The 67,958-nt window shown below is 41.4% G+C and overlaps 1 protein-coding gene across 1 annotated transcript; it reads left to right on the forward strand.

Moving 5' to 3' along the window:
• Positions 1-17,886: 17,886 nt before the first annotated feature.
• LOC131279717 (guanylate-binding protein 6-like) lies at positions 17,887-59,944 on the forward strand. Its single transcript, XM_058303214.1, has 11 exons — positions 17,887-18,059; positions 20,538-20,733; positions 24,394-24,521; positions 26,629-26,738; positions 26,925-27,121; positions 45,410-45,655; positions 46,388-46,668; positions 47,269-47,481; positions 55,410-55,512; positions 55,854-56,047; positions 57,584-59,944. Exons 2-11 carry the CDS (start codon positions 20,544-20,546, stop codon positions 57,803-57,805), a joined length of 1,884 nt encoding a protein of 627 aa, XP_058159197.1. The 5' UTR covers positions 17,887-18,059; positions 20,538-20,543; the 3' UTR covers positions 57,806-59,944.
• Positions 59,945-67,958: the final 8,014 nt, after the last annotated feature.

The raw sequence follows: 67,958 nt of genomic DNA on the forward strand, positions 1-67,958 counted from the left end.
GTGGCATGGCACTCCTTGTGCACAGGAGCTCTGCTCATAGGCCAGCTCACCAGATGGGTCAGGAGGTCCTGGGTATCGAACGGTGGACCCTCCCATGTGGTAGGCAGAAGTTCTATCAGCTGAGTCATATCCACTTCTCATCTCTTTTTCTTTATTTCTTTCTTTCTCTCTCTCTCTCTCTCACTCTGTTTGGTTAGATTATTATTTTTTTCATTGGAACATGGCCAACTACAAATATTCAGAATAAGAAGAATCAAGTGTCAAAGAGGACACTTAATACAAATGCAAACAAAAATAAAACCATAGACAGGAGAGAGAAACTAACCAACAGAAAAAAAACCCCATAAAGATAAGCAAATGCTTAGACATCTGCAAAAAATTACAAGCCATAATAAGAACCAGGAATTCATGACCCAGTTTACACAAAAAATTAAAAAGCAGGAGACACAGAATGTGTAACAACTAATCAAGGATGTCCAAATATTCTAAATCAACTCAATGTGATGAGGGAAGAGATATAGGATATTAAGAAGAGAGTGGGTGAGCCCACAGAAGAAATAGAAAACATACATAAAAAGATAACACATTTCATGGTAATAAAAGACACAATGGAAGAAAATAAAAACACACTAGAATCACATATCAGCATATTTCCACAGGCAGAGGAAAGAATTAATGACATTGAGATAGGACATCCAAAACTGCACAGATAATAGAACAGGTAGACGAAAGAAAAGAAAGAAAGAAAGAGAGAGAGAGAGAGAGAGAGAGAGAGAGAGAGAGAGAGAGAGAAAGAGAGAGAGAAAGAAAGAAAGAAACTAAGAACAAAAATATAGAGCAGGGACTAAGGGAATTGAATGACAGCATAAAATGCAGAAACATATGCATTATGAGTGTCACAAGGGGAAGAGAAGGAAAATGGGTCAGAGGGAGAATCTGAGAAAATAATGACAGAAAACTTCCCAACTCTTATGAGGGACATGGCTATATATATCCAGGCAGTATAGCATACTCCAAGCACAATACATCCTAGCAGACCTACCCCAAGACATATACTTATCATATTGTCAAACACTCAGGATGAAGACAGAATCCTGAAAGCAGCAAGAGAAAAGGGATCCATCACATATAAGGGAAGGTTGATAAGATTAAGTACTGATTTCTCATTTGAAACCATGGATGTGAGAAGACAGTGTATGGCATAGTTAAGGTGCTGAAAGAAAAGAACTGCCAGCCAAGAATTCTGCATCCAGGAAAATTGTCATTCAAAAATGAGGGAGAAAATATTCACAAATAAACAAATTGAGAGAATTTGTTGACAAGTCCTGCCCTTCAAGAAATATTAATGGGAGTTCTTCAGGATTAAAAGGAAAAGACAGGACAGAGAGGTTTGGAGGAGAGTGTGGAAAGGAAGATTATTAGTAAGGATAATTGAAAGGGTAAAAAGAGAATCAAAGGTTAAACATGACATATATAAGCCTGAAGAAAAAATGACTGTAGAAAGTACTGCCTTTAAAGTAATAACATTGAATGTTAAAGGATTAAACTTCCAAATTAAGATAGGCAGAATGGATAAGAAAATATGACCCATCTATATGCAGTTTATAAGTGACTCACCTTAGATGCAAGGACACAAATTGGTTGCCAAGTGAAAGGTTGGAGAACAATTTTCCATGTAAGCAATAATTAACAAAGGGTATGGGTAACTATACTAAAATTGAACAAAACAGAGTTTAAATGCAAAATTGTTCTAAAAGACAAAGAAGGACATTATATATTTATAAAAGGTATACTCAACCAAGAAGAAATCATAAATAATTATGCACCTAACCAGAGTGCCCCAAAATACATGAGGCAAACACTGGCAAAACTAAGTGGAGAAATAGACTATTCCACAATCATAGTGGGGGATTTCAATATATCACTATCACCAATAGACAGAACATCTCAACAGAAGATTAATAAAGAAACAGAGATCTTGAATAATACATATGAGAAACTAGAGATAATGGACATATACACAGACTTGAAACCCCAAACAACAGGATATATGTTCTTCTTGAGTGTTCATGGAACATTCTTCAGGATAGACCATATGCTGGGTCATAGAACAAGTCTCAACAAATTTAGAATGATTGAAATTATGCAAAACACTTTCTATGACCACAATAGAATGAAGCTGGAAAGCAATAAGTGACAGAACACTGGAATAATCACAAATATATGGAAGTTAAAGAACACACTCAAACAATCAGTGGCTCAAGGAGGAAATTTGAAGAGAAATCAGTAAATATCTCGAAGAGAATGAAAATGGGAACAAGACATATTGAAACTGATGGGATGCAGCAATGGCAGTGCTGAGAGGGAAATTTATAGCCCTAAATGCCTACATTAAAAAAGAAGAAAGAGCTAGAATCAAAGCCCTAACTGCATACCTGGAGGAAATAGAAAAAGAAGAATAAATTAATCCCAAATGAAACAGAAGGAAAGAAATAATAATGATCAGAGCAGAATTAAATGAAACTGAGACTGAAATGAAAAACAATGGAATTAACAAAGCCAAAAGCTGGGGTTTTTTTTTTTTTTTAAGAAGATTAATAAAATTGACAAATCCTTAGCTAGACTAACAAAGACAAAAGGAGAGAAGATTCAAATAAATAAAAAATCAGTAACAAAAGAGGGGACATCACCACTGATCCCTCAGAAATAAGAGTATCGTAAGAGAATACTATGAAAAATAGTTGCCAACAAGTTGGACAATGTACAGGAAATGGATGAAATTCTAGAAACACATGAGCAACCTACTTAACAAAGAAGAAATAGAAGAACTCAACAGACCAATCACAAGAAATGAGATTGAATTAATCTTCAAAAACCTCCCAACCAAGAAAAGCCCAGGATTAGATGGTTTCACAGGTGAATTCTAATAGTCATTCTGAAAAGAGCTAACACCAATCCTGCTCATACTCTTCCAAAAAATAGAAGTGGAGGGAACAGTACCTAACTCATTCTATGGTGCCAACATCCCCCTAACACCAATGCCACATAAGATTCTACAAGAAAATAAAATTACAGACCAAACACACTAATGAACTTATATGCAGAAATCAACAAAATACTGGCAAATTGAGTATAACAACACATCAAACAATTTATATACCATGATCAGTGCATAAATGCAAAGATGGTTCAATATAAGAAAATCAATCAAGATAACACACCACATTAATGGATCAAAGGGAAAATTTTACATGACCATCTCTATTGATACAGAAAAGGCATTTGACAAAATACAGCATTTTTCTGATAAAAACATTTTGAAAGCTAGAAATACAAGGAAACTTCCTCACCAAGATAAAGGGCATGTATGAAAAACCCACAGCTAACATCATATTCAATGGTGAAAGAGTAAAGCTTTCCCTCTAAGACAGGGGTGGGTTCTTAACCTCTTTGTTCCACAGACCCTTTTGCCAGTCAGGTTGAAAACCATGGGCTCCTTACTAAGTCCACACTATACTGTGTATTAATAAATATATCACACCCTCACTGAAGCCTCTGCGGGGCTTCGTGGGGTCGCAGGAGGCGAGGACGACGCGGGCCGGCTCGAGGAGACAGACCACGGAGACTGGCTGATGGCGCAGATCTCGTTTATTGCGGAACTGCAGGCACTGATATACTGGGCCGGCGCGGGGAGGGCTGTTGCTGGCCCCGGCTCCCTATTGGTCCGGGCGGGCTACATGCCCTTATAAGGTCAGGCGGTCAGCTCGGCAAGCAGGGGGGGGCATGAGATGACGTGCAGTGGGAGGGCCGAAGGGCGGGCTGAGGGCAGTGACGCCCATACCAGGCCGAGGGCGGTGCGCCCGTACCAGCCACCCTTACCCTAGCAGAAGCGGTACCTACTTCGTGCCAGAGCTGGCCAGAGAGGCAAGCCAGACTGTTGCCTGATGCTGTGCCTCATCTCCTCCTTCGTTTTTACTAAGAACCAGAGAGGCAGCGGCAATAAGCCGTCGCTCTTGCCGCGCATGCTGCAGGGCGCCACGGACACAACAGAGGAGGAGGAGGACGAGCAAGAGCCCCGCACCAATAATGCCATAGAATGCCAGGCTGGCAGGGATGAACAGGCTGGCGAATTTTTGCCCCAGCTCCCCGAGGACAGATGAGGCGAGCTGGGGAATAGCTAGGTCTGAATAACTCTCTATGTAGGCCTGAAGCGCCAGGGTGTGGTTGTAGAAGGAGGCATTATAAGAAGATAGTATTAGGTTTCTGAGGGTGGACCGGTGGGCGGAGCGGTTGACAGGGACGGGGGTGATGCAGAGCTGGGAGAACGGGTAGCGCCCGTCACACAGGGTGTTGGCAAGGGAATAAAGGGTATCAACATCCAGGGCAAGCAAGTCTATTTGTTGCTGGAGGTTTAAGATGGCGTGGTGGTGGAGAAGGTTGATGTCCATTTGAGTGCCGAGGGCTGCTTGGGTTGTCGCTAAGATGTTGTTGACGACTCCGGCAGTGAGGGAGGTTTGCGTTAGGGCAATGGTGGCGGTAGTGGCGGCTGCTAAGGAAGCGATGAAGGTGACGGTGATGGCGGCGGAGAGTCCGAAGTCGCGCTGAACCCTGCGGGGTGCAAGATCTGACGGGGACAGGGGGTGGGGAGAGAGTTGGGGAGGGACCCAATCAGAGGCGTTGATGGGGACCCATACGAGGGGTGACTGGAGAACCAGGAAAGTGTATGGGAAGGAGTTATTCCAGAAGTTGGAGAGAAAGCAGGCCGCGGAGGGGAAGCTTAGAGTTCTGCAGAGGAGAAAGGCGAATGGGGGCTTAACGTAGGCAAAGGTGTGGATGGTTTGAGTGGAACGACTGGCGCCGAAGGTTGACGTTGAGCCATTGACCGTTAGAGTGCCATTGGAGAGGGAGCAGTTGGAGAGACAGACGAAGGGTCGCAGGTTGAGGCAGGAAGAGAGCCCACAGAGGGACAAGGTAGAGAAGGAGTATGCGGGTGTGACCTGGAGCGGGTCGGCGAAGATGGTGGTACTTGTTTCATTAGGAAGCAAGGCCATGGGGGTGAAGAGGCCTGTGGCGGTAGGGTTGGGGTGTGTGCAGTCGCGCCAGCGAAAAGACTGTAAGGGAGCAGCATGGGGAGAGCCTTTGGGACTGCAGTTGGGGACGGGGGGTTGTTGCACATAAGCTGCAAACTGTTTGGATTGGGTGGCGTTGGAGGTGGATGGCCAGAGGCCATCTAGTCGGTAGGCTATGCCGGAAGTGCGTGCGGAGGCGGAGGTGCGATTGTACCAAACTTCGCAGATATTGCGAGGGAGGAAGTAGAGGGTGTCGTCGGGGAAGGACGAGTCAGACTGATTACTGAGGGAGAGTAAAATGGCGTCCCGGGGGGGTGAAACGGAAACGTTGAGGTGGGAGGAGGAAGGTTGGAACATAGGGTTGCATGGGAGGCCGAGGTCGCAGGAGGTGTGGTAGACGGCGGGGAAGAGGGGGCTAGAGCGGGTCAGAAAGAGGAATCCGGGGGGGGGGGGCTTGTAAAGCGGCCCAAAGCTCATACTGGCTGCGCGGCTTAGCAGTTTCTCCTGTTGCGGCAAGGGAGAGAAGAAGGATGAGAAGGGGAACAAGCGAGGTGGGGGTGTTATTTGGTGGTGGGTGGACAGCTCGGGCATGGTGGTACAGGCGCAGGAGCTGGATAAGCTCAGTGTTGGGCTCGGTGGCCGGCTCGTCGAGGACGAGTCGGGTCATCCGGTAGGTGAGGCTGCGCAGCTGGCGACGTTCCCTCCTCGTCATCCGTCGCTGCTGCGGTGGCTGGCTTGATGTTTCGGCCTGGGATCCAGATTGGCTGCGAGGCATTTTCTGGAAAGACACAAGAGAACCCTCTCCCTTGGGTGAGAAGGGGGCTGGGCCCTTCCCAAGTATGTGTTTCTGGGTCTCTCCAATAAACCATTGGGGTGGCCGTTGGTGCGTAGGAGGGGCCCCAATGTTTGTGAAGGGGGGAGAGACCATTCTTATCAAAGGAGAGGAGGTTCATGTGAATAAGACAAGCTGTTATGTCACTTGGTTGGCTGTGTGGGTGCAAGTCTCTCTCCTTTTGTATTTGAATTTTTAAGTGGCGGTGGGTGCGTTCCACTATGGCCTGGCCCTGGGGGTTGTATGGGATCCCGAAATGGTGAGTGATGTTGTAGAGACTGAGGAAGGCAGCAAAGGAGGAGCTGCGGTACGCGGGGCCATTGTCAGTTTTTAGATCCCATGGAACTCCCATGAAAAGGATGGCTTGCCTTAGGGCCTTAATGCAGTGCTTGGCTGTTTCTCCTGCGAGGGGGACAGCATAGCAGAGGTGAGAGAAGGTGTCGACGGCCACATGCACATATTTGAGGCGTCCAAAGGACGGTACATGGGTGACATCTAGCTGCCATCGAGAATTTGGTTTAAGGCCGCGGGGGTTTACCCCCTGTGGCTGCAGGGGCCCTAGAGGCAGGAAAGGGGCGCAGGTTTTGCAAGCACGCACCAAATGTTTACATGTGTCTATAGAAAGGTCCGGCAGTAGATATTTAAGAGAGGCGGCCGAAAAATGAAATTTAGAATGAAGTATCTTTGCTTGATTGATAAGGTTCCCTATGGCGGTGAGCACATAGGTGGAGACTGCTTGGTCGGCTAAGGCATTGCCCCGAGTTAGGGACCCGGGCAAGTCTGAGTGGCTTCTCAGGTGTGCCACGTACCATGGAGATGTACGGCGCTCGAGCAATTCCTTTAACGAGGCCAGGGCCGTGTCAATGGGGGTGTCCTTAGGGAAGAAGGTGGAAAAGGCCAGAACATGACAGGCTTGGAGTGTATACTGGCTGTCAGTGAAGATATTGATGGCCTCGGCCGGGAAGGCCCTGAGGGCGGCATACACGGCCAGTAGCTCACCCGTCTGCACAGAGAATTGGTTAGTATAGGTGAACGTACGGGGATGGGGGTGCCCAGGTTGGTACACTACAAACGCATATTTGGTTTTGGAGGCATCTGTGAAAATGGTGGTAGAATGGGGCAGTGGTGTTGAAGAGGGGAAGGGATGGAATGGGTCGGCAAAGGGGAGTTGGACCAGACCCTGCAGTAATTTGTGGCGGGGGAGGTGATTGTCGAACTCTCCCCTAAAGTCCTCAAGCAAGACTTGCATATCCTCATTGGTTTGGATGAGGTGGGTGGTTTGCTTGGCATTGAGTGGCCAGACGATGGTAGAGGGGGGAACATGGTATGTATGCAGACAGAGGGTGTTAAGGTCTGCAGCAAGAGAGATCCAAAGGCGAATAGCCAGGCATATCTTTTGGAGCTTGCTCTTGGATGGGTGTAGCCACAACAGGGGTCCCTGCTGCCACAGAACTCCCATGGGAGTTCCTGGAGTGGCAAGAATAAGTGCCAAAATTGGTTGAGTGGGGTCGTAGTGCTGGAGAGCGCAGGACTGCAGGGCACGACTCACGGCCTGTATGGCTTTTCGCGCCTCTGGTGTGATGGTGATTTTCTTAGTAATTGCCTCGGGTGGGTTGCTGGATGTTTGTAACAACTCAAAGAGAGGGTTGAGCTGTGCGGTAGTGATGGGAAGCGCTGATCTAACCCAATTGATATTCCCGCATAGCTGTTGCAACTCAGTTAATAAGAGCTGAGCAGGGACATTCAGTTGGGGGGCGATGGGCTCAACATGGCGCGCAACTCGGAACCCGAGGAAGGTAAAAGGAGGGCTAAGCTGCACCTTCTTCTCTTTAATGTGGAGGCCTATAAGTGACAGGTTTAGTTTGAGCTGTGTGAGAATGAGTTGCAGCTGGTGGGGGTTCTCGTGGGCAAGGAGGATATCGTCCATATAATGGATGATATAGGCTCGGTGCTGGAGAGGGGCAACCGCCAGGTTGATGAAATTTTGACAGATGGTAGGGCTATTCCTCATGCCTTGCGGGAGCACTCTCCATTGATACCGATAAGCGGCTCCCTGATGGTTGGGGAGTGGGACTGTAAAGGCAAACTTGTGTCAATCTTGTGGATGCAGTGGGATAGAAAAGAAACAGTCCTTGATGTCTATTGTAGCGACATGAAAGCGACGGGGGACTGCTGTAGGGTGAGGAAGGCCAGGTTGGCTGGGCCCCATGGGAAGAATGTGTTTATTAATTTCCCTGAGGTCATGTAAAAGCTGGTATTTGCCTGTGGATTTTTTGTGAATAATAAAGACAGGCGAATTATAGGGGCTAGTGGAAGGCTCAATATGGCTGGCCTCAAGTTGTTCTTGGACTAGGGTGCGCAGGGCGGTAAGTTTGTGGGACGGTAGGGGCCACTGCTCGACCCAAATAGGCTCCTCTGTGTCCCATTGCAGAGGGGTGGGGTCGGGTGGAGCAAGCTGAGCAGTGGCGCAAACTATTGGGGGGGAACCGTGGTTAAGACGGCTCCACTTTGCTCTAGAATGTCTCGACCCCATAATATAGTGGTGAGGGCAGACAGGAAGAGCGGCTGGAAGGTACCTGTATGACCTTCTTCATCTTCCCATGTAACGGGATAGCACGCTCGTTGAGAGACTGAGTCCCCAGTGGCCCCCTGAACGGGCGGTCCGCGCTGTATTTCCCAATGTTTGGCGTAGCAGGCAGGGAAGCAAGAAATTTCAGCCCCAGAATCTAGGGTGCCATGGTACCAGTGGTTGTTAATCCTTAGGGCCATAGTAGGCTTATCCCCAGTTATAGGGACGGACCACATTAGGGTTTTGGCAGGTGATGTGCCTCTTGGGGGCGGGGCTGAGGCTTGCCCCCTTTGAAGTTTAAAGGCTTGCCGTTTATGTCTGACCATGAGTGACAATCTCTGGCCCAATGATAGCCTCTCTTACACTTTGGACATGGGGTAGAAGGTGTGTTTGGCCCTGGTGGCTTTTTGGGAGGCGGGGCTCCCTTTGAGTTGGGGCAGTCGCGGGCAAAGTGCCCTTCCTGGTTACATCGGAAACAAGGTCCCATGGCCAAAGCGAGGGCAGAAGCGAAGGAGGTGGCAAGGGTATGAGAGGTTTGGTCTAGGTCTTTGCAGGCCAAAATCCACTCATGGAGGCTACCCTCCCGTTTGGAAGCAATGGCTTGCTTGCAAACAGGGTTTGACCCCTCTAAGATGAGCTCCCGTGCGAGAGCCGCTTGGGCCTGCTCATTGGTTACTTTGCGGGCACACGCCTCTTGAACTCTCGAAACAAAGGCAGAAAAATCCTCCTCCTTGCCCTGAACAAGCTTGGTGAAGGTTTCAGTTTTTATAGCGGAGCAATTGCCAAAAGCACGCATAGCTATGCTCCGGAGCTGATCCCAGAAAACGGCAGTGGCCTGAGCGAAGGCTGCTGGGACGTTATAGGGTGGTAAGCCGAGGAAGGCATTCAGGGGAAAAGTAATGCCGTTGGGGTGGTTGGCCCTCACCTGCTGCTCAGCCTGATCTTGAAAGTGGGCTCACCAATTAACAAACTGGCTGGGAGTAAGGATGGCTCAGGCAACGGCTTGCCAGTCATAGGGGAGGTTTAAGTTAAGCGAGATGTCATTAAGGAGTTGTTGGGCGTAAGGGCTGCCTAGTCCATCCTCCCGGACGGCCTCACGCAGGCACTTCACCTCCGAAGGACTATACGGGTACCAGGGGAGGGGGTGCTGAGGCGTAGGCATTAGGTTGACCGGGTATAGCTGAGGGGGTTGTTGAGGTGGGGGCATGGCTTGATGGGAGGTAAGTGGTGTGGGGGGAGGGGCCACTGGAGGAAGAGTAAGTGGGTGCAGGGTGCTTGGAGTAAAAGCGAGTGTTGGGTTTAAAGCAGGGGAGAAGGTGCTAGGGAGGGACAGGGTTAACATAGGGCTACCGCTAGGTGGTGCTGTGGTATTGCTTAGAGAGGGGTTGTGTAGCCCCGCCCTCATTTCTGCCCCTGACGCAACCGCTCCAGGTGGGGGCGAGTGAGGTAATGGTTCCTCTTTCAAGTTGACCTCTTCCTGTTTGTCAGGGGATGGCAAAGGAGGAAGTTCCGGGTACAGAGACTTCCGTGTGTTAGCCGAGGAAGAAGGAGGAAGCTTGCCATCTTTTTTGTTAGCGCTAGGGAGGCGCCCGGCGGCGGCGGAATTGCCATTTTGTTTGACAGCAAGGTGGTCTTTTGGGGCAAGATCATTTTGGATTTTAGAGGGCATCGGTGGACCCGGGGTGGCCTTGTCCTCTTCCAGGATGTTATTAAGCTGAAAAACTAAGGAGGCAGAATCATTATCTGTGGGGTCGAAATTGCCCTGTTCGAGGGGGTCTGGCCGGGCGCAGTTATAGGCTGTGACAGGCGGAGCGGCACCAAGCAAGCAAGAGCGGATGGCAATAAGCGTGGGAATAAGGCCGGGGGGGAAGTGCTTGTTTTCATGTTCCATAGCGGCGGAAACACGATCAACCAGCATGCGGTAGGTGTCAGGGTCCCATAGATTGGCGGTGGAAAGCCAGGGATTGAAGGGGATCAGTAAATCCCAATAAGTCTGGAGCTGCTTGGCCGAAACCTTCCATTGGTGGCAGGCCAGTAGGCCAGCAAGCGCCCGAAACTGTGGGGCCTGCCGGCTGGAGAAAGAGGCTCCCATAGCAGAGGAGGAATTGGTCCTTACCTGCTCACGGGCAGCGGGTGCTCGTGCCCCACGTTGGGTGCCAGTTGAAGCCTCTGCAGGGCTTCGTGGGGTCACAGGAGGTGAGGACGACGCGGCCCGGCTTGAGGAGACAGACCACAGAGACTGGCTGATGGCGCAGATCTTGTTTATTGCGGAACTGCAGGCACTGATATACTGGGCTGGTGTGGGGCGGGCCGTTGCTGGCCCCAGCTCCCTATTGGTCCGGGTGGGCTAAATGCCCTTATAAGGCTAGGCGGTTGGCTCAGCAAGCAGGGGGGGGCATGAGATGACGTGCGGTGGGAGGGACGAAGGGCGGGCCGAGGGCGGTGACGCCTGTACCAGGCCGAGGGCAGAGCGCCCGTACCAGCCACCCTTACCCTAGCGGAAGCGGTACCTACTTCGTGCCAGAGCTGGCCAGAGAGGCAAGCCAGACTGTTGCCTGACGCTGTGCCTCACTCACCAACACATCCCCACAAGAATGATGTTTTTTTGGGTTTTCAATTCAAGCTCCTGGACCCCCTGAAATCTTTCCACGGACACCTTGGAGATCTGTGGACACCTGTTAAAAACCTCTGCTATGAGATCTGGAACAAGACAAGGATGTCCACTGTCCCCAGTCTTATTCAACATTGTGTTAGAAGTTCTGGTTAGAGCACTTAGGCAAGAAAAAGAAATAAAAAGCATCGAAACTGAAGTATGCATTTCACTATCTGCAGATGACATTATCCTATGTGTAGAAAGTCCTGAAAAACCTGCAACAAAACTATTAGAGGTAATAAACAAGTTCAGTAAAGTGGCAGGGTATAATAAGATCAACATGAAAAAATCAGTAATGTTTTTGTACACTAGTAAGGTGCAATCTGAAGAGGAAATCAAGAAAAAAATTCCATTTAAAATAGCAACAACAGAATAAAATATCTAGTAATAAACTTAAAAAAAGAATATTAAGGACGGGTACACAGAAAACTATGCAACATTGCTAAAAGAAATCAAAGAAGACTTAAATAATTGGTAGAATATTCCATGTTCATCAGCCAGAGGACTAAATTCATAAAGATGTCAATTCTTCCCAAATTTGATTTATAGATTTCATGTAATCCCAATAAAATTCCAACAGCATGTTTGACAGAAACAGAAAAGCCAATTATCAAATTTATTTGGAAGTCTAATGGGCCCCAAATAGCCAAAAAACTTCTTAAAAAAGGAATCATGGTACCTGACTTTAAAGCATATTACAGGGAAATGGATGTGGCTCAACCAATTGGGCTCCCATCTACCATATAGGAGTTCAATGCCCAGGGCCTCCTGGTGAGGGCCAGCTGGCCCACTTGGTGAGCTGGCCCACACAGAGTGCCGGCCAATGCTGGAATGCTGCCCTGCACAGGATTGCCACCTTGCATGGGAATGCCACCCAGCATGGTAAAGCTGCCCTGTGTAGAGTGCCAGCCAACAGTGCCAACAGCTTGGCACAGCAATAAGGTCCAACAAGAGACAGAGAGGAGAGAAAATAAGAAGATGTAGCAGAACAGGGAGTTGAGGTGGCACAAGAGAGTAATTGCCTCTCTTCCACTCCGGAAGGTCCCAGGATGGGTTCCTGGATCTGCCTAATGAGAATACAAGCAGACACAGAAGAATACACAGCAAATGGACAGAGAGCAGACGACAAGGGGAATGGGGGGGGGGAACAAGGAGATATAAATAAAATAAATCTTTTTTAAAAAGGCATATTACAAAGCTACAGAGGTCAAAACTGCATGGTATTGGGAAGTGGATGTCACCTAAGTAGTTGGGCACCTGCTTACCACAAGGGAGGTCCTCGGTTTCCTGGTGCCTCCTAAAGAAGACTTGCAAGACAGTGAGCTGACATGATGGGTTGGCATGGTGAGCTAATGCAACAAGCTGATAGAACAAGATGATGCAACAAGAGACGCAACATTAGATGGAACAATACTACTCAACAAGGAGACTCAACAAGAGACACAGGGAGTGGATTTGATTCAAGCAATTAGGCACCTCCCTCCCATGTGGGAGGTCCTGGTTTCGGTTCTCATTGTCTCCTAAAAATAACGGAAGACAAGCAAACACAGAGAGTACACAATGAACAGATACAAAGAGCAAACAGCAAGGGCAAATAATGAGGGAGGGGGAAATAAATAAAATAATAAAAAAAACCCTGCATGGTATAGGTACAAGGATAGACATATTGACTAATGGAACTGAATTGAGAGTTCAGATACAAACTTATGAATCTATGGCCAACTGATATTCAACAAGGCCACCAAGCCCAGTCAAATGGGAAAGAATAGTCTCTTCAACAGATGGTGCTAGGAGAACTGGATATTTATATTCAAAGAATGAAATTGGATTTTTATCTCACACCCTGTAAAGCATCTATGAGATGAGATCTTGTGGTAGGAAATGGTTTCATAAACTTTACACCCAAAGCACTAGCAATGAAAGACAAAATAGATAAATGGGACCTCCTTAAAATGAAAAACATTTGTGCTTCAAAGGAATTTGTCGAGAAAGTGAGAAGGCAGCCTACTCAATGGGAGAAAATATTTGGAAACCACTTATATGACAAGGGTATAAACCCATCACATATAAAGAAATAACTCAATAACAAAAAGGCAAACAACCCATTTTAAAAATGGGCAAAAGTCTTGAACAGACACTTTTCCAAAAAGGAAATACAAATGGCTAAAAAGCTTATGAGAGGATGTTCAACATCATTAGCTATTAGGAAGATGCAAATCTAAACTACAATGAAATATCATTTTACACTGATTAGACTGATTGCTATTAAAAGAGGAGGAATCTACAGGTGTTGGAGAGTATGTGGAGAAATTGCAACATTTATTGCTAATGGGAACATAGAATGGTGCAGCTATTGTGGAGGATTGTTTGGCAGTTCCTCAGGAAGCTGATTATAGAAAGACCCAACAATCCCATGACTAGGTATATACCCAGAAGAATTGAAAGCAGGGACACAAACAGATATATGCACACCAACATTCATAACAGCATTATTCACAATTGCCCAAAGATGGAAGCAACCCACGTGTCCATCAACAAAATGAATGGCTAAACAAAATGTGGTATATACATACAATGGAATTTTACTCAGCTGTAAGAGGGAATGAAGTACTGAGACATGCAACAACATGGATGAACCTTGATGACCGTATGTTGAGTGAAGTAAGCCAGTCCAATCAAGGACAGATATTGCATGAGCTCACTGATATGAACCAAGGATATTGTGTAGACTCATGGAAATAGAGTCTGGAATATAGGTTATTAGGAGATAGAAGGGAGTGGAGACTGGTGAGCTGATCCTTAATATGGGCAGGTTTTACAATAAGGTTGATGGTAACAGTTTGGCCATGGACAGAGGTGATGGCTGTATAGCAGTACAAGTGTAATTAATGGTGTTGAAGTATGAGTGTGAACAGGGTTGGAAGGGCAAGGTTTGAGCCGTACATGATGCTAGAAGGAAAGTTAGAGGATAAAATGAATGACATTGCAACTCAGCGAACTCTGGGATGGCCCTGGATTGTGGTTAAGAACACAAGGATAAGAATGTTCTTTGAGGATCTACAACAAAGTGATGTCACTAGTATCAGGTATCAAGAGTGAAGTGATATATGGGGGGAAATGCATCTAAAACATACTTTAATGGGATATGAATGTATTCGTGTTGTCATAGGTTTGTTTTCTTGATAGAGACTCACACAATAGATAACAAAATAGTAAATTCCCATTCTGGGGAGTCTGCATACTTTTTTTCAAATAAAGTGGCAAAAATCACTGGAATATGTAAGTAGTGTCTAATAAAAGAAAAGAGGCCAATAGGCCAAGCTCTTAATCTTAATGACTATATTTAAGAACCTTATTCCTGTAAAAATGAAACTTAGTCTGATTATAATGAATGCCTCAGTGTATCCTCCGAAATACCTTGTTGAATGTGGCCTCTCTCTAAGTCAAGCTTAGCAAATAAACTCATTACTTTCCTCCCAACATGAGAAATGACTGCCAGGGATCTCTCCCTGGCACCAAGGGATTATTACCAAGTTCCAACCAGTCATGCATGTGGAAATAGACCTTGACCAAAAGTAGTAAGCATTAAATAAAAAAGAGGTGTTACGGCTAAGAGATTTCAACGTGAGCCAGGCGTCTTTACAGAGTATACACTTACGCAGGTCTCAGGCAGATTTCACTGCCACAGTGAGCAAAATCCCAAACAACAGTGCTCCTGAGGGCCCTAGGGAGAAAATATTTGTAAACATGATAACTGATAAGAGTTTAATATCCAGAATATGTGAAGAAATCCTTCAACTCAACCAGACAACCCACTTAAAAAACAGGCAAGGGAAGCGGATTTGGTGCAACAGATAGGGCATCTGCCTACCACATGGGAGGTCTAAGGTTCAAACTCCAGGCCTCCTGACTCGTGTGATGAGCTGGCCTACACGCAGTGCTGATGCGCACAAGGAGTGCCTTGCCATGCAGCGATGTTCCCCGCGTAGGGGAGCCCCACGTGCAAGAAGTGCACCCCATGAAGAGAGCTGCCCAGCATGAAAGAAAGTGCAGCCTGCCCAGGAATGGCACCACCCACATGGAGAGCTGACACAACAAGATGATGCAACAAAAAAGAAACACAGAATCCCTTGCCGCTGACAACAACAGAAGTGGACAAAGAAGAAGGCTCAGCAAATAGACAGAGAACAGACAACCAGGGTGGGGGGGGGGGGATAAATAAATAAATAAAAAAATCTTTTTAAAAAATGAGCAAAATACTTGAATAGGCATTTCTCCCAAGTATATATACATATAGGAAAAAATCACATCAAAAGATGGCCATTATCAGTTCTAAATATTGCATCGTTCTATTTTATAGTATGAGCTCATAGCAACTCAACTAGAGATTATATTTTTCTAGCCGCTCTTGTAGCTAGTTGTGGTCATGTGATTAAGCTTGAATATGGAATATGGGCAGAATTTTGGGTCTAGGCAAGAGAATTCTGAGTATCTTTTCCCTTCTAACGATCTGGATCACAGATGTGGCAGCAGTCACGCTTTGACCTTGCCGATGAGTACACTGCCTTAGAGGGAACAGAACAGTGAGGAAGTAACCTGATTCCTTTCACCACCAAGGTTTCCACATAATCCTAGAGGGGTAGAACTGTAACATGTCATTGCAGCCATAGAAACCAAGAGCCTCCTATAAGATCTCTATCTCCACTTTCCCCACTTTATCCTCTCTCCTCCTACCACCAGAGTGTTGGAACTCCAGCACAGCTCTGAGCATGCAACCTTCAGAGACCTTCGAGACTACCATCTGAGGCAAAAGTCCATGGTCCAGATACTAAATGGTTTTCCAGCCTCATCCTCAATGAGCCGGTTACGCTTTTGATAGTGGACCCTGTCTGACTCTGAGCATTTACCCCTATCCCTTTTATATTTGTTCATTCACTTCCTTTGCTCGAAAATACATTTCCTCCAATCACTTGTGTTGATATTGGAGTAACCCTTCAAGGTCAAACAGAAATGACATCTCTCCAGTGAGGCCATCTATATTAAGCCTTCTGAATATAACATATAATTAATTATTTCTTTTGTAGAGGCCACACACATTATTTGTAACATAATTTTAACACCCATTAATTCTTGCTTTATTTTATATTTGACTCTTCCAGATATATTTTTGCCCATGTGAGAACCTTGCTTTGTTCATCTTTAAATATCCAACAGCAATGGGTCTCAAAGTAAAATGTACCCCAAGGTGTGGCCATAAAAAATTGCACTGAGTAAGTTTAATAAAACCAAATAGAGACAATTTTAAAAATTGATCATATAATTTTATCATATAATAAGATCAGAGTTATGTTTTAACTCTTAAAATTAAGAGGAGGATATAAACTCATATTAAAAGACAATTTTTTTGTTAGAAGAAATTGGGCAATTATAAGTAAATTTGGCTTTTAAAATCTAATTTTGAGGTTCTGTTTGAGGTTTTATCACTAGGAAAAAGGCAAGCACAACCATAATTTTGAGGAGGAAGTGAAACAGGCTGGGTATGAAATGCAAATGCTGCTATGACCTCTGTTGCAAAAAAAAAAAAAAGACAAACTTTCCATTAAAACGGCATCATTACATCCCATATGAAAGGAAATGTGGGGATTTCAATGTTCAATTAGACATTTGTTTTCTTATCTTGTAGTCTTACTCCTTTTTAAATGCAAGTTTCTCATCTTAGGAAACTATTTTTGGATAGTGCTATAACAAGTGACTCCAGTTGTTGGTACTTACATTTTACCACTGTTTGTGTCAAAGAGTCCTTTTCAAACAAGCATAAGGATGAAATTTGAATGAACGCTCTTAACGTCTTTCAACCAACTCCAAACATTCTGTGCAGAGAAAGGCAGCCAGTGAAAGCAAGCTTACCGGGGCTCTAGTAACACAGCTCCCACCTAGAGGGCAACAGATGAAAGAAAGAGTAATTTGATTATACAATTGTAGTTCTCTAGCTCAATACAAGGAAATGCCTTTCAATTAATAGATATTCTCCCATAATTATTGCTTACACTAAAATTCAAATATGATAGCTAGGAAGCACTCTAAACAGAAGAAAAAAACAAAAGCTGAGAAAATGTTTGCATCGTTTGTCAGTTTTTAAAAATTTATTAATAATGCTTTCTTAACGCCTTCAAAATTCCTTTTTGAATTCGTATTTTCATATCATTTCACTAAAGTGAACTTCCCTAAATATAAAAACTTCGGTTCTGGGTAATTCGTAACTATTCCAGAAAAAAATGGGAAGAATATGTGATACAGACGTATAAAAATGTAAGTAAGGAATGGGTTAAGAATTGTGAACCAACAGGAAAGAATGTGCAGGTTCCTGGGGGAAATCTTCCTCCCCCCGACACCAAGGAAAGTTAACTGGGGTCTAGTAAGGGAGAGGACGTGCTTGAAGGCCAGGCCTGCAAGCACACAGGCTGCCTAAAACTTCCCCAGAATTGAAGTAAATACAATCTTATTTCCTGAGAAAAGTACCCTTGCCTGAGAGGTTGGTGAAACCTTCTCAACCTATTGTTATTTTGCTAACATTCACTCCGGATGCCCTGTATTTATTGCAGGTCAGGAAACCAGGCCAGCTGCGGAAAAGGGACGAGCCAGTGTTTCCGAAGCTGGGTGTGGAGCAACCGCGCGACCGTCCCACCCGCCTCACTCCACACGCTCGCCTCTCCCTCTCTCGCCTCCTTCAACAGGGAAAACCCTCAACAGTTAACATGTACTTTCCTATCTGGTCCCTTAGTTGGATGACTGCAGATCCGGATAACGCACGCGGTTTCTAGAAAAACATTCTGGTCCCCAGTCTCCTAAGGAGGCAGACGCAGGAGCAGAGCGCTGAGTGAGCAAGGTCAGCGGAGAAACCGCCCGCCTGTCCCTAGGCTGCAGCGCCTGCGGCAGGTGAATTCACTGCTAAACTTTGTCTTCTGTGCAAATTTCCTTTAACTTAACTTTAACTAACTAACTAACTAACTAACTAACTAACTAACTAACTAACGCTACCACCACGTTCTCAGGAGCAGACTCACTCAGGGGCGCAAGAGGATGGCCTCCGCTGCCTGGCCCGCAGGAGCTTGGTTCGGGCGCACAGCATCGCAATTTGGAGAGGGTGGTTGGGTAGGTAGGATGTAGTTCGAATTCTCGTATGGACACATCCTGGAGTGAAGATGTGTCGGGTGGATTCGTATTCAATGTACGCAGGCAAAATCAAAAGTGCTTCTCAACTGATTTTCAAAAGCAGAAGCTCAGTTCTCTTCAGGTACCTCACTTGTCAAATACCATCTTCTCAGAGGTGCTGGCTTCTGAACCCAGCCAGCAAACACAGGCTTCCTCTGTGAGTTCACAGACAGCTATGTTTCCTATTTATCTATTAGTCACACATGTGTATAGCGTGCTTTCTAAGTCTCTATGAAGGAATAGGTTTAGTCCCTACATCGCTGAACATTAATAGTTAAAATCTACTCTAGTCAAAATTGAGTTTTGTTTATTGAAGTGTTTTCTGATGAACATCAGCACTACTGGTTGCCACTTGTTACATGTCTAAAGTCTTGGGCCTGAGGAGCTGGATTTTAATAGTTCTTCCAGTTGATTCTCTGTACATCGAAATTTGAAAACCTCTTCTGAACAGGATTAAATGATGCTATATAGTTAATTCGAAATTTAAAAGTTTGTGGTCTATTCACAGCTGAGACACGATTTTGCTTAAGAGCTTTGGATTTAAATTTAGGGTTTTAAGAAAACCAAGGGATCTGTGAGCTTGAACTGAAATTCAAAAGTCATTTTTGTAGGGATGTGCTGGTGCAGTGTGATATATTTATTAAATAATACACAGCATACTGTGGACTTAGTAAGGGGTCTGTGGTTTTCCCCTGACTGGCAAAGGGGTCAGTGGAACAAAACACGTAAAGAATCCTATTCAAACCATCTCATTTAAACCTTAAAACAACTCTCTAAGTTTGAATAATTATTTTACCCATAGTACACATTTACTTAAAATGTGACTTAGCCATCTTTGACTCCTTTACAGCCACAAAGTCAATTGTACAGCTAGAATTTTTTAAAGTAATCGATCTTAAGTATTTAACATAAAATATAAAAATTAATATTTGAGATATTTTAACATAATATTAATTTACATATTCTTATAAAAATATAGCACTATCTTAGAGAAACATTTTAATATAAGATAATCAAATATTTTCCAAGAAATCTATGAAATAATTGTTCTTTTAATACTTGACTATTTCAAATTAAACTTTAATTTAGAAAATAAAATTCAGGATTAGAGAAAATATAGGATTACAATTAAGACCTATATACCTATTCCCTTAGTGATATTTTTCCCCATTTGTGTTCTCTCTTTCTAGAAATATGTAGGTCTCCTTATTTATATTTTTATTCTTTTTTTTTTAGGGGATAAGTAGCAGAAACTATGACCATCACCACTAAACACTTCCCCACTTATCTCTTAAGACCCAAGATATTGTTTTACCTTTCCTTTTTGGAACGGAGCCTGCGTTCTTTGGATCTACCACCTTCTCCATTTCTGGCTCCCATCCCATCACTCTACTAAATCTATGCTCAATAAAGTCATCCTTAGCTCCCTGCTGACAAATGTGGTGAATTCTCCAGGTATTTAACATGCCTGACCTCCTCCTCTGTCTTAGTTTGTAACAGGGATGCCAATGCAAAGTACCAGAAGTAGGTTGGCTCTCATGGTGAGCATTTTATTTAGGGTAAAAGCTTGCCATTTTGAGGCCTTGAAATGTCTAAATCAAGGCACCATCAGAGATGCTTTCTCACCACAGTCAGCCACTGGTGATCCTGGCATCCTGCCTCATGGCAGTCAGACATATGGCAGGGCTTGATTCCTCAGCGTTGAGCTGCTCCGTAGATTCAGCTTCTTTCTGTAACTAAGCTGATTCCAGACTTTGGGACTTTTCTCAACCTTTTGGGGCTTCTCTGCCTTTCTCTAACTGTAGGTTACTACAGTTAGAGAATCCCTCAGCCTTTCTGAACTTCACCTGCTAAATGGGTATAATAGACTCAGGATTGTTGCAAGTATCAATGAGGTCAGGTATGCAAGGTATATATCTCAGAGCTCAGCAAGCAGTAAACTTGCAATGACTAATAAGCATTGCTTGAACTTTATGTTTATTAAGGAAGTAAAAGTTTAGAGAGTGGTAATGCCTCCGTTTCATCACTACCATCATTAGAGATTATGATAGAGTAAGTGCTACTTGTGGACTGCCAATGCTACCCTACATTTTGAGCCATAGAAAGGCACAGAAGTCCCACCAGCTTTCGGCTGGTGTGCCTTTATTTTGGTTAACCCTGAAGCAGAGAATGACTTTGTGATGAGCTCTTCTGGGTTTGCAGGTTACCATGGCATCTGGACCCACCATGTTGGTCCCCCTGTGTCTAGTGAAAAATAAGAAGGGGCAGCTGTCTGTGAACCAGAAAGCCTTAAGGATTCTTGACAAGATTTCTCAGCCCGTAGTGGTTGTGGCTATCGTAGGGCTGAATCATACAGGAAAATCCTACTTGATGAACCGTCTGGCAAGAGAGAACAATGGTGAGTATTGTCCTGGGGCATGGGTTATTTCTCAGATTCTCCTTATTGTATCTCATTACTGTATCTCAGATTCTCATTACTGCAAGGTTACCTGAAGGAATTTCACTAAGCCCATATTAAACAAACCTTCTAATTCTCATTCTCACCAGCAAAATTTCAAACTTACCATTTTTCTGCCCCCATATGCTTTGATATATTCCTATTATTTTTGCTTCCCATGAAAGAAAAATCTGCCATACTAGTGCTCACAATCCAGGGTTTTCTAACCTGTGCAAGCACTGAGCTCTTGCAATTATGCCTGTTCTCTCTTGCATTATTTGCTTTCTTTAGTGGGTCATTTCTATCAGTGAACAAACATGTTCAAATATCTATCATCTTAAAAACAATCCCTGTACTCCCATCTTATTGTAACTATCCCTCTTGCACTTGTTTCGATCCTTTTCAAGGCAAAAATATATTGTCACAATTTCCTATTTACACTTCTCTTTCCAAATCTCTCTTCATTTTACTTCTCTCTAGTTTTATACCCTCTTTTAAAGTGGTATCATCCAAACCCAGGTCTTTAATATCATCTTGATTCGATACTTCTCTAATTTATATTTCTTGCCTTACTCTCTCTTCTGAGATTCAGACTTGTAAATCCAAAATTGCCTGACTTTTATTTTGGGAAGTTCTTACCTTAAAGTTATCATGTTTGTAAAAGAAGGTGTGATCAAGCTCCACTCACCAAACCAAACCGAACCGAACCGAACCGAATCGAACCAAACCAAACCAAACCAAACCCCAGCATAAAACAAAACAAAATAAAAATATGCCTTAAGGATTCTCACTTATCTTCTTCTTGACAATGTATACCACCGAACTCCCAGTCTCAAGCTACACATCTAGGAAATATCCTTATATAGTTGCTTTATCTCCCACATTCAATCCATGAATCAGGGTTCTTGTTTCCCTTACTAAATGTGGAAGATTGAATTATGTGCCAAAATTTTGACATGTCCTTAATCTTAATCTGCATTCCTGTGGATGTGAACCCATACATAGAACCTCGTTAAGGTGTTATTTTAGTTAAGGTGTGGCCCAGTTGAGTGAAGATGGACCTTAGTCCGGATTACTGGAGTCCTTTATAAGAAGAAGTTTAAACTCAGAGAAAGCCGTGGGGAGAAACTGGAAGCTGGAAGAGAAAGGAGAGGATTTTGCCATAGGATGGAAAGTCAAAGAGCTCCAACCATTGCCAGAAGCCAGCACCTACAGTCTACAGATCTTCGGGAGGAGCCAAGTTTTGCTGATGCCTCAATTTTGGTCTTCTCGTAGCCACAAAACTGTGAGCCAATAAATTCTCATTGTTTAAGCCAAGTTATCATATGGTATTTGTCATAGAAGCCTGGAAAACCAAGATATTAAATATAGCTCAAATCTATCTCTTTCTTTCCATTCTGTTTTACCACCCCAGACCATGCCAACATCACCTTTTATCTATAATACTTTAGTATCATCCTAAGTGATTTATTTATTTCCACTTTGACCCTCTCTAATCAATTCTCTTCAAAGCAACCAGAGTGATATTTGCTATCATTGCTTTTACTACCATCCTTGAGTTTCCATTAAACTTATATCAAATTCATGCTTCTTGGGACTCAATCTGATAGTCTTGTCTATATCTCCAAAATCATCTCTTTTATTTTCTCTACTACTGGTTAATCCACAGCCACACTGGCCTCCTTTTTATTCTTGTTAAATGCTAGCCCTTTTTTATCTCCACACATTTGCACTTACTTTTCTTTCAGTCTGCTGCAGTGCTTACTGATTCTTCACACAGCCAGTGCCTTTTCTTCCTTCAAGGTTCTTCACAAATGTCAGTTCTTAGAGATGACCTGCCCTGACCATCCAGCCTCATGTTATCCCTCCAATTAAACTATACACAATATGGAAATATTTTGTTTATTTCTGTTTCTACTTCTTGTATTAAAGTATAAACCTGTAAAGTTAGAAAACTTATCTAGGACTTTTTGCTGCTAGATTCCCTGCAATAAGTTCAGTGTGTTGAAATAAGTAGGCACTAAATAAATGCTTCTTCACTTCATTAAAAGAAAAACTAACCAGAATGCTGATATTTTAACTCACTGCTATATTTTTGAAGGTTTAGCTAGTCTTCATGAAAATTCTAACTAGGGCATAGTGTCTTGGTGTTGCAGAATGTCTGGTAGATTAAGATACCCAAATCCTATCAACCCCATGCATATGATTCAACGCAAAGAGCCCTTGACACCAGGCATTTTAAAATGAAATATTAAGAAAAATAGAGGATTTCATTGTAGTAGGCTGAATTATGTACCTCCATTTAGACGTTTTCTTAATCTCAATTTACATCCCTGTGAGTGTGAACCCATCTAGCTCTTGAAGGTGGTATTTGTGATTAAGGTGTGCCCAGCTGAATGAGGGTAGACTGTAAGCTGGTTTGTTGGAGGCCTCATAAGGAGAAAGCCACAGGGAGAAGGAGAAAGTCAGGAACTCATTAAAGAAAGTAGAGGACATCATCATGTGATGAGAAAGCCAAGGGAACCCAAGATTGTCAGCATGCCAGCACTAGAACACCACATTCTTTAGGGAGAAAGTGAGACTTTCTGAGTGTTAGATTTTGGACTTTTGCTAGTCTCAAAACTGTGAGCCAATAAATTCCATTATGTAAGCTAACCCATTGTGTTGTATTTGTCATTGCACCTGGCAAACTAAGACAAATGTGCTTATTACTAAGGGCATACAGTGAGAATGTAGAAGTGGCATCAGTCATCCATCAGCACATCTCTTATCCTGGTCCTAAGCTCTCCCATAATGGCTTACAGAAGTTCTCTTTTTCCTTGACAGAATAAACTGACCATGAATTTGATGTTAATGCTTCTTTTATAATAAGTTTTAAATGGTGCTGATCTCTTGAATTAGTTATAAGTCAAAGCATCTTCACAACAAGTAAAGAGTGAGATGCAGCAGCCACAGCCTTTAATATGGGGGCTTATAAATGTATACTTTTCTATCCATACCTCCTTCCTCATACTCTTATCCATTGAGATCAGACTATACCTGGCTAGCCCATAAACTTCCAAATTAGCAGGCTGTTAACACTCATTTTCTGTAAGACCCCAAAGGCAGGTTTTTCTGTCTGTCTTAGTTACCGCTCTATCTCTTCAGCATTGAACTTATCCACGATATGTGAAACACAATAGGTACTTAATAAATAAATGTTGAATGAATTGTCTTATTTATTCCTGACTATTAAAGGCCTTGATCTAATTGCAATGGAGTCAACCAGCTTCACTTGCTTAGAGAATCAGGATTGCTGAAAAGCTAAAAACCAAACTTCCTTTTGTGCAGCCTGCCTTTTCTCTTACCTGGTGCGTTAATAGGCCACATAGACATGAAAACAAACGTTTTACGCTGGAAAATGGAATTAGCAGTTACGAATAAAGAAAACTTTGCAATGTGGAGGAGTTTGACTGTTAAAGGTAGGTGAACAGATGACATAAAAAGTAGGGCATCCTTGATGAAATGGAGTGAACATCATCTTGTATCCTTGGGCAGTTAAATTCCTGCAGGTCAGACTTTGATGCTGCTATGCTGCCAGACCTCCTCCGGTCACTGTTTATTGCTCTTTTTCTCTTGCAGGCTTCCCACTGGGCTCCACGGTGCAGTCTGGAACCAAGGGCATCTGGATGTGGTGTGTGCCCCACCCCTCCAAGCCCGACCACACCCTGGTCCTTCTGGACACTGAGGGCCTGGGCGATGTGGAAAAGGTGAGGCAGAGAGTCATAGAGAAATCCTTTTTACTCTGGATTTTCTCCTTGCCTCTTCATCAGCCTTTATTACGTGCTGCGATCTAATCATGAAATTTCAAAATCCAACTATAGAGAGTGAGGTGCGCTCTGGTCTCTTTGAACTTCACTAATAGGTAATATTAGATAATGTGGTATATTAGGCAAAATCTTTTATTTCTGAGCACTGAAGCACATAATTTACTCCAAATTAATATTTAATTGAGCAGCTACATTCCAGGCCTTTGGGCTTAGTATTGTAGATATTATTATTATTATTATTTTAAAGATTTACTTATTTATTTATTTCTCTCCCTTTCCCCCCACCACGGTTGTCTGTTCTCTGTGTCTATTTGCTGCGTCTTCTTCTTTGTCCGCTTCTGTTGTTGTCAGCGACATGGGAATCTGTGTTTCTTTCTGTTGCATCATCTTGTTGTGTCAGCTCTCCATGTGGGCGGCACCATTCTTAGACGGGCTGCAATTTCTTTCAAGCTTGGTGGCTCTCCTTATGGGGCACACTCCTTGTGCATGGGGCTCCCCTATGCGGTGGACACCCCTGCGTGGCAGGGCACTCCTTGCACGCATCAGCACTGCGCATGGGCCAGCTCCACACGGGTCAAGGAGGCCCCGGGTTTGAACTGCCGACCTCCCATGTGGTAGACGGACGCCCCAACCACTGGGCCAAGTCCACTTCTCTGTGGATATTATTGAAGAAGATAAAGCCCCTGTTCTCAAAGAGCTTTCAGTCCAGTTGAGGAGATCACACGTATGCAGAATGATGTACTGACAGGTGATCGGTGCTTTGATATGGGAACGTAAAGTGGCTTCCCTGGTTGGCAGACTAGAGATGCAGACTGACTGGCAAAAACTTTATTACGATGGATATTCGGTTGTTTCTCTTTATGTTATGGCTAAAAGGAATAATCTCTCACTCTCTCACCTCAAGTGAAGATTAAATTGGAAATATATCTACATTTCTGCTACTTTTAAATAATTAGAATTTAGGAAATGGGTTATATCAATAACATCATATTTCCCAGCTTCCCATTTAAAGACTCCTAGGCTTAGATTTTTAGGGTTTGCATTTTCTAGACAGCCTCCAAGGAAATGAGAGATTTTACTACAACTGATTGCTGGCTACTGCAAAAATTTAGTAATATACAAACAAGTTAGCCTGCCTTCAGGGCTCTTCATCATCCTGTACCAAAGCTTGCTTTTAAGCCTTATTTTCTGCACCTACTCTTTGCTGTGCTTCAGATAAACCAAATTATTCTGTGCTTATTGTACTCTAATCCTAGAATACTAGAGTTTGAACTATGCAGGTCTTTGTACTTGCATGCTCTGTTCATTTCTTCAGGTTTGCATTGTAGAAATCCTTTAACACCCAGCTTAAATTTTCCAGGAAGGCTTCATATCACACACACACATTCTTTCTCTAACATCAACTGCTTTTGTTCCACTTTGACAGAGCTAGCATTTTTGTTCAATGTATTGGCTCTTGGTTTTACTGCTTAGATCCATTACTAACATGTAAACTTTTTGCAGAGTATCATCTTTGCTACATTTGATTTTAAATACTTACCAATATCATGAGATATCTTGAGAGTAACAAATGTCATATTTATAATTGCTTCTCTGCAACTAAGGAAGATAGGTAAACTTTAGTGAAAGCCCATAAATATTTAATTAAATTGGTATTGAGTGCTTAATTGTGACTAGTGTGATACAAATCATGAGAACCACTTATTGTGACATGAATATGTGGTATCGCTTACTACTGAACAACTAATTGCACATCAGTTCTATTTTTTTCTACACATATTAACTTATTTCATCCAACTCAAGGTGAAAAACTCCTTTGGAAACTATCGTTAGAATCCTTTTATAGATGAGGAAACTAAATTCACAAGAAATGTAAATGTAATTTCCAAAACTGAAATTTGCCTTTAATTCTGTTTTCAAAGATGTTTTTCTTTTCTGTCCCAATATTATGCTCTCTGAAATAATAAATGAAAAATGACTGAACAAATAACTGAATGAGCTTGTGAAGAGTGGCCTCCTAAGTGCTCTGCTCTAATATGTTCTCAAGGGTGACCCCGAGAACGACTCGTGGATCTTCGCGCTGGCCGTGCTTCTGAGCAGCGCCTTTATCTACAACAGCATGAGCACCATCTACAACAACACCTTGAAGCAGCTGCAGTATCCTTCCATGTCTTACTGAGGACTTTATGGGAATGGAGACCAAATCAGATTCTTATTCCTTGTGGCTGAGTTTCCACTGTTAGAGCAGAGGGGACACAGGGCCAGGAAAGTGTTTATAATAAATTTTTATAAGGAGGGAAATTGTGGGTAGAAAAAAATTTTTTTTCCTTAGCCAAGTCCTAGCTATGTGACAAATCTCACAGAACTAATTAGGGCAAAGTCCTCCCCAAACTCTTGTGGAGAAGAAGATGCCACAGGTTTTGCAAATTTCTTTCCAGACTTTATTTGGACGGTATGGGATTTCACACTGGAGCTGAAGGTACAAGGTCGCCCCATCGAAGAAGATGAGTACTTGGAGTATGCCTTGAAGTCAATTCCTGGTATGAGAGCCTGATTGGACTGGTAGATAGTCGTAGGGGTTGGTGTCTACTAAACACTGTCCATCATCTCTAAGGCTCCCTATTTATTCCAGCCTGGATTCCAGCCATAGAAATGGTGAGAACCATAGATATTCCTTTGCAAGTTCTACTGGACTGCAGTTAAACTCACACAGTAAGAGTAGGACCTAATGTAGAGTAAAACTCATCAAACCCAATTTGCAACTAAGATACTTTGTACATTAGTATGCACATTTCAGTGGCTGCTAAAACTTTCCAAAGACCAGACACTTGTGTTGCTTATCATGCTACTTCCTTTAAACATTCAGGAAAACAACTAACTAAATAATTGTTAGACATGAATTCACAATGAAAAACATGGTCCACTCAATTAGATATTATTCTTCTCAAGGAGGAATATAGCAGTCTCATGTTTGGATTGTTGTATGTTCTGCAAAAGGTGACTTTACTTCCTAAATAGACCTGAAGATCTATTTCTAGTATGTCAAAGAAAAAAAAAACTGCACTGTACAATGTTAAACAGGCAAGGATAACTTTATTCAGGGGAAGGCTCAATCAAAGGAAGAGAGAGTAGAACTCAGCTCCATCAAAACAATGGATAACAAGCTTTTTATTTTTAAAATGTACATTAAAACATTTACAGAAAAATTATGCATAAAATGCAGAGTTCCTAGATGTCTCCAGTCACATTCATTTGTCCCTATTTTTTAAGAGTTTGCAATAGTGTGATAACTTTGTCAAAATTGATGACTCAATAGTATTATAACTACACTATTAACTATAGTCCTTAGTTTACATTAGGGTTCACTATTTGTTTTGCACAGGCCTATTTTAATTTTTATTCTTGTAACATGTATGCATCCTAAAATTTCCCCTTTTAACCACATTCAAAAATAAAATGCAGAGATAATTATATTAACATCGTGCTACCACCACCAGCATCCATTACCAAAACTTTTCCACTATCTCAAACAGAAACTCAGTACCAATTGAAGATTAACTTCCCATTTCCTACTCCAATCACAGCCCCTGGTAACAAGTATTCTAGTTTTTGTCTCTGTGAATGTGCATTTACTAATTTTTTCATATCTGTGAAATCATGCAATATTTGAACTTCTGTGCTGACTTACTTCACTCAACACAATGTATTCAGTGTTCCTCTATGTTGTCTTCTATATCAGAACTTCATTCTTTTTTTATGATTGAATAATATTCCATTGCATGCATAGCACATTTGTTCATTTACTCATCTGTCGATGGACATTTGAGTTCCTTCCATCTTTTGGAAATTGTAAATAATGCTGCTATGAACATCGGTGTGTTAATATCTGTTTGTGTCCCTACTTTCAATTCCTTAGGATGTTACCTAGAAGTGGGATTGCAGGGTCATATGGTAATTCTATATTTAACATTCTGAGAAACTGCCTGTTTTCCACAGAGGCTGCACCATTTTATATTCCCACTAACATTGTTAAAGTGTTCCTATTTCTCCATATCCTCTCCAATAATTGTTGGTTTTTTAAAGCACTAGCCATTCCAGTGGGTGTGAAATGGTATATTGTTTTGGCTTTGATTTTCATTTTTCTAATGGTTGATGATGTTGAGTATCTTTTCACATACTTTTGGGTCATATGTATATATTTCTTGGAGGATTGTCTATTATAGTCTTTTGCCCATTTTTATATGTTTTTTTTTTTTGTCTTTTGTGTTGCTAAGTTGTATGATTTCTTTTATATTCTGGATATTAAACCCTTTTTAGGTATGTGGTTTCCAGATATTTTCTCCAAATTTGTAAGTTGTTTTTTTTCCAGTCATGATTGAGGTGAGGAGCCCCCGCTTCTCTAGTCAGGGGGCTCGGGGTGGGGAGGCGCAGGCATGAGAGGACGCACAGTGACTCGAAGGACAACTGCGGAGACGAGGCAGATGGCGCGGGTCTACTTTATTGAGGAAGTACAAGCAGTTTTATAGAGTATGAAGAGAGGGGATTGGTGGAGGGTGATTGGGTTCTGATAGGCTAGATTAGCTGTTGTTACCTTATAAGGGCATAGAAGCAGAACTCGTCTACTAGGCTGGTCAGTAGTTACTAGGGAGAGCTTAAATTTGAGAGGGCTGAGCTGGATAGCTCGCTGATAGGTGGAAGAGAGCAGGCGTGTCTTTACTAGGTAGGAGGCCCTGAGATTGGCCCAGACGGAGGTGGTGTGAGGGGGCTTGCGTGAGTTTCCCCTGCGGGGAGGCGTAGGTGCATACCTCGTCCCGAGGGGCCAACCAAGGGAGGCGTATTTCGTGCCTCAGACCTCGGAGGCGGCCAGTTCTGAGAGCCAAACTTTTGCATGCTTGCCCTCAATTCCCCCTTTGTTTTCTTTTAAGGCTAGGGTGGAGATAGCCAGAACTCACTGGTTCTGCTTTAACGCGGTTAGGGAGGTAAAGACACGTCTGAACACTATGAGAAGAATAACAGCTATTAGGAAAAGGATACCATAGAAAATGAGATTGGCAGGGTTGAAAAATTGGGTGAACTTATTGAGTAGCTGACTGAGGAGGCTAATAGTAAATTCAGGGACAACGAGGTCATTAAAGGTTTCTATGTCATGTTGCAGAGAGAGAGTATAATTCCAAAAGGATTGGTTATAGGATTGGCAACACTGCCAAAGGCTATAAGTAAGAGAGCGTCTGGGGGGGGGGGAGTAAGAGAAACAGTGAGAGTTATCGCTGTGGGTACGAAGGTGGGATTGCATGGTAGCTGTAGAGAGCAGTTGCTTAGGATGAGTTGGGGGAAAACAAGGCTCTGCGGGGAAAGGAAAAGGAATCCAGGAGGATGACGGACTGCCGCCCAGACCTCCATGGCCTGGCCTGTAGAGGCGAGCGAGAGCATAGCAAGCAGCAGGGCAACGAGGTTAGGGGGCTTCGTTGGGCCGGTGGCTCTGGCTCTCCTATACAGGCGGATCAGGGCAGTGATGTCTGGAGCTTCATTCGACATGTTGAGGTGTTGTATCTGGTGTTGGAGAGCTCGCATCCACCGGCGGTCCCTCCGGTATGGCTTCCATGGACCCTGACTGAGTCAGTTTGGTCTCTCCGGTTGCTGGGCGGACATTTCTTCCAGGGATCCAGATGGGCTGTGGGACGTTATCTGGAAAAATACAAGCAAACCCTCGTCCTTGGGTTAAAAGGGGGCTGGGTCCCTGCCAGTTGTTGGATTCTGGGTTCTTCCAATATACGAGGGGAAGAGGAGTAGATATTATAGAGGGCCCCCAATGCTTATGCATTGGGAGAGGCCATTCTTGTCAAATGTCATCAAATTTAAGTGTATTAGGCATGAGGTTAATAGTTCATCTGGTGTAGCTTGGGGCTGTATACCCCTCTCTTTTTCAATGAGAACCTTTAAGCGATGGTGCATATTTTCTACTATGGCTTGACCTTGTGGATTGTATGGGATGCCAAAATGGTGTGTGATGTTGTACATTCTGATAAAATTTTGGAACTCTCTGCTAGTATAGGCAGGGCCATTGTCTGTTTTTAGGTCCCAAGGCACTCCCATGAACAGGATGGCTTGTCGCAGTGCCTTTATGCAGTGCCTAGCCTTTTCACTGGCCAAGGCTGCCGCATAAGTTAAATGAGAATACGTATCTATGATGACATGTACATATTTTAGCCTAGCAAATGTTGGGATGTGGGTGACATCCATTTGCCAGCGTGCGTTGGGCTTCAGGCCTCGGGAGTTAACCCCTTGAGGTTGTAGGGGTCCCAATGGTAAGAATGGTGCGCAGGTTTTGCAAAGGCGCACTAGGTGTTTGCATGTGTATAAAGGTACGTCAGGGAGTAAGTGATTTAAGGACGCAGCTGAAAAATGAAAGCGCGCGTGCAGATTTTTTGCCTGACTGATGGGATCAATGGTCAATTGTTGCATTAGGAGTGCCGAGACTAAAGAGTCAACCAAATGGTTTCCTTCTGCTATAGCTCCTGGAAGTGAGGTATGACTTCTAACATGGCTGATATACCAGGGGTGATGTCTATGCTCCAGGGCCTTTTTTAGGTCAACCAGGGCTGCATCTAGAGGTGAGTCTGTGGGGAAGAAGGTGCAGTACGCTATGGTTTTACAAACCTGGCAGGCATACTGGCTGTCTGAAAATATGTTAAGTGGTTCCTGACTAAATGTTTGAAGGGTTGCTATGATTGCATGTAGCTCGCCCCTCTGGACTGAATTAGTTAACTTATAGGCCTGATATGAGGGTGTGCATTTGTTGGTTGTATATGCTACAAAGCCAAATCCACATTTGGATGCATCAGTGAATACTACTGTGGCATGAGGAATAGGCGCTCCAGAAGGGAACGCATGGTTTTGTTCCATTAACTTTATGCCTGTAAGGCCTTGCAACAACTTGCTTGAAGGGTAATGTGTGTCAAAGTCCCCAGTATACTGTTCCTTGAGCACTTGCATGCTATAGTTCTCCTGCAAGAGGTGGTAGTTTGTTCTTTATTTAATGGCCATATAATTCATGCAGGTTCTACATTGTACCTTTGCCTACACAAAGTGACAAGGTCTGATGCCAAGGATATAAAGGCCTGTATTAGTGGCAGGAGCTTTGGAATGCGAGATTTAGACAAATGCACCCAAAGAAGAGGCCCATTTTGCCATAACACTCCCGTTGGGGTGCCTAGGGTTTTGAGGACTAGAGCTAAGATTGATTCCTCTGGGTTATATCTATTGATAACTGCTTTTGACAAATCCTGGGACACCCTTTCTATTGCTTGTTTGGCAGCCGGGGTGATTTTAATCTTTTTATGAATTATATTGGAAGCGTGTCCAGGGGTTTTAAGCAGCTGGAAAAGGGGGTCAAGGTCTTGTGTAGTGATAGGGATGGAGGTTCTAATCCAATTGATACGTCCGCAAAGCTGTTGCAGCTCGGTAAGAGTGAGAGCTTCCGGAGTCTCGAGTTGGAGTGATATGGGGTTTATATGGGAGGTTATTCGGTATCCAAGAAATGTGAATGGGGCTACCTTTTGTACCTTTTCTTCTTTGATGGTTAAGTTTATTTGTTGGAGGTTTAATTTTAATTGGTTTAGCCCTTCGATTAGCATTTCTTCTTCACTGTGAGCGATGAGGATGTCATCCATATAGTGGATGACGTAATATGAGGATCTAAGAGGTTCAATGGCCTGATTGACATAATTTTGGCACATTGCTGGACTGTTTCTCATACCTTGCGGTAACACGGTCCATTGATATCTAGCATTAGCCCCTTGATGATTGGGCAATGGAACCGTGAAGGCAAACTTTTCGCGGTCATTAGGATGCAGTGGTATGGAGAAGAAACAGTCTTTGATGTCAATAATAAGTATGTGGTATTTTTTGGGAATAGCTGACGGGTGAGGTAGCCCCGGTTGCGGGGAACCCATTGGTTTTATATGCTTATTTATCTCGCGTAGGTCATGGAGGAATCAGTATGCCTGTTTGTCTTTTTTGTGTATGACAAAGACTGGGGAATTCCATGGGCTAACAGAGGGTTCTATGTGTTTCAGGTGTAGCTGCTCTTGTACTAATAACTTTAAAGCTTCCAATTTATGAGACGCGAGAGGCCATTGCTCAACCCAGATAGGTTCCTCTGTGTCCCATTGAAGAGGAACGGGTTGAGGTGGTAAATTACGAGCAATGGCGCTTAGAATTGGGGGTGCTCCATAGACCCAGGGTGCTCGGTGGAGATGATAGCACCGCTTTGTTCGAGGATATCACGGCCCCATAGAATAGTAGGGAGTTCTGGCACAACGAGAGGCTGAAATAGCCCTTTGTGTCCATCTTCGTCCTCCCACGGAATTAATTTCCTAGTCTTTTGGGAGGGCGCTTCCCCAGTGGCACCTTGTATGGGAGGACCCGGTATGGTTTCCCATAGGTGTTCATAACAAATGGGGAAACAGGAGACTTCAGCTCTGGAGTCAAGGGTGCCATGAAACCATTGCCCTCCACCTTTTCCTCCAACTTTTATGGCTAGAAGAGGTTTATTTTGGTGGATGGGGATGGACCACATTATGGCTTTGGTGGTTTGCGTGCGGGGGGGGACCTCTTGGTTGTGGGGCTGGGGGGGGGAACCCCTTGGTTGTGGGGCTGGGGCCCGCCCCCTTGGAAGTTTAAAGGCTTGCCGCTCTTATTTGTGTGTGACCGGCAGTCTCTGGCCCAGTGATAGCCGTGCCCGCACCTTGGGCAAGGAGTGGGAGGCCCTGGAGGCCGATGGTTAGAAGGGCGGGGTCCTTGGGGGCAGTCACGGGCGAAATGGCCCGTTTCCCCGCATTTAAAGCAGCCTCCGGTAAGGGAGAGGGCGTCGGCAAGGTTCTGGGTGGAATGGTTTATGGAGGTGGCTAGGGTGGTGGCTAGGACTTGGGTGGTTTGATCTAAGTCTTTGCATGCCAATATCCATTCATGTATGTCTTTATCACGCACAGGCAAGATGGCCTGCTTGCAGGCCGAGTTTGCCCCTTCTAGGATAAGTTCCCTAGCGAGGGCTCGGCGGGCCTGATCATTTTCTACTTTTCGTTCACAGGCCTCTTGGACTCACGAAATGAAGGCTGAGAAGTCCTCGTCCTTCCTTTGGGTAAGTTTAGTGAGACCATCAGTCTTAATAGCTGAGCAGCTTTGAAAGGCTCGCAAGGCAACCGAACAGCATTGATCCCAAAAGGCGGCAGGCGCCCGGGCGTATACCCCAGGGTTGGCAAAAGGCCCGGTGCCTAAGAAGGCCTCGGCCCGGAAGGGGACGCCATTCTGCAGGTTGGTGGCTGCCTGGAGTTCGGCTTGGTTCTGGAAATGCGCGCGCCAGTTGACAAATTGACCGGGAATTAGGGTGGCACGGGCAACAGAGAGCCATAAGGGAGATTTAAGTGAAGAGAGATGTCATCGAGGAGCTGTCTGGCGTATGGGCTGCCAAGACCGTCCTCTTTCACTGCCTCCCTGAGGCATTTGACCTCTGCACGTTCGTGGGGGTACCAAGGGAGGGGGCACTGTGGAGTCTGTTGGATGTTGAGGGGGAAGAGCTGGGGGAAGCCGGCTGAAGGCTGAGCAGAGCCGCTCGGGGTGGGCAGAGGTGAAGGCTCCTGACACATCATTTGGAAGTGTGCAGCGGGAAATGATGGGGAATTATTATTTGGCTGCGACTTGAGACTGGTGGGGAACGGCCAAGGGGCAGACATGGAGGAGCCGGCGTGCGGGTATGGGTTGGTTAGTCCTAGGCAGGTGCTAGCCGCCTGGGCGAACAGGGTGATTGCGGCGGCCCCGCCCTGTGGACAGAGAGGGTGGGGGAAGTTGGGGACTTCCTGTGCTGCGGTAGCAGGAAGTTCAGGGTAGAGTGACGTAGCCGCTGCGGAGGGAGGTGGCGCCTTCCCCGGGAGAGGAGATGGGGGGTGGCCGCTTGGGTCCTTGGGCACGGCGAGCGGGGAAGAAAGCGGAAGTGCACCATGTTTGGGCTCGGACGGGGAAGAAGGCGGAAATGCGCCATCTTGATGCTTAAGCAGAGGTGCCGATGGCTCAAGATTTTGCACTTTAGGAGAGAGCGCCTGCAGCTGCACGGGCTCTAAGAGATTGTTAAGCTGGGACACGAGGGAGACAGAGTCGTCGTCCCTGTCGTCAGTGGGGTTGGCCTCCTCGCAGCTGTAAGCCGCGGCGGGAGGAGCAGCTCCTTGGAGGCAGGAGCGAATGGTGATGAGGATAGGAATGAGGCCAGGAGGGAAATGCTTATTTTCGTGCTCCATGGCAGAGGTGACCCGATCTATGAGCACACGATAAGAGTCTGGGTCCCAGAGGTTGGCGGTGGTAAGCCAGGGGTTAAAGGGAAGAAGGAGGTCCCAGAAAGTCTGAAGCTGACGGGCTGAGACTTTACATCTGTGGCAGTCTAAAAGGGCGGCAAGGGCCCGAACCTGCGGGCTTTGCTGCCAGGAGAGTGAGCGCCCCATGCTAGCTAGGGGAGGTGCACCCGGAGGGGTCCTTACCTGCTCCTGGACGATGGCGAGCGGTCGAAGCCAGGCCCCATGGGGAGCCCCACGTTGGGCGCCAAATGAGGTGAGGAGCCCCCGCCTCTCTAGACAGGGGGCTTGGGGTGCGGAGGCGCAGGCATGAGAGGACGCACAGTGACTCGAAGGACAACTGCGGAGACGAGGCGGATGGTGCAGGTCTACTTTATTGAGGAAGTACAAGCAGTTTTATAGAGTATGAAGAGAGGGGATTGGTGGACGGTGATTGGGTTCTGATAGGCTAGATTAGCTGTTGTTACCTTATAAGGGCATAGAAGCAGAACTTGTCTACTAGGCTGGTCAGTAGTTACTAGGGAGAGCTTAAATTTGAGAGGGCTGAGCTGGATAGCTCGCTGATAGGTGGAAGAGAGCAGGCGTGTCTTTACGAGGTAGGAGGCCCTGAGATTGGCCCAGACAGAGGTGGTGTGAGGGGGCTTGCGTGAGTTTCCCCTGCGGGGAGGCGTAGGTGCATACCTTGTCCCGAGGGGCCAACCAAGGGAGGCGTATTTTGTGCCTCAGACCTCGGAGGCGGCCAGTTCTGAGAGCCAAATTTTGCATGCTTGCCCTCAATGATAAAGTCCCTTGAGGCACAAAAGCTTTTAATTTTCACAAGATCCCATTTTTCTATTTTTTTTTTTCTTTTGTTGCTTTTGCTTTTGGTATAAAGTCTAAGAAACTATAGACAAATACCAGGTCCTGAAGATGTTTCTGTAAGTTATAGTAGTTTTATAATATTGGTTCTTATATTTAGGTCTTTGATCCAATTTGAGACAATTTTTGATTATAGTGTGAGATAGAAGCCCACTTTCATTCTCTTACATATGGATTTCAGTTTTCCAGCACCATTTGTGAAGAGACTATTCTGTTCCCACTGAGTGGACTTGAAGCCCTTGTTCAAAATCAGCTGACGTGTACATTAACCATCAGTAGTCCTTCACAGCCCTCCTGTTAGCTCCTAATAGCCTATACTCTAGGTTTTAACTCTATGCGTTTATTCTTTGTGTTTAGTTCATATTAGCGAGACCATACAATATTTGTCCTTTTGTGTCTGGCTTATTTCACTTAACATAATGTCTTCAAGATTCATCCATGTTATCACTTGTGTCCCAATCTCATTTCTTCTTACAGCTGAATAGTATTCCATCGCATGTATATACCACATTTTGTTTATCCATTCATGGGTTGATGGACACTTGGGTTGTTTCCATCTTTTGGTAATTATGAATAACACCACTATGAAAATCGGAGTGCAGATGTCTGTTCGTGTCACAGTTTTCAGTACTTCTGGCTATATTCCTAGTAGAGGAATTGCTGGATCATATGGCAGTTCTACATTTAGCTTCCTGAGGAACCGTCAAACTGTCTTCCAAAGAGGCTTCACCATTTTACAGTCCCACCAACAGTGAAAGAGTGTTCCTATTTCCCCACATCCTCTCAAGCACTTGTTGTTCTGTTTTTTAAATAATGTCCATTGAATGTGAAGGTTGATTTCTGAACTCTCAGTTTAATTCCACTGGTCTACATATGTATCCTTGTGCCACTATCATCAGTTTTGATTACTGTAGATTCGTAAAAAATTTTTAAATTGGGAAGTGTGGGTCCTCCAGCTTCATTCTTCTTTTTGGCTATTTGTAGCTTCTTACCTTTCTATGTAAACTTGATAATTAGCTTCTCCTGTTTATGCAAAGAAGGCTGTTAAAATTTTGATTGGATTGCATTGACTCTGTAGATCACTCTGAGTAGACTTGACATTTTAACAATATTTAGGCTTTCAATTTATGAGCATGGAATGCCCTTCCATTTATTTTGGGTCTTCTTTGATTTCTTTTGGCAATGTTTTGTAGTTTTCCTTGTATAAGCCCTTTACATCTTTGGGTGAAATTATTCTTGATATTTCATTCAATTAATTGCTTTGTAAATGTAATTTTTCTTTTAAGTTCCCCTACATATTGTTCAATTATACTTTATAGAAACACTACTGATTTGTGCATCTTGATTTTGTACCTTTGGCTGAATTCATTTATAAACTCTAGTAGCTTTCTTGTGGATTTTGAAGGATTTTCTATATATAAGATCATCTGCAAATAGGGAAATTTCATTTCTTCCTTCCAATTTGGATGCCCATTATTTCTTTGTCTTGCCTAAATTCTCTAACTGCAACGACAATGCTGAACAACACTTGGGACAGTGGGAATCCTTGTCTTGTTCTTGATCTAGAAGGAAATTTTCAGTCTTTCACTATTAACTGTGACGTTAGCTAAGGCTTTTTCACATATACCCTACATTGTGATGAGAAAATTTCCTTCTGTTCCTAGTTTTTGAAGTTTTTTTCTTTGTTTATATCAAAAGTAGTGTTGGATTTTGTCAAATGCCTTTTCTGCATAATCGAAAGAACATTTGGGGTTTTTTTTTTTTTTGCCTTATTTCTCTTAATGTGGTGTATTACATATTTGATTTTCCTGTGTTGAACCACCCTTGTATACCTGGAATAAATGCCACTTGTTCATGGTGTATAATCTTTTTAATGTGCTGTCAGATTTGGTTTGCTAGTATTTTGTTTGGGGTTTTGCATCTATATTTTAAGGGCTAAAGGTCTATAATTTTCTTTTCTTGAGGTATCTTTATCTGTCTTTGGTATTAGGGTGATGATGACCTCTGTGGTAGTTTGAAGCTATATTTACCACAGGAAAACATGTTCTTAGATTTAAACCATTCCTGTGGGTGTAAACCCATTTTAAATAGGACCTCTTGATGAGACTACTTCATTTAAGGTGTGACTCACCTCATTCAGAATGGGACTTTTAATCTTATTACTGGAGTCCTTTATAAATAGAATGAATACAGGAAAACAAAAAGCCACAGAATCAATAAACTAAAGCACTGAAACCCTGAAGAGAAGGGAGAGACCATCAGATGCCATCATGTGCCTTGCTATGTGGCAGAGAGTCAAGGATGGCCACCAGTCTTTGGGAAGAAAGCATCACCTTGATGATGCCTTGATTTGGATATTTTTCCAGCCTCAAACTGTAAGCTAATAAGTTCACATTGTTCAAGCCAATGAATTTCATGGTATCTGCTTTAAGTAGCCTTATAAACTAAAACAGCCCAAGCAGATTGAGTTAGGGTGTGTTACCACCTCTTCAACCATTTAGGAAGAATTTGAGTAGTATTGATGTTAAATCTTCTTGGAATGTTAGGTAAAATTACCAAGTGAAGTCATCTGTTCCTGGGCTTTACTTTTTTGGTTTTTTTTTTCTTTTGTGTTATTGTCCATTGAGATCTATTTCTTCTTGAGTCAGTGTAGTTGGTTTGCATGTTTCTAGGACTATGACAGTTAATCCATGTTATAAAATTTGTTGGTGTACAATTGTTCACAATATCCACTTATAGTCCTTTTTATTTTGATGGGGTTGTTAGTAATGCCCATATTTTCATCTTTCATTTTTGAGTTTAATTATGTATGTCTTCTCTCTCTCACTGGTCCTTCCTTCCTTCCTTCCTTCCTTCCTTCCTTCCTTCCTTCCTTCCTTCCTTCCTTCCTTCCTTCCTTCCTTCCTTCCTTCCTTCCTCCCTCCCTCCCTCCCTCCCTCCCTTCGTTTCATCAGGCTAAGTTGTATCAGTTTTACTGACCATTTCAAGGAAGCAATTGCTCCTTAATCAGTTTTCTCTATCATTTATTTATTCACAATTTCACTTATCTCTGCTTTAATCTTTATTGCCTTCCTCCTGCTTACTTTGGGTTTAATTTTGCTCTTCTTTTTCAAGGTAACCAGTCATAAGGTTTGGTCTCTGATTTGAGAACTTTCTCTTTTTCAACATTTAAAACTATAAATTTCCTCTGATCACTGCCTTTATTGTCTCCTATGAATTCTGACACATTGTGTTTTCATTTTCCTTTGCCTAAAGCTCTTTGCCAATTTCTCCAATGCTGAGAGTGGTGTACTGAAGTTTCCACTATTACTGTAGAGATGCCTGTTTCCCCTTCAGTTTTGCCATTGAGTGCCTCATGTATCTTGGGGCACCCAGGTTAGGTGCATAAATATTTATTATGACTATTTCTTCTTGGTGAAGTGCCCTTTTTATTAATATATAATGAATTTCTTCATCTTTTATAACAGTTTTACATTTAAAATTTATTTTGTCTGATATTCATATCACTACTCCAGATCTTCTTTGATTACTATTTGTGTGGAATATCTTTTTCCAGCCTCTAACTTTCAACCTGATTGTGTCCTTATGTATGAGGTATGTCTCTTGTAGACAATATATAGATGGCTTATATTATTCATTCTTTCAGTCTCTGTCCTTTATTGAGATATTCAATCTATTAATGTTCAACATTCTTTCTGTGAAGGCATTACTTCATTCATTTTATCTTTTGGCTTTCCATTGTCATATCTTACTATTGTCTGTCTTTTTACCCTTTAAGTTACTAGTAATCTTTATTTCTACACTCTTCTCCAAGTCTCTCACCCTTGTTTATTCCTTTCAAACTGAAGTAGACCCTTTAGCATCTTTAGTAAATCTGGCCTTTTGGTAACATACCCACTTAGTTTTTATTTGTCTGTGAAGACTTAACTCACCCTTATTTTTGAAGGTAAGTTTGGTTGGATAAAGAATTCTGGTGCAGTTTTTCTTGTCAGTACTTTAATTCATAGTATCACTTTCTTGTTGCCTCCATGGTTTCTGATGAGAGATCGGCACTTAGTCTTTTTAAGGTTCTCTTGCATGTGATGTGTTGCTTTTCTCTTGCTGCTTTCAGAATCCTTACTTTATCTCTATTATTTGTTATTCGGAATAGTAGGTATCTCTGAGTAAGTCTATTTGGATTTATTATGTTTGGGGTGTGCTGCACTTCTTGGATATTGAATATGTGTCTTTGCTAAGGGTTGGGAAGTTTTTGGTTATTATTTCCTCAATATTCTTTCTGCTCTTTTTCTGTTCTTTTTTCCTTCTGGGACACCTTAATGCTTATGTTTGTACATTTTGCAATGCCATTGATTCCCTGAGACCCTGTTCCATTATTTTCATTTTTTTCTTTCTGTTCTCCTTTCTTTGTAAGTTTAGCTGCTCACACCTCCAATTCACTAATTCTGTCCTCTATCAATCCAAATCTGCAGTTATATGCCTCTAATGTATTTTTAATTCCATCCGTTGTGTCTTTCATTACCAGAAGCTGTGTTACTTTCTTTGAAGGCTTTCTGATTGTTCTTTATGCTTACCCAGTGTCATCTTCATATTCTTTATTTCTTTAGCCATATTTTCCTTCAACTTCTTGAATTGATTTAGGATATTTGTGTGATTATCATTGATTAGTTGGCTTAAATTCTGTGTCTCATCAGGAGTTTTGGATTGTTCCTTTGTTTGGGCCATCTCTTCTGGATGGCTTGTTTTGTTTTGTTTTGTTTTGTTTTGTTGTCTTTTTTGCTCATTCATGTCTAGGCATCTGAATGTGGTGGTGAATTTACTGTGACAGTCAATTTCTCTCTTGCCTAGTGGTTTTGTTTCATGGCTCCTCTTTGGTTTTGGTTCAGCTTATTCTAAGTCTTTAAAACTGTCCAGATGAATGTATCAAAATTGGGCTGGTGACTCACTAATGGGGCACAGATGTTCTCCCAGGGATTCAGTAGGAGAGAAACTTAAAAGCATTTTCTCCTTGCTGTTCCTCTGGTGGCTGGCAGATAATGACTGTCAGTGAATCGTTCCATGGAGGTGTCACTTTCAACCTCTGCTTGCTGGTGATTCTGCTCTGGCCAGAGCCAAGATTCAAAGCAGGCTCTGATGGCCAAATTCACTGAAGAGAAACCACTTCTGCCTTCTGCCGCACCCTCCCTCCTCCAAGGAAGACATCTCTTCCCCTCTCATTTGCTTGTAGTGAGCCAAAAGTTTTAACTACGCTGTTCCCCTTGAGGGTGGGGTTAGCAATTCACAATTTTTGTTTTAGCTTCTTCATCTTTCTGTCCTTCATCCTCCTCAAGGATGCACAGCACTCTTCTGTTGTGAATATCCCCAAAGCAGCTCCCTCAGACAGCTTTTTGCCCTTCCTTCCTTGTTTTTGTGAGAGAGTTGAGCCCTGCCTACCTAGTCTAATGCCATCTTCCTGTTCCTAATTTCTCTTGTGATTTCTTCTTTGACACATTGGTTGTTTAAAATGCCTTGTTTAATCTCTACACATTTGTGAAATTTCTAGTTCTTCTTCTGTTATTGATTTCTAATTTCATTCCTTTGTGTCAGAGAAGATACATTATATGATTTCAATATTTTTTAACTTATGAAGTCTTAGTTTGTGACCTAACATATGTTCTATCCTGGAGAATGATCCATATGCACTCAAGAAAAATATGTAGTCTGTTGCTTTTGGTTCTAATGTTCTATATATGTCTGTTAGGTCTAGTTGGTATTGTATCATTCAAATTTCTATTTCTTTATTGATTGTCTGTCTAGATGATCTATCCATTATTGAATGTGGTATATTGAAGTCTCCTACTATTACTCTAGAACCATCTATTTCTCCCTTCAAGAATATCAATGGTTGCTTCATACAATTTGAGGCTCTCCTGTTATGTGCATATATATTTGCAGTTGTTATATCTTCTTGTTAAATTGACTTTTTTATCACTATATAGTGACATTCTTTATCCCTTAAACGTTTTTGTTTTAAAGTCTATTTTATCTAATATGTGTATAGCTACCCCTGCTCTCTTTTGGTTACTATTTGCATGGTACATTTTATCCATTCTTTTACTTTCAACCTACTTGTTTTCTGGAATTTAAGGTGAATCTCTTGCTAAAAGCATATGGTTGGGTCATGCTTTTTTACCCCTCCTGCTAATCTCTTCCTTTTCACTGGAGATTTTAATTCATTTACCTTTAAAGTCACTACTGATAGTGCAGGACTTTGTTCTGTTATTTTATTTGGTCATTCTCAGTCTTATATCATTTTTATCCCTCAATTCTGCCTACTTTGATATTTATTTGATTTTTGTATTGTACCATTTGAATCCCTTCTCATTTCTTTCTGTATGTGCTTTCATGTGTTTTCTCTGTGGTTACCACAGAACTGAAATTTACCATCCTAAATCTATAACATTCACGTTTGATTTGATACCATCTTAACTTTAATAGCATATTCCTACCCTGTTCCTGTAGTCCTCTGCCCCACACCTTTTTGTTGTACTTATTAGAAAATATAACTTCATATATTGCATGTCCCAAACCTTATATTTGCATTACTTTTAAGTATTTGCATTTTAGTATCTGTAAGAAGTACCAAACACGTTATGGTGTTTCTAAGTATACATATGGTTACCTGTATTGGACATCCATATTTCTTTACGCCATTTTGATCCACTGTCTAGTGTCCTTTGCTTTCAGTCAGAACTCCCTTTAACATTGTTTGTGGGGCAGGCTTAGTGGTAACAACTTTCTCTGTATTTGTTAATCTAAGAATGTCTTAATCTCACCCTCATTTTTAGAAGACAATTTCACCTAATATAAAATAGTTGGTTGGCAATTGTTTTCTTTGAGCACTTTAAATATTTCCTCACACTGCCTTCTTGCTTCCATGGTTTCTCATGAGAAATCAACACTTAACCTTGATGGAACTCTTTTGTATGTAACACATTGCTTTTCTCTTGCAGCTTTCAGAATGTCTCCTTGTCCTTGCCTTTTGATATTTGGACTCCTTTGTGCGTGGACATGGTTCTCTTTAAGTTTTTCCTTTTTGGATTTGCTGGGCTTCTTGCATATGTATATTCTCGTCTCATTAAATCTGGAAAGTTTTCTGCCAATATTTCTTTGCATATTCCTTCTGCCCCTTTCTCTCTTTCTTCTTCTTCTGGGACTACCATACTTCATATGTTGGTACTCTTGTGGTATCCTATAGGTCTCTTTGGCTCTGTTCAGTGTTTCCATTCTTTTTTCTTTTGGCTATTCAGCCTGAATCATTTCAGTTTTGTCTTCTGGTTCACTAATTCTTTCTTTTTTCAGTTCCAATTTGCTGTTGAAACCCTCTAGGGAATTTTACATTTCTGTTATTGTCATCTTCAACACCAATGTTCCTTCTTGGTTCCTTTTTTAAAGTTATATTTCTTTATCGAGTCTCTCATATTGTTTTCCTGATCTTTTGTTCTTTTTCTGTGTTTTTCTTTATCTCCCTGAGCATGAGTATCGTTTTTCAAAATACTTTGTTCCAGATATCCAACGTCTGATCTCCTTCAGTGGTAGTTTCTGCATTTTTACCTTGTTCCTTTGGATGGCCATCTTTTCCTGTTTCTTTGTCTTGTAATTTGTTGCACATTGTATCATTGTATCATTGTCTTATGTTTGTTGCACATTATACCATTTAATATGCTAAAGCATTAACTTTGGGATTTAGTCCCTGGGCTGTCTGTTCCTTAAATTTGTATTCAGCTATTAATACGACAGAAATTTGTTTGAGTACCAGGAGTTAATAAAAACAAACTAATACAAAAACCACCTTGCAGTCTTTGGAAATTGCTCTGCATTGGCTGTTGCTCTTCTCCAGAGTTCCTTTCTTATCAGAAAGATCAGCCTGGATTGAATGTGAAGTGCAGGGTCCTCCCCTTCTTTTTGGAGACTGTATCTTGTCCTGGGCTTGTGCTCACTCATGGCTTTAAGACTTCATCTGCTTAAAGGAATTCAAATGCTCCCTTTACTCCCTTTATAATAGACTTTCCCTCTCCCAGGTGCTTCATTGTATGGTTTAAAGCAAACAAACATTTGTCCCAGTCCACTTTGACTTAATTGTTTCTTATACTGTGTTAGTTCTCTGTAAGCTGCCTCTGCAGGCAAGCCAGAGATGAGTCTCCTGGTTCAGGCTTTCAGGTTGCCACAGGATAGATGGGCACTGCAATACAGGCAGCCTAGTGTGCACATAAAGGTTGCTCTATGCCCTCTGGAAGAGGCCCAAGGACCTACATCAGGAGCACAGTCTGGCACCACAACCACCCTATGCCAGGAAAAGTAGGTGGAGGAGCCAGCAAGGGACCACAAACTCCTTCTACCAATTTTAAAGTGTTTTTTTTCCTTCTTTATTGTTCAGAATTTGCCAATTTACCACAACCCTTTAAATATTTTCTATAGCTTAGAGAAAGGTGGCTCTCCTAGTTTTTGCCAATTGTTCAGAATTTGTGGGGAGAACAGTACCCTGGAGCATTTTGCACCACCATCTGGTCTACTAGAAGCCTTATTATAGTCTTTTAAGAACTGTGAGTGTGTATAAGGAGAAGAACTAGAAGATAGAGATAGTTCACTGGGAGCGGTGAGTGATTTACTGAGGTTGTATTTAGATTAGTTTGGTTCCACAGAGGGATTTACTAAGGTGATTAGGACTGCTTGGTTCAGTAAGTTTTCTTTTGTGGTAATTAGGCCACCAGGAGTCTGTAAGGGCTGGAATAGTGCAGGAGGAAGATAAAACTACCCATTTAAGAGATTACCATGCTCCTGTGTAGCTTGGGTGAGAGAGAGAGGCTAGGGAAATATTAAGGTCGAGTTTGATATTTAGAATAGTGAGAGTTTGAAGTTATCTTTTTCTTTATTTTCCCCTGCAGTATGTTATTTTCTTCTGCATTCCCATAGCTGTAAGATTAGTTTCAAGGTTCAGGATGAGGAGGGAGTAGAGAGGGGTGAGCAGAGAGTGAGGCTGTCAGCTTGGTCAAGAGAAAAGAATCGGTCTTTGTCACTATTGACCAGATCTTTTGTTTTACTTTCTTACTTCCTCAAGTGGGTGGCTAACAAAACCAATGTGTTTATAAAGTAATGATGAGTTGTTCAAATTGCATTTGGGTAGTGTTTCATCTTCAGAAGTTTCTATTGAAAAATATCTAATTGTATTTATAGCATATGAAGTCTCACTTGCATCAGCCAAAATCCTTGGTTAGACAAGCTGTTATCTGTCTTATGCTAATCATGGTTCCATTATCCTTGTTTTTATCTCCTTTTCATTTTGGTTCCACAGTTTACTTCCAGCATGGGTGAGGACAGACCAGAAATTTATATTTGACCATTAATTCATACAATCATTCATTTGATAAACGTCCAACTATAGATTTCTTTACCTGGGGCAGATGCTTCCCAGAATTTCTTTCCAGAGAGATGTCACTGATATGTTCGATTTATAATAAGCTACTGAATGATTAAGTTAAAGGAGTAATTTAAGCTTAGCAGACTCTAACTACTGAAAATCCTTAGTTATAAAAATCTTTCGCTGTCTTGGTCCAAGAATGTGCTTATTGTAACCTCTGTTTTCCTTTTCTTCAGGCGAACATCCCAAAGTTAAGAATGCCAACAAATCCAGGGAGTGCATTAGGCATTTCTTTCCAGAACGGAAGTGTTTTGTCTTTGACCGGCCAAGAAATGAAAAAAAGCTCCTTGCTTGTATTGAAAATGTGTTAGAAAATCAACTGAATCCTAAATTCCGGGATCAGTCAAATAACTTCTGTTCATATATCTACACCCATGCAAGGACTAAGACCCTCAGGCACGGAGTGAAGGTCACTGGGAATCGTGAGTTTCCTTTTACAAGATCATCTTTCATGTGACCTAATATGTATCAAGTGTCCAACATTTAATTATATTGCCTGTTTTTTGATATTTTGTTTAATTTTGTATATAAAAGTAAACAGATATTAATAGTCTTAAGAGAAATATGTATATTTTAGTACTATTTCCCTGCGTGGGGCTGACAAATTCCTCTCCAAAACACCAAGCATTGCCCCTGATATCTTGGGCTCCACATATCTGAGGGACCCCATCGTTGATGGCAAAATCACTATCAATTATTACCACAGATACACCGTCTTCTCAGAGAAGTCTTTTGTGAGAAGTTTTTTTCTCAGTAATAATAGTTAGGGATTAATTGGTCCAAAATAGATATTAGCTATGAGTCCCTTGAAAGCATAAGAACTAGGGATATATATTATGCAAATTATCCTGCCTTATCTGTTTAGCTGTGTAATCTGTTTTCATCTTAATTTGTATTAATATGAAACACCCTTTCCATTACACCCTGGATATGTTAGATGAGGACAGTTATTTAGTTTTTTTCTTAATTTTTTTAAGAAAAGCAAAATGAAAGTGGTAATAGAAATTGAAGGTGATAGCACAAGTATGTAGGTGTGTGTGTGCGTCTTTGTGTGTATTTGTGTGTGTGTGTGGCTTTAGAATCTTAATCTCAGAATGTTGGGTCCTTTTGAATGAGCACTTGATATTTATCCCTGAGTTTCCTGCCTCATTCAGGTCTGGGGACTCTGGTGGTGACCTACGTGGATACCATCAACAGTGGAGAGGTGCCTTGTTTGGAGAACGCGGTGACAACGCTGGCGCAGCGTGAGAACTCGGTGGCTGTGCAGAAGGCAGCCGACCACTACAGCGAGCAGATGGCCCAGCGAGTAAAGCTCCCCACAGACACGCTCCAGGAGCTGCTGGATGTGCACATGGGCTGTGAGACCAAAGCCATTGCCATCTTCATGGATTACTCCTTCAAGGATGACAAGCAGGAATTCTATAAGGAGCTCCTGGTACTTTTTCTTAGCATTTATTCTTTCTGATACCTACCCTTCTGAAACAATACCTAGTATCTCCATAATTGACCCCATGGCTCATCTTATCTTCAGAGTAAAGTACTATGGATATTCATAAGAGAGAGAATTCCAGAGGACAATATTTCCTTCTTTTTTTTACCACAGAGTTTGGGAACTTTATTTTCAGAATCTGTCCAATCCTCAAGCACTACTTAAGCGAATACTGGCACGGTTCCAAACCCTGCATAGAACTTCCCTGAGTTAGTAGTAAGCTGGTTGTTCTTCTTGTGCACTCATTTCCATTTATAACAACCCAAATTGTCCAGGAAAATCTCTTAAGTGGTCATTCTTTATAGAAATTACATAACGTAATCCTAACATTTCAATGACAAGGAAGTTGCTACCCATGGAGATCAAAAGAGTTTCAGAGTTGGAAGTAAATTAAGTCTCCTGGTTGTGACTTATTGCATATCCTAATTCACTAGAGTTCTTTCCTTAAAAGGAGCACAGTTAGTTCAACCCATCTACTAGATTCTTTGAAAGTTGATATCCCCAATTCCTTTCTTCTGATGACTTGCCTCTACATTTTCATTGTAGGAAATCATAAAGAAAAAGAAGGAGGATTTCATGCTGCAGAATGAGGAGGCATCTGCTAACTACTGTCAGACTAAACTGATTGACCTATCAAAGGTTTTGATGGAAAATATTGCAGCTGGAACTTTCTGCGTGCCTGGAGGCCACAAGCTTTATATAGAAGCAAAGGAAATGATTGAGTGGGAATATTGGCAAATTCCTAGGAAAGGAGTAAAGGTGAGGAATGAATAAGGGGAGCATGAAAAAGCTGACAGAATAGAGTCAAAAGAGTCTTTTGAAAATCTGAGAACAGCAACAGCTATGGGGAATGAGACCATTGGTCTATCATGACACCTGTAGCTTTTAACATCCACTATTTGCTATTTATTCTGGAGGGGAGTAGACATGTTTGTTCCCAAAGAAAGAAAATGGGCATCAGAAACTTAGGAGAGAAAAACTAGTAATTAGTCATTCCTTCTTCAAATCCCTGGGCAGGCATTGTGCCATATACTGAGGATTTTCAAGAGATTTTGCATGCAAAGCTTATCTAAAGTAAGAGGGAGTCAAATAAATAGACAAGTATATACAGAATTATAGAGCATATGAATCTGTGATCCTGTACTACACTGGTGGTAGTAATGAATACAGTAATAATAATAAAACTAACATACTGAACACTTTTTAACCTATGTGTCAGGTATAGTGTTATGTGCTTTCCCTAAATGCTTTGACTTAATTCTCTAAATAATGTTATGAAGCATGCCCCCTTACTGTGCAGCAGCTGCACCATTCCCACCAACGACGAATGAGGTTTCCTATTCATTCACATCCCTCTGTTTCTAGCTTTCTAAATATTTGGTTTTTCTTTTTTAAATCAAGAAAAGGTTTTGGATTTTGTCAACTGCCTTTCTGCATCTACTGAGGTGATCATGTGCTTTTTTCCCCTTTGTTCTATAAATGTGGAGTATTACAATAATTAATTTTCTTATCTTGAACCACCCTAGCATATATGAGAAAAATTGTACTTGTTCATAGTGTATAATTCTTTAAATATGCTGTTGGATTGAGTATTCTCACAGTTTTTGAGGATTTTTGCTGCTATATTCATAAAGGATTTTGTTTTAGTTTCCTAGGCTGCTGGAGGAAAATACGATTAAATGGTTAGGCTTAAATGATGGGAATTTATTAGTTTGCAGTTTGAGGCTGGGAAAATGTCCAAATCAAGGTGGTGTTTTCTTTCTGAAGACTGGAATACGGACATTCTGGGGCTATCTGCCACAAGTACTGGCTCCTCTGTCCCATGGCAAGGCACATGGTGACATCTACTCTTTCTCTTTTCTTTTGTTTTCACTATTTCTTGCTTCCTATGGCACTCCCTCTCTGTATTAGTTCTCTTTATAAAGGACTCAAGTAATAGGATTAAAACCTATCCTGAATGAGGTGAGTCACACCTTAACTGAAGTAGCCTCATTTAAAGGTCCTACTTAAAATGGATTTACACCCACAGGAATGAATTAACTCTAAAACATGTTTTAGATAAAGTTCTACAATTTTTTTTCTTGTAATATATTTGTCTGGCTTTGGTATTAGGGTGATACTGGTTTCATATAATAAACTAGGAAGTGTTCTATCCTCTTCAATTTTTGGAAGATTTTGTGCAGGTTTGTTGTTAATTCTTCTTGAAACGTTTGGTAAAATTCACTAGTGAAGCCGTTTGGACATTCCTTTGTTAGGTGGTTTGGATTATTGCTTCAATTTCTATACTTGCTATTAGTCTGTTTCCTTTCCTTTCTATTTCCTTTTGGGTTTGTTTACGTAATTTGTGTGTTTCTAGGAATTAGTCCTTTTTATCTAGGTTATCTAATTTGTTGATGTACAGTTATTCATAGTATGCTTTTATTATCATTTTATTTCTGTAAGCAATGCCCCCCCTTCCAGTTCTGTTGCACTTTTTTTCTTCCTATTTTTTTCTCTGTAATTGTAGCTAAAGATTTGTCAATTTTGTTGCTCTTTTCAAATAACTAACTTTTGGGTTTCATTGATTATCTCTATTTTTATTCTCTATTTCATTTATTTCCAGTCTGATATTTATTGTGTTCTTCTTCTGCTCATTTTGGATGTAGTTCATTCTTCTTTTTCTAGTTCCTGAAGGTATGAGGTTATTTTACTCATTTGAGATCTTTCTCTTTCTTTGCTTATTTATTAGACAAGTTGTGGGTTTACAGAACAATCATTCATAAAATACGAGATTCCCTTATACCACCCCATACACTGCATTGGTGTGGAACATTTGTTGCAATTATTGATAGCACATTTTCACAATTGTACTAACTATAATACATGGTGTATTAGCCAAAGAGGAGCTGATGCAAAGTAACAGAAATTGGTTGGCTTTAATAAAGGGTATTTATTTGGGGTAGGAGCTTACAGATACCAGGCCATAAGCATAAGTTCTTTCCCTCACCAAAGTCTGTTTGGAGCAAGATGACTGCTGACGTCTGCAAGGGTTCAGGCTTCCTGGGTTTCTATATTCCTGGGGCTTACTTTCCTCTGGCTTCAAGGTTCCTTCCTTCCTGGGGCTGGCTTCTCTTTCCTCTGGGTGTTGACTTCCCGAGTCTTCAGCATCAAGCTCTATATCAGAAATCCCCAACTCTGTTCTTCACCATGCTTTCTATCTGTGCGTTCCCACCCCTTGGTGGGTGGGGAACACAACATCCTAATTGTAACTCAGTCATGTACAGATCAGGTACACATCAGATGACAAGCATAATCCAATATTTCTTTTTGGAATTCATCAATTATATCAAACTGCTACACGTGGTTTAACTTAGGGTTAACTATATGTGTAGTGTGATTTCATGGATTTAAAAAAATTCTTTTATCGTTTATGCAATCTAATGTTTCCCCTTTTAATTACATTCAGGTATATATTTCAGTGCTTTTAATTATGTTCAGAATGTTGTCCTACCTTCCCCACCATCGATTACCAAAACATTTCCATCATTCCAAAAACAAAACCTGTATATTTTAAGCCTCAATTCCCATTCCTTATAACCACCCTGTCTTCTGGTAACCTGTATTCTAATTTTTTGCTCTATGAGTTTGCTTATTCAAAATGATTTCAATTCAGTGAGCTCATACACTATCTGTCCTTTAGTGTCTACCTTATTTCACTCAGCATGATGTGTTAAATGTTTGTCTATGCTGTCACCAGTATCAGGACTTTTTTTACTTTTATGACTGAATAATACTCCATTGCATGTATATACCACATTTTATTTATGCATCTATCAGCTGATGTATACTTAGGTTGCTACCATCTTTTGGCATTGTGCATAATGCTGCTATGAACATCAGGATGTTAATATCTGTTTGAGTCCTTGCTTTCATTTCTTCTGGTATGTTTTATCTCATGTGCAATTGCTGGGTTGTGTTAGTTTTATCCTTAGCTTTCTGATGAACCACCAAACTGTATTCCACAGTGCCTGCACCATTTACATTGCCATCAACAATGAATATGTGTTCTTATTTCTCTGCACCCTCTAAACATTTGTTATTGTCTGTTTTTTTAATAGCAACCATTCTAATGGGTGTGGAATGGTATCCCATTGTGGTTTTGATCTGTGTTTTCCTGATAGTTAATGTTAGCATCTTTTCATGTGCTTTCTGGCCATTTGTATATCTTTGGAAAGAGTTCTATTCAAATCATATGCCCTTTTAAAATATTGTTGTCTTTTTGTTGTTTAGTTTATGGGTTTCATTATATATTCTGAAAATTAAACCCTTATCAGATATCTGGTTTCCAAATATTTTCTCCCATTGTGTAGGTTGGCACTTTACTTTCATAATAAAGCCCTTTGAGGCACAAAAGTTTTAAATTTTGATAATGTTTCATTTATCTATTTTTTTCTTTTATTGCTTGTGCTTTGGGTGTAAAGTAAAAGAAACCATTGTCTAATACAGGGTCTTGAAGATTCTCCCTAAGTTTTCTTTGAGGAGTATGTTAGTTCAGTCAGTTATATTTGGGCCTTTTATACATTTTGAGTTGATTTCTGCATAAAATGTGTGATAATGGCTTTGTGATAAGTTTTAAGATCAGGAAGTCTGAGTCCTCCAACTTCATTCTTCCTTTTCAAGATGGCTTTAGCTACTCAGGGCCCTTTACCCTTCTATATAAATTTGATGATTGACATTTCCATTTCTGTAAAGAAGGCTATTGGACTTTTTATTGGGGTTACATCAAATCTATAAATTGCTTTGGGCAGATTTGACATCTTAATGATGTCTCTTCCAATTCATGAATACAGAATGTCCTTCCATTTATTTAAGTCTTTGACTTCTTTTAGCAATGTTTTGTAGTTTTCTGTGTATGCATCCTTTACATCCTTGGTTAGATCTGTTCCTATAGATTTGATTCATTCATTTAGCTGCTAAAGTGAATCAAATTTTTCTTAATTTTTCTTTCTATTGTTTATCGCCTGTGTCTATAAGCATGACTGAATTTTTGGTGTTGACTTTGTACTCTCTCACTTTGCTGAATGCATTTATTAGCTTTAGTAGCTTTGTTTTGGATTTTAAGGATTTTCTGTTGATAGGATCATGTCATCTGCAAATGAGGAAAGTTTTTCTTCTTAATTTCCAATTAAGATACCTTTTATTTCTTTTTCTTGCCTAATTACTCTGGCAAGATCATCCAGTACAGTAATGAATAACAGTGGTGACAGTAGAGATCATTGTTTTGCTCTTTATCTTAGAGGAAAGCTTTTTACTCTTTCACCATTAAGTATCATGTTAGATGTGGGCTTTTCCTATATGCCCTTTATCATGTTGAGGAAGTTTCCATCTATTTCTAGTGTTCTAAGTATTTCTATCAAGAATGAATCAAATGCATTTTCTGATCAATTGAGATGATCGTGTGTTTTATTTTCTTCCTTGTATTAATGTGGTGTTTTACATTAATTGATTTTCTTATGCTGGACCAGCCTTGCATACCAGATAAATCCCAAATTATCATAGTATATAATTTTTAAAATAAGCTGTTGCATTTGGTTTGATAGTATTTTTGTTGAGGATTTTTATATATATAATCACATGAGATATTCATCTGTACCTTTATTTTTCCTGTAGTATCTTTATTACACTTTGGTGTGAAGGTGATTCAGATCTCATAGTATGAATTAGGGAGTGTTCCCTCTTCTTCAATTTTGTGGAAGAGATTGAGTAGAATTGGAGTTAAGTCTTCTTGAAATGTTAGGTGTAATAACTGTGAAGCCTTCTGGTCCTGGGATTTACTTTGTTGAGACTTTTTGATTACTAATTAAATCTCTTTATAGTAATTTGTTTTGTTGAAATCTTCCATTAATTCTTGAGCTGATGTTGGTAGTTTGTGTATTTCTTAAAATTTGTCCATTCCATCTAGTTCTGTAAATAATTAGTGTATAGTTGTTCATAGTATCTTCTTATTGTCCTTTTATTTCAGCAGGATGGGTAAAAATGTCCCCCTCTTCATTTCTGATTTTCATTAGTTGTATCCTCTTTTTTTCTTTGTCATTGTAGCTAAAAGTTTGTCCATTTTATTGATATTTTCAAAGAACCAACTTTTTGTTCTGTTGATTCTATTTTTTTTTTTTTTTTTGTATTTCATTTATTTCTAATCATCATTATTTCCTTCCTTCTGCTCACTTTGGATTTAGTTTACTCTTCTTTTTCTAGTTCTTCCACTGTGGAGTCTATGTTTCTGCACCTCTACCTTTTCCTGAGCTTATGCTTGTTAGTTCTTTTGGAGTTCCCTTGTTTACAGGAGGTTGTCTTCTCTGTTTTCTAGCAGACAGACCTCCTTCTCCTGGGTGTTTGAAGTCAGTAAGCCTTTGCCCCAGACTGTCCATCTCTATAATGCCTTACACTCCTTTCATTGTCTCAAGCTGCTTTTGTCTTCAGGGCAAATTCTGGGAGGAAGGGCATGCCAGTGAGAACTTTCCCAAGTCAATATTTCCCAGTTGAAACAGGGCCAGGACCCATGAAGGGAGCACAGACTGACAATAAAGTGCCCTAATGTGGGGATCAGAAAAGTTGCCAAAAGCTTCTTCATCAGCTTCCCAAAGCTGAGCTTTCTTGGCCTGCAAATACAGCCCTTCAATTAACTGTCTTCCATAGACCTGAGGAAATGTAGCCTTCTTAAGTCTCCTCCACCCTGGCCAGGGTGGACCGAAGCAGTGGCCACTGCTACTTTTGTTCAGGTTGGGTGGAAACAATGGCTATCCTCAGAGCTGTGTCCCCAAAGATCTGAAATCAAAAGCAGTGACTAGTGATTGGCTTTGCCCACCTCTCATCTGGGAGAAGAGAATTTTTATGGCCCTTTTGTCATCAGCAAGATAGCCAGGGGTTGGATCCCACAGTGGCCTACCATGATAGTGGGGTAACAGAGAATGATTCCAGTAGCCACCATGCAGAGAGAGTAATTTTCTTTTTTTTTTTTTATTTTTTATTGACTTTGTAATAATATTACATTAAAAATATATATGTGAGGTCCCATTCAACCCCAACCCCCCACCCCCCCTCCCCCCCCCCCAACAACACTCGTTCCCATCATCATGACACATCCATTGGATTTGGTAAGTACATCTTTGGGCACCTCTGCACCTCATATACATTGGTTCACATCATGGCCCATACTCTCCTCTATTCCATCAAGTGGGCCCTGTGAGGATTTACAATGTCCGGTGATTACCTCTGAAGCACCATCCAGGGCAGCTCCATGTCCCGAAGACGCCTCCACCTCTCATCTCTTCCTGCCTTTCCCCATACCCTTTGTCCATTATGTCCACTTTTCCCAATCCAATGCCACCTCTTCTATGTGGACATTGGATTGGTTGTGTCCATTGCACCTCTATGTCAAGAGGAGGGTCAGATTCCACCTGGATGCTGGATGCAATCCTCCCATTTTCAGTTGTAATCACTCTAGGCTCCATGGTGTGGTGGTTGTCCTTCTTCAACTCCATCTTAGCTGAGTGTGGTAAGTCCAATAAATCAGATTGTAGGTGCTGGAGTCTGTTGAGGCTCAGGATCTGGCTATCACATTGTCAGTCCAGAGATTCAAATCCCCTAAATATATCTTAAACCCCAACATTAACTGCACCTCCAGCACATTAGCATGAAAGTCTTATGAAGGGAGATCCCATCTGAGTCCAGATTCATCACACATAAACACCATTTCCAAAGAGGGGCCATCTGCCCTGGTAGTTAACCCCATCGGCCATGACCATAACTCCCATGGGTCTCTTTAGCCCTCAAAGGAACCAATATCTGGGGGTTGTATCTGCTTTATCTGTCTCTCTGACTCTGCTCAGTTGTGCATGAGGGCAAAACTTCTGCCAGCCTCCAGACTCTTTTTTAGAAACTCGTAGCCATATAAACTCATTTCTCCTTTCCATTTCCCCCTTACTTTAGGTCAAACAGCATTTTAAAGTCATGGTATTTTATGTAGACATGGATATTCTGCTGATCCGCATTGAACTTCCGTATAAGGTCATTTTCCAGTTGCATCATCAGTTGGTAGTTGATAGTGGTCCCTCGTTGCCAGGGAGGCTCATCCCCGGGTGTCATGTCCCGCGCTGGGGGGAAGGCATTGCATTTACATGCTGAGTTTGGCTTCGAGACTGGCCACGTTTGAGTAACATGAAGGCTGACAGAAGGAAATTCCCAGGCACAAAGTTGGAGAGTAATTTTCTATCTTGCATCTTCTTCCTGCTCTTCCTTGGATGCTGCACAATGTTCTTTTGGCCTCTGGAGTTTCAAAATCATTGTTTCAGACAGTTCCTTTCTGTGTAATGTTTGTTTTGGTGGAAGAACTGAGTTCTGGAGCTTCCTATTCTGTCATCTTTAAACAGTTACTCCATTTTCAAGTAGACTTTTTCTTGATTCAGTACTTGCCTAGCTACTGCAAATTTACTGTTTTTCAGAGCTCTGACAAAGATCGTCATGCTAGTTTTTGCTTGTTGTTCAAGAATTCTGTTGGTCAACAGAACCCAGGAGTGTTTTACCAGCCATCTTGGTCTGCCCCTTCTCACTGGTGCTCTTTATATTAAAGTGACATGGACAGACTTCATTGTGCATAGCCAATCTCCTCAGTGTTAATCTAAGTTCTTTGTTCTTGCTTTGTTCCCCAGGTGAATGAGGTCCTCCAGAACTTCCTGCAGTCACAGGTAGTAATAGAGACAACCATCCTGCTGTCAGATAAAGCCCTCACCTATAGACAGGAGACTATAACAGGTACAGTGCAGAGTTCAGCTCACAGCAGGGTGGGGAGATTGCTACATTCCCTTTGACAGATCTAACGGAAAGGGCTTCATGGAACAAGTTAGCTGCTGCTTCTTCTGTGAAACACACACTGTGCTATAATACTTCAAAAATAGTGAGGGATTTGTATTTGTACATCCAATCAGCTAGGTACAGACTTCCCCACCACATTCTAAAACTCACTCAAGATGGTGTGGTCACTGGAGAACTGGAGATTTCCCACCTTCCCTTCAAAGTTTTGTTTGTTTTCTAATCAGAGCAGTGCTCTGATCTGACTTGCTGTTTTCTTCTCTTTCAAAACCTTCATGGGATAGTGGAGTGGGCCAAAAAGGAGGCAGCTGAGAAGGAACAGAAGCTACTAAGAGAGAAACAGAAGGAGCAGGAACAACAGATAGCAGCTCAAGAGAAGAGCCTCAGGGAAAACATAGCCCAACTAAAAAACAAGCTGGAGTCGAAAAGAGACAACAATTTGAGAGAGATTGAAAGGCTGTTGGATCATATGCTGATGGTAAGTCTGGCAGAGGCCTAGATAGTTCCTGAGAGTCATTGGTGTTACTGTAAGCATGGCTATTTCCAATAGAAGGGCCCACCCAATCTGGCACCACAAAGGAGAAACATGTCTCTTTGTGAGAAGATGATTTATTGCAAGTGCAATAACTGGGGGAGTCCTCCCAAAACAGTTCTCTGTAATGATGTGAGTTAGGGTTTTATATGCAGGGAAAGAAGGAAGAAAGAAAAAAACAAGTGAAGGCTACATGGCACAATTTTGCCAGGTTGGTAAAGATGGAAGATTTCTTCAAGGTTCTTGTAATGAGGAACAGGATACACTCCTTAATCCTCAAACATATCAGACTTATTTTTGCTATATCATTTTCAGTGGTTAATTAATCATAGTGCAGAGTTAGATCTTGATGTGTAGCTCCTACATGTAGAAACTTCATGACTTTCTTCTCTGCTGACCAGAGATGTATGGCTTTTGGTTTTCGAGGAGGGAGTTACTGAGTTACTGAGCCACAGGGTGCCCCCAACACCATCTGGTCTGATCTTGCAATGGGATATTATCTTATTCCTGTAAGCAGAACCTGAAAAGGTCTGGTTAATGTCTTAAGTACAAAGAGCAAACAGTCTTCCGAGATTTGATTAATAGACAGCTCAGCTAGTTCTGGGAAAAGATATTAGAAACTTCATAGTTGCTGAGGTGGGGAAGTTTCTTTTAATGCTCACATTTTTCTAGCTGTCATTATCCTGGTACTTAAGAAAGGGATGAATGAAGGTTACGGTAAAATCATAACTAGAACACCATTGCCATTTACTGCATTTGGTTCACTAAATGTGACCCTTTCTGGTTTTCAAAGAAACTTTGTACTCTGTTTCACACTGAGACTCAGGAGAGTCCAGGATGACTTTAGCCCCTCCAAGCCCTTGGAGGAATATAAGTAACTTCTCCAAGGTTTGAGTTTATATTTAGGTGGGATTCTGCAATGATCTCATGGAAACTAATTAAACAAAGTTCCCTGTATATCAAATCCAGTAGATAATTCAACCAGATATATTTAATGTAAGCAGGAACTGTTCTGCTTTACTAAGGAAGGTCATGACCAATTATCAGGGACCCTCAAAGTATTTATTTCCAATTTCTTGATCAGCTTAGAAGTTTTCATTATTTTTAAGATACAGGTGGCAGCCTTCCCAAATGGAACTGAGAAACAGTGCAGTGAGATGAATGGCTCCTTCCCAACTGGCATATTTTCACTTGAACACATTACAGTATTTGTCTATTTGCCTGGCTTAGCACCCTAGCAAACCCTAATGGTGCTTGTATATTAGCAAGGTTGTAAATGTTGCTTCCTCAAACAGTCTATCACCAGACCAGAAGATGGTCCCTGCTTGAAATTTTAATCACTCATGATCTTATATGAGAGAACACTTTTATGAGTAAAATAGGGACAATTTGTCAAAGTTCTTAAATATAAAACCTGACTCTTGAAACAATGGAGATTTTTAAAAATTACTTATTCCTGTTCCCATGTCCCCTTTGTTTTAGATGCAAAAGGATGTGCTTAATGAAGTATTTAGGAATAAATTTGAGGAGATGAATGCAGACTTAAGTTTTCTAAGAAAGGAAATTCAGACTACCACAAATGATATTTCTCCCTGGATTTCCCAGACCCTGGACAGACTCGCCACTGAGGCAACTTCAATCCTGTCTGTTCCTACTAACCTAGTTGGTTACAGTCTGACAGACCTGCGCTCACTCTTTAAGTAGAATTATCTTTTCTTTGAAAAATCATAGAATGCTGATATATGCTCTGACTTATTCTTAATGTGTATGTTTTTTCACTTTTATTCAGCAAAGTTTTAAACATAAAAAGTGCCTGCTAGAGATCAGTGCTTCTTAGCACACAGTAGATAGACTGAATGTTTAAGAAATTATCAAGGTAACATAGAAGAGGAGTAATTAAGAAGGACCACAGTTACTCCAAATGAAAACCTGTTTTGTAACTGCAGTTATCAGACCATATAGCACCAGGGCATAACAATACAGTCAAAGTAACAGAATAGATGAGATATAGTCTATAAATACAAATCAATGTATAGAAACTGCTTATCTTAAAGTTTTATCTCAGATCAGTGGGAAATGATGAATTGTTCATTAAGTGGTCTTGGACAATTGGATAGTCATCTAGAGAAAATAAAGAATAGATCTATTACAGATTTTACAGAAATGTGAATTTCATATTGACCATACACTTAAACTTGAAGATTGAAAGTATGAAGTTGGTAAATATCAGATAATTTTTTAAAAATGAGAATGTGGCTGGACTTTCTAGTTGACATAAAACAGAAGACATAAATATTTGCAAAAGCATATACAATGAAAGAAGTCCTTTATGTCAAAAGGCAGTCAGAAAGAAACAACACTCTGAAAAGATATTTTCTACTTATATAGAAGGAGCTAATTTGTTTAACTTACATCCAGAAAGAGATCAAAACTCAGTATTTTTAATATATAATTCAAGGAAATTAACAAAATATATTAAACCTCATTCATAATTAGAGAAATGAAATGAAAACTTGAGAAACAATCTGTCACTTCTCATATTTATAGGATCAATGCATTTGATAGCAAAGTTTGTTAGAAAAGTTGAGAGAAAAGTCACTCTCTTATGGTAGTTATATGGTTAAATATATTTGGGCAGAAAGTCCTAATATTTGTTACACTGTAATGTGTGTACACTTGGCTCTATCATGTTAACTTTTAGGAAATATACACATGCAAAATTATATACAAATACAAACATATGTGCACTTACAAATGCAAGAGGTCCATTGCAGCATTGCTTTTAATGGCAAAAGATAGCAAACTACTTAAATGCACATTTATATGGGATTACTAAAATAAATATAAATTTTAGTACATACGTGTATTGAAATACCAGGTAGCCAATAAATAAATTGAGAAAGGTGCTTATATGTAGTAATATAGAACAATCTTCAACATAAATTGTAAAGAGAAAAAAAACAAAGTGCTTAACGGTGTGTACAGTGTGATTTCTATAGGGAAAATAAAAAATATCCAAGAGAAACTGCTAACATTGTTTCCTTCTGGGAGTACCTGGGTGGGATCAGGAATGGGAGGGAAATGCACTTTTCCTTATATACACTACGTTTTGAATTTTGTAAAGAAAGCTCATTTTACCAATTGATATATGGAGTAAAAATAAAATGTAAAGTATAATACTAATAATGGTAGTAATAAAAGGAATGTGAAACTGACCATTAGATAATGAAATTACTGTTCTTAGAGGTGGTGTCAGTCAGCTAAATAAGGTATCTAAGAATAGCATCAGAGTGCTGGAAAGCACAGAATTTGTATCTTAACCTTGTATTTCTTTTGGCCTTGGTTTTTAATGCCTATATTTGCTTCTAAATTTAGGTATAAAGTTCCCTGTGACCCTTCAAAATCTCAACTAGAGTGGCTTCTCTTTTCTTTCTCTGAGTTATAGTTTTAAGTTGTTAGGAACAGAATTATCCCACAATAAGAACAGACACTGGTGAGAGGAGTCCTTCCACCATTAAAAGTTCAGTGGTGAATACAGGCCATTATATATCCTGCCATAACCTACAGAATTGAGTGGGAGAGAGTGTTAACTACAATGTAAACTGTAACCCAGGCTAAGTGGCTCCAAATATGTTCATCAACTGCAACGAATATACCACGCTAATGAAAGAAGTTGTTAATGTGCGGAAAGGAGAGAGGTGTGGGGAGTTGGGCATATGGGAATCCCTTATGTATTTTTTTTGTAATGTAAGTAGTTCAAAAAACTTTTGTGTAATTAAGTAGTTTAAAAAACTTTGATGTAATGTAAACAGTTATAAAAAATTAAAAATATATTTTTAAAAATTTAGGTGGTGGCTTTTCATTTGCAGCCAGGAGAATGAGACAACGTGCCATTGCAAAACTGGACTCACTCATTGTGTTGGGAATGATAGACTCTGACACAACAGAGGCCAAGGGCTGGTACTGAATCATCAGAAGTCAGATACAATTTTAATACTGAGCAGCACAATTGAAATGGCAGTCAGCTGGGCCTGATGGAGAATTCTGAAGATGATTAATAGAATAGGGTCAAAAGGGAGGTGGAGACAACAATCAATGAACAATCATGGATGGTTTATTAGGAGATTGAGAAATAGCCTGATTAAAACTTCACAGTCCCTCATCCTGATCTGAGCCAGTTTCAGACGCGAACTCATTGCCTGGAGGAGAAGCCAGGTCCCTAGGAAGAAGGGCCTTGAAAGTCCAGGACAAGGAGAAAGGATAATGAATCCCTGTTCTCCCCCAAGAGGAATTCTGGCTGTTTATTCTGAGTGCCAGTGCAGTGAGGAAATGGAAATACCCAAACATTTTGTGGACTCTGGCAATCAAAATCCAAGTTGTCATTGGTACGCAGATACTGGAAGGACATTATAGATCCCCTGTTAATGTTGGGATCACATGAGGTCCAAGTAATCAATAGATCCTTGGGCACAGGTACAACTAACTGGGTTTCAATATTTGTTTCCAATAAGATAGTAAAGTGTATCTGAGGACAGGAACCATTTCTTATTTTTCTGTACCTCCCCTCAAAAATATGTTTAGGGGTAGAATGTGCCAAGTAATCATCTTGTTAAAAAGACTAGCAAAACAGAAGAAACTTTTCTGATTCTCTCTCCTCCTCTGTGACCTCTTGTATTGCAGTCTCTCTGCCTCTCTGAGGATGGTAGACACATCTGCCCTGGGAGATTTCAAACTGTTTTTTCTACTATGTCTTCACATATTCAGAAGGCAGAGTGGCTTTTCCTTTTTTTTTATAGAGAGAAACTATACAATGATTAATATGTGGACAATAAATGGGAAAATTTATTTAAAGAGCAAGCTTTCTTATACAAATTGTATGTTCCAATGAAGAGCTTGAATTAAATTGGTGAACTAATCACTTGGACTAGAGATACCATGTGTGGTAAAATGAGGAATTCTGCCACCAAATATGTCCATGTTCTAATCCCAAAGCCTGAAAACATGTTACTTTCCATGGTAAAAGGACTTTGCAGATGTGATTAAGTTAAGGTCATTGAGATGGGTAGATTATCTTGGATAATCTGTGTGGAACCAGGTAATGACAATGGTCCTTATAAAAGGAAGTTGGTAGGTCAGGTCAGAAAAAGTCGATGTGGTTGTAGAATCAGAGAAGGAGATTGGAAGATGCAATGCTTCAGCATAAGGCCATGAGCCAAGGAATGCAGGGAGCCTTTAGAAGCTAGAAAGAAATGGACTCTCCCTTAGAGCTTCCAGAAAGAACACATCCCTAATGAGTTTTTTTAAAAATCAAGTTTATTCATACATATTAATAAAGGATAAATCCATCCAAAGTGTACAATAATGATATTTTGTATATTCACAGTTGTAGTCATCGCTACAATCATGTTTAGAGCATTTTCATTATTCCAATAATAATAAAAAACAAAACCAAACAAACAAACAAAACTCATCCCCTCTCAAGCTCACTATGCTTCCCTTGCCATACATAACTGCTATTCTGTCTCCTTCTCTCTAGTATATTTATATTTTGTAATAACAGTCTTATAAATGCAATATGACCCATGTTAATATTTTACCTGAAGTTTAACTGTTATACAGTCCCATGTTATATTTTTTTAGCTTTCCTTCTAGTAATATAAATGTCCTTAGGCTTTCTTTGTCAACCACTGTCATACCTATATAATCGCTCTGCTAGTTACAAACACCATGATGTGCTTTCATCATTTCTCTTCATTTCCAAGATTTACAAATAACTTTTTTTTCACCAATTCTGTACAGATTAACCCTCAGCTTTCCATTCTCTACCCTCTTTCTATTTTCTGGGACTTATATTTTAATTGTTAGTTCCATGAGTTTAAACAATATACTTAGTTCATAACAGCGCAATCATACAATATTTGTCCTTTTGTGTCTGGCTTGCTTCACTCAACATAATGTCCTCCAGGTTCATTCATGTTGACATATGCTTCACAACTTATTTGCTTCTTACTGATGCCTAATATTCCATCATGTGTATACACCACAATTTGTTTATCCACTCATCAGTTGATGGACACCTGGGTTGATTCCAACTTTTGGCTATTGTAAATAACATCACTATGAATATTAGTGTGCAGAGGTCTATTCATGTCACTGCTCTCGGTTCTTCTGGATATATACCTAGCAATGGTATTGCTGGATCCCATGACAAGTACATATTCGGCTTCCTTAGGAACTGCCGAACAGGCCTCCACAGTGGCTGTACATTCTACATTCCCACCAACAGTGAATAAGCATTCCCATCTTTCCACATCCTCTCCAACATTTAGAGTTTTCCAACTTTTTAATAGTGACCAATATAATGACTCATTTTTTACTTCTGAGTTCTAGAACTATAAAATACTAAATTTCAATTATTTTAACTCATTAAGTTTGTTATAGTTTATTGCAGCAACAAAAGGAAACTAATGCACCTTGAATTAAAGAAGAAAACTGATAGTTAATTTCATATGTCAAATTGACTAAGATATGGTGTTCAGTTGTTTGGTCAAGCAAGCCCTGATTGTTACTGTGAAGATATTTCATAGACAGCCATCTATCCACAGTCAGTTGATTGCGTTCAGACCTTATTGCATCTAAAATCAACTAAGGAGTTTGTCCCCAATAATGAGGGAATCTCTTCATTATTGGAAGTCTTAAAAACCAGAGATGAAGATTTCATAAATCAGAAAGAAGAATTTCCACTGCTACTTCAGCCACCCAGCTTCTCTTGGGGAATTTTTTTTTACATATTACAATGATGAACAAATATTGAAACATTGCTGCTAACTATGGTATACATTTTACAATATGGTTTATACTTTGCACCACACAATTTTATAGGTTTTGACAAAATGTATAATGGCCTGTATCTGCCATTGCAATATCATGCAGAAGAATTCCAATGTCCCCAAAATGCCCCATGTCTCATATATTCTTCCTTACTCCTGCCCTCAAAATCTCTGATAACCACTATTTTTATATCAATGTTAAAAGTTCTTCTGTTACTACAATAATATCTTCTGTATTAGTCAGCCAAAGGGGTGCTGAGGCAAAATACCAGAAATCTGTTGGCTTTTATAAAGAGTATTTATTTGGGGTAGAAGCTTAGAGTTTCCATGCCATAAAGTATAAGTTACTTCCATCACCAAAGTCTACTGCCATGTTGCGGTCACCACTCGGGCTGAAGTGTGGTTTGCTGGCCTGGCAGGGGAGCAGCCGCAGTAAGCTAGGGTGGCTGGTCGGACTCACCGCCACCCCTGAAGGAAGCTCGGCATGGGCGCAGAGTGCCCTCGGGTCTCCCCTTCTCGGCAGCCATGCTTCCGCGGCCGCCCCTCCTCCCAGATGGCGCCACACGATGCCTGTGGGGCGGCACCCTTCTTCTTCTTTCTCCCTGTGCAGGCACAGGGCGGAAAAATCCAGTCTGCCCTTTTCCCCTCCCCTGACAGCAGCAACAGCCAGGCGTGGGCGGAAAAATCCAGTCTGCCCTTTTCCCTTCCCCTGACAGCAGCAACAGCCAGGCGTGGGCGGGAAACTCAAGTCTGCCCTCCACCCCAGCAACAGCAGCCACCAATCCCTAAACCCTGCCCCTTCCCCCAGCAACAGCAACAGCCAATCCCTAACCACCACCCCTCCCCCGTCCAGTACCGCCCACTGACCTTTTGCCGGTAACCAATCAGAACAGGGCGTGGCTTCGACCAATCAGCCTTCCCCAGCCCCTATAAAACTGTTGCCTCTCCCTCAATAAAGTGGACTTGCGTGTTTACCTTGTCTCCGCGGTAGTTCTTCTGCCGTGCGCCCTCCAGTCCTGAGAGCCCCCGACAAGGGCCTGGCCTCCCTTGTCCCCAGTTCGTCGCCTGCTTCTCCGGGCGACCCCTTCGTCGCCGGCTTCGCCGGGCGACCCCGTCAGCCGAACCGCGCAACCCCTTGTGAGACCGACCCCTCGTCTGCTGCCGGACCGACCCCTCGTCCCAAGCGGGACCAACCCCTCGTCCAGAGCTGGACCGACCCCTCGTCCGCAGCCAGACCCCACCTCTACCGACCGAGCAAACCGTCGCACCATGTGTTGGAGCAATATGGTTGCCAATACCTGCAAGGTTCCAGCCTTCCTCTTAAGGCTCCATGGACCTAGCTTCTTCCAATATCAGTTGTAGGCTGGGATAAGTCTCTTCTCTCTCCTGAGGCTCTTTTCTCTCTGAGCTCAGCTGCTCTATTCTCTCCACAAGGTGAACTGTAGACTATCAGGTAAATTCTTGTCCGGGGGCTCCTGCCATGTCTAATTGAGCCTTCTCTCTTTCTTCACATATGTACTTCTCTGTGTATTTACTTCCTGGGAGTGCAGCATGAAAATTCCAACTAACTCTTCTGCCATTTAGTTTTCTGTGTGAGAAAACCAAGGGGAGTGGGGCTCGATATCTCACCGATGTGGCCCAATCAAAGACCTAATCAAACTCAATTAAGTAAAAGTGAAATTTTTGAATCCAATATAATCTAATATGCCCAGAGGAACAGACCAGTTCACAAACATAACCCAATATCTATTTTTGGAATTCATAAACATTATCAAATTGCTACATCTACTTTGACCCATGGCTGCATTCCACTCCCCGCCAAGTTTGTCCATTCTTTAATCTTGTTAACTTTGGAACTGTGATGCCCACTTTGCTTTAGATTGAGAGGGGGCTTAGATCTTAAGGGGAAGATGCAAGAAACTGTCTTGCTTGCAGTTGTAGATACTCTGATTTTTGGGATGGGAATTGTTCATCATCATCATTTTGTTAGTTGTCCTGGGTGAGGGTGATGAACTGGAGAGTGGGTGTTGGCTGCAACTCTCCTGAGATTCTGGGTTCAACTCACATATGAATAGACTGAAGATCTGCATCTCTGGGACATATATTTAATGGATGTAGTGCTAATTATAGGTTCAAATAAAAGGGGTAGAAGAATCATATGTAGGGAAATTGTGAATCAGTCTAACTCTGTTACACTGGGGAAATAGGTTAACTATATTCCAAGGTAAGGCCCAACAATGGGATGCCATTTCATGGGGTTGTGTGCCTTGTCTATAGTGTCCTTTTGATGAAGTTAATTTAGTTATGACATAGCCCAGGATGAGTCTTAATCCTGTCACTGGATCCTTTATAAATGAGATGATGATGATGATGATGATGAGAGAGAGAGTCACAGAAGCAACACCCTTTCATAATAGGAACACTCAGTAAACCTAGAATAAAAAGAAGCTTCCTCATTATGATAAACCCACAATTAACAATATACTCAGTGGTGAAAGACTTTAAGTTTTACCTGCTAAGATCAGGAAAAAGACAAGGATGTCTGCTTTTGCAACTTCTATTCAGCAGTGTCTTTGAAGTTCTAGTAAGAGCAACTAGGCAAGAAAGAGAAATAAAAGGCATCTAAATTGGAAACAAAGAAAAATTGTCTTTTTTCTAAGATGAGATGATTTTACATATATAGAAAGCCTTAAATAGTCCACAATAAAACTGTTAGTGCTAATAAATCAGTGAAGTTGCAGGATACAAAATCAACACTCAAAATCAGTTATATTTCCATGTATTAACAGTGAACAACCTTTTCAGATTAAGAAAACAATTCCATTTAAAACAGCATCAGAAACAAAAAATACTTAGGAACAAATTTAATCAAGGAGATGAAAGACATGTACACCAAAAACTAAAATACTACTGAAAGAAATTAAAGAAGACTTAAGTAAATGAAGACATGCTATGTTCATGGATTTGAAGCTAATATTGTTAATATGAGAATACTACCTAAAGTCATCTGTAGATCTACAGATTAAATACAATCTCTATTAAAGTCCCAATGTCTTTTGTTGCAGAAATAGAAAATCTCATTGTAAAATTCATATAGAATTTGAAGGGACCCTATATAGCTAAATAAATCTTGAAAAAGAAGAACAAAGTTGAAGAACTTCCCAATTCAAAACTTCCCCAAACTATAGTATTCAAAACAATGTGATACTAGAATAAGTGTAGGCATATAGGTCAAAAGAATTGAATAGTAAGTCCAGCCATAAACAAGATCACTGCATCTAGCATGCAGGGCACTGGTTGCAAGCTGTTATGATCTCTGAATAGTTCAAAGGCAATCTCGTTTCCTTTGAGAGGGCCCATAGTATCTTTTGTCCTTCGTGACCCACCTTGTGATGTAGCCATATAGCCATGTTGGTCATCCAAACATTTTCCAGGGCTTGCAAATGAATTAGTTGATTCACCTGCTGATTTCCTGGAGGCATTTGAGCAGTATGAGCAACCACATGAAAAACAGACATTTTTATTCCTTTTAAATGGCTTGTAGTTTGTTTTTATATTTTCTCTTCCTAAAAGGGTTTAGTTAAAAAATAGTCTATTTTTGACTTTTCCATTGAGGCAGGCACAGAGGCCCATGTATACGGTCCAGGTGTCGGTTCAGGGGTTATTAGCTACCTTTATGCATAAGTTTAGCCAAGCAGCTCATAGCTCAGCCCATTAACTGCCCTTCCCATACTATCTTTCATTTAGATGGTTTTGGCCCTGGGCTGCACTGCAACAGGCATCCAGATGCATGGAATCCCCTTAGCTGACCTGTCAGTGTATCAGGCACCATCCAGAATGGCCCTTACTTGCTTTTTTATATTTTCAGGCTAGGTTAAGTGTGCAGCTACTGTGTTATCAATGGAGTGTGTGTGAAAGATGGTGTATGCCATGGGGCCCAGAATGTCATGTAGTTTGGCATTTGGGGGCCCAATATCTGATACACTTTTTATCTTTGTAGAGTTTGGCTCTGCCCTTTGTCTGAGGCAGGTTTGCTTGATGTTTGTTTGTTTAATCCAGTCAGCAGGGGAAATAGATATATGGACCACTACTGGGAGAGCTTCTATAATAGTCTTTGTAGGAGGGCATTGTATATGGCACAGAGTTGCTATTCTAGGGGGATATATCTGTTTGTCATCCCTTTTTACAGTTAAGAGCAAAATCCTAGGGTTATTCTTTTACTTCTTTGCCTCTGCCAGAGGCCCCATTCATACCCCTCTGGTCAGTGGGCTATTTCCAATTCACATGGCTGTCCCTGCATTAAAACTCCCAAGGCTTGTATTTGCTTACTGCTGTCTTAGCCTGTTGGTAGGTTTCCTCCTCTGGGGTTTCCCAGTCCAAGGCAGCCCTCTCTTTCATTCACTGGTATAGGAGTCTTACTATTTGGGCTAAGTGGAGGGTATAAAAGGCCACTAAAATTCCAACAATTTTACAAAGCTATGCAGTTACTTTGGTGATTGGGGTCAGAGGAAATGCTGGACCTTGTCAATAACTGCCTTGAGCACAACGTAAGTCTTACCATACCAGATAACACCCAAGTATTTGACTGAAAGCCCAGGTCCTTGTAGTTTGTTGTCATTTACTGCCCTTCCTCTGCTTCTGAGGTGGGCCACTAGATTAGGTGTGGCCACTTCCAGTAGCTGGAATGAGTCAGAGGTTAGCATAACCTTATTAATGCAATGGAACATAGCCATCCCCTCTAACACCCATTTAGACAGTGCTGCAATTACCATCCTGTGACATACTGCGGGGGCTCTGGAGATCCTTGAGGGAGAACTTGAAAGGTTCATTGATTCCCTCCTATGTGAAAGTAGATTGCTTTTGGCTTTGGGGATCTATGGTTATGCTAAAGAGTGCACTGGCCAGGTCTAAAATAGAGTGATAGACCCCAGAGCCTCTCTTTTTTGTTCCATCAGTTCAGCAATATGCAGCACCACAGCAGGTAGAGATGGCACAATTTCATTTTATTCCTGATAATTCAGCATCAT

This window comes from Dasypus novemcinctus, chromosome 9 (assembly GCF_030445035.2).
Source record: "Dasypus novemcinctus isolate mDasNov1 chromosome 9, mDasNov1.1.hap2, whole genome shotgun sequence".
NCBI lineage: Eukaryota > Metazoa > Chordata > Mammalia > Cingulata > Dasypodidae > Dasypus > Dasypus novemcinctus.

Excerpts from the sequence above, each read along its gene's own strand:
- LOC131279717 (XM_058303214.1), top strand. The coding sequence starts at position 20,544 with ATGGCATCTGGACCCACCATGTTGGTCCCCCTGTGTCTAGTGAAAAAT. Across the intron at positions 46,669-47,268 it reads AATTCTATAAGGAGCTCCTG|GAAATCATAAAGAAAAAGAA; the intron begins GTACTTTTTCTT and ends TTTTCATTGTAG. Across the intron at positions 56,048-57,583 it reads TGTTGGATCATATGCTGATG|ATGCAAAAGGATGTGCTTAA; the intron begins GTAAGTCTGGCA and ends CCTTTGTTTTAG.